The sequence below is a fragment of the Pelodiscus sinensis genome, chromosome 3 (genome assembly GCF_049634645.1).
Source record: "Pelodiscus sinensis isolate JC-2024 chromosome 3, ASM4963464v1, whole genome shotgun sequence".
NCBI lineage: Eukaryota > Metazoa > Chordata > Testudines > Trionychidae > Pelodiscus > Pelodiscus sinensis.
The window spans coordinates 199,821,822-199,887,673 of NC_134713.1; the positions used below are offsets into that span (position 1 = coordinate 199,821,822).

Below are 65,852 nucleotides of genomic sequence, written 5' to 3' on the forward strand. Positions count from 1 at the left end.
ACTGAAAGAAGATTAAAAATGGATTAGATTGCCAAATTTTACTAAGTAAAATGCACCACCCTCTCCTCTCCAGCCCAGAACTCCCCCCACAGACACTCCCTCTCCAGCCCAGAGCTCCCCCCACTGAGACACCCCTTCCTGGCCCAGAGCTCCCCCCACTGAGACACCCCTTCCTGGCCCAGAGCCCCCCCACTGAGACACCCCTTCCTGGCCCAGAGCCCCCCCCACTGAGACACCCCCTCTCCAGCCCAGAGCCCCCCCCACTGAGACACCCCCTCTCCAGCCCAAAGCCCCCCCCACTGACGCTCTCCCCCTCCCCAGCCCAGAGCCCCGCCCACTGACGCTCTCCCCTCCCCAGCCCAGAGCCCCGCCCACTGACGCTGTCCCCCTCCCCAGCCCAGAGCCCCGCCCACTGACGCTGTCCCCTCCCCAGCCCAGAGCCCCGCCCACTGACGCTGTCCCCTCCCCCTCATTTAAATGCCTCGCACCGGCCGGAAGCGGCGCCCCGCGGCCTGAGGGAGCAGAATTCCCGCCTTCTGGACCCAGGCAGCGAAGCGGGCTCCTGATTGGCGGAGCTCGCGGCAGCGCTTCCTGCTGGCCCATTGGCTGGCTCAGCCGGGGCGGTGGCCTCCTCGCCCGCCCATTGGCCCGGCTCTGACACGCTCGGCGCCGTGATTGGGCGCGCTGCCGTGACGCCGGCGGGTTCCCGGAAGTGAACGTGGAAGAGCCGCTCGCCCGCAGCCCGCGTCCCTCGTGGGACCCCCCCCTCCCGCCATGGCCGAGCCGGGCCCCGCCGCCCGCCTGCTCCTGCTGCTCCCCGCGCTGCTGCTCGGCCCCGCCCCGCCCGCGCGCGCCGCCGAGGACGGAGACTGGGTCCGGCTGCCCAGCAAGTGCGAGGGTGAGCGGGGGGGGCTGGCGGGGGGGAGGGGAGCGGGGGGTTGCAGTGGGGGGGCTGGCGGGGGGGAGGGGAGCGGGGGGTTGCAGTGGGGGGGCTGGCGTGGGGGAGGGGAGCGGGGATTGCAGTGGGGGGGAAGCGGGGGGGGCTGGCGTGGGGGAGGGGAGCGGGGATTGCAGTGGGGGGGAAGCGGGGGGGGCTGGCGGGGGGGAGGGGAGCGGGGATTGCAGTGGGGGGGAAGCGGGGGGGGCTGGCGGGGGGGAGGGGAGCGGGGGGGCTGGCGGGGGGGAGGGGAGCGGGGGGGGGCACTGACCCTGGCCACCTGTGGGGGCTGTTGGGGGGCCCCAGCCCTGTGTGCGGGGGAGGGGTCCATGGTTTCCCTGGCGGAAAGGGGGGGGGGCGCAGTTCCCACGCTGACAGCGAGACCCTCCCCCCCCCCCCACAGGACTTGCCCGGGTCCCTTCACTTGCGACGCCTCCAGCCAGCGGCTCATGGAGCCCGTGTCCTACCGTGGGGGGCGGGGGGGAAGGCCGAAGGGAGCTGCTGCTTCTCCGGGCAGTGGTCAGGGCTTACACCCAGAGGGGTGAGGGCGGGGAGTGCGCCACCGCGCAAGGCCTTTAAGCAAGAAGGAGCAAGAGCCAAAGCTTAGTGCTGTCGGGGAAATTCTGTGCTGAAAAAGAGGAATCGTAGATTGGGGAAGTGGTAAGGGCGGGGGGAGAATCAGGCCAAAGTGTGTGTGGGGAGAGTGGCGGATGTGGTGTGAAATATCCGTAGAATCGTAGAGCTGGAAGAGACCTCAAGAGGTCATCAAGCCCCCTGCCCAAGGCAGGATCAACCCAGCCAGGGCTTTGTCAAGCTGAGACTTAAACATCTCTAGGGATGGAGATTCCACCCCCTCCCTAGGGAACCCAGCCCAGTGCTTCCCACCTGCCTAGGGAAATAGCTTTTTCCTAATATCCAACCTAGACCTCCCCCACTGCAACTTGAGACCGTTGCTCCTTGTTCTGTCACTACTGAGAACAGCCTCTCTCCATCCTCTTTGGAACCTCCCTTCAGGAAGTTGAAGGCTGCTATCAAATCCCCCCTCACTCTTCTCTTCTGCAGACTAAACAAACCCAAATCCCCCAGCCGCTCCTCATAGGCCTTGTGCTCCAGCCCCCTAATCATTTTGGTCGCCCTCCGCGGGACCCTCTCCAATGCGTTCACATCTTTTCTATAGTGGGGGGCCCAGAACTGGACACAATACTCCAGATGTGGCCTCCCCAGAGCCGAGTAAAGGGGAATACTCACATCTCTAGATCTGCTGGCAATGCTGCTCCTAATGCACCCTAATATGCCATTAGCCCTCTTGGCTACAAGGGCACACTATTGGCTTCTTTCCAGCTTCTCATCCACTGTAATCCCTAGGTCCTTTTCTGCTGAACTGCTACTTAGCCATTCGATCCCCAGCCTGTAATCGTGCTTGGGATTCTTCCATCCCAGGTACAGGACTCTATACTTGTCGTTGTTGAACCTCATCAGTTTTCAAAGATAATGGCCAAAGGCTCTGCAATGACATTTGCCAATTCCCTCAGTACCCTCAGAGGCATTCAATCCAGACGCATAGATCTGTGTATGTTTAGCTTTTCTAAATAGTTCCTAACCTGTTCTTTACCCACCAAGGGCTGTCCACCTTCATCCCATGTTGCATTGCCTAATGCATTTGTCTGGGAGCTGACCTTGTCCGTGAAGACAGAGGTAAAGAAAGCATTGAGTACTTCAGCTTTCCCCACATCATCTGTCACTAGGTTACCTCCCTCATCCAATAAGGGCCCCACACCCTCTCTCATCACCTCTTATTGCTAACATGCCTGGAGAAACCTTTCTTGTTATCCTTCACATCCCTTGCTAGCTGCACTTCCAATTGCACTTTTGCCTTCCTGATAACTCCCTTGCATTCTCGAGCAATATATTTATACTCCTCCCTAGTCGTCTGTCCACTTCTTGTCAGCTTCCTTTTTGTGTTTAAGCTCCCAAGGATTTCCCTGGAAAGCCAATCTGGTCGCCTACCGTAATTGCTTTTCTTGCTGCGTATTGGGATGGTTTCCTCCTGTGCCTTTAATAAGTCTTCTTTAAAATACTGCCAGCTCTCCTGGACTCCTTTCCCCTTCATGTCAGCATTCCAGGGAATCCTGCCCATCAGTTCTCTGAGGGAGTCAAAATCTGTGCTTCTGAAGCCAGGGTGTGTATTTTGCTGCTCTCTTTTCTTCCTTTGGTCAGGATCCTGAAATCCACCATCTCATGATCACTGTTTCCCAGGTTGTTACCCACCTCTACTTCCCCAACTAGTTCCTCTCTGTTTGTGAGCAGCACGTCAAGCTGCGCACGGCCCCTGGTCGGTTCCTTTTGCACTTGTACCAAGAAGTTAGCCCCAACGTTCTCTAAAAACTTCCTGGATTGTCTGTGTACTACCGTATTGGTCTCCCAACAGATGTCAGGATGATTAGTCGCCCATAAGAACCAGGGCCTGCGATCTGGAAGCTTCTCTCAGTTGTCTGAAGAAAGCCACGTCTACCTCATCCACCCGATCTGGTGGTCTATAGCAGACACCAACCACAACATCACCCCTGTTGCTTCCACCTCTAAACTTAACCCAGAGACTCTCAACAGTCTTTTCTCCGTCTATATACTGGATCTCCGAGACTCATAGTGCTCTCTTACATGCAATGCAACTCTTCCTCCTCCTTTTCTCCCCCGCTTGTTCCTCCTGAACAGTTTATACCCTTCCACAACAGCGCTCCAGTCATGTGAATCATCTTACCAAGTCTCGTTATTCCAATCAAACCATAGTTCTTTGACTGGGCCAGGGCTTCTAATTCTTCCTGTTTGTTTCCCAGGCTTCTTGCATTTGTGTACAAACACCTTAAATAACCAGTTGATCGCCCGACCTTCTCCATCCGAATCAGGGGTCCTCCCTTGTTGCTCATTCCTCCTTGTGTTTCTTCCCAGTATCCGACTTCCTCACTTACCTCAGGGCTTTGGTCACTGTCCCCCGACGAACCTAGTTTAAAGCCCTCCTCACTAGGTTTGCAAGCCTGCCTGCGAAGATGCTCTTTCCAGAGACCAGTGAACTGCTTGCTCTGGGGGGTGGAACCATTAAGCACTGACTGAAGTGTTTCTTGGTTAGCAGTTACACAATAGTTCGCTGATTTGTCAACCAAAAAAATCTCTGGAATAGAAATTCCCTCTCTGACACAGTAGCTGGAGGGTGTCTGGTTTTGTGTGTCAAATAATTATAGAGTGTTCCCTGAAAGCAAGCTACAGTGGGTGCTTTAGTTAGAGGCATGTTTTACTCCAAGCATCTGTTTCTAAAATGCCCCGACTTGCTGGAAATGACCGACTTGTACCTAAAACATGCCAGATCCTTAGGAGAGCAGTACGGTTCAGTGTGCCCACTAACCTGCTTCTGTTTTCTCTTTTCCAGTGTGTAAATATGTGGCACTAGAGCTGAAATCTGCCTTTGAGGAAACTGGGAAGACGAAGGAGGTGATTGACACGAAGTATGGCTTTCTAGATGGAAAGGGATCAGGGATCAAGTACACGCAATCGTAAGTGAATCACTCAGTGGCCGTCTTTGCTGCGCCCCTGGATTAATAAATGCTTTCACAAAGAGCACTTGCGAGCAGCAGGTGGTCTGGCCACCTATCACACTTTGGGGCAAAGGCTGCTTAGGTCTTGTCCGGAGTTGTTTGTGTGGGCAAGGTACGATGCATGTTGAGCCCCTAGCTGGGTTTGAGGGCAGTGGTGCTGCTCTGCATGTTACCAAGAATCGCAGCTCCAAAGCACAGTCACAGAGGTTGGTTTTGAGCTTAGCAGTCTTGGACAGGCCTAACACAGGATCTCCATCATCTGCTGGAAGCTGGACTGAGGTTCAGCTGCTGGCTCTCTGCAGAATTCTGGCAATTCTCTGGCAGCTTCTCTTACTACTTTTTTTTTTTCATAAATGTTAATGGGGTCATCAGCTCTTTGGGCCAGGGTCACTGCTGCTAAATTCCATTTATCTTACGCTCTCCCAACACACTGGATTCCCAATGGGCCTCAGCTGTCTCATTGCAGAAGTTGGCAGACAAAGGTGAGGGTTCTGTAAGCTGAAGCGGAGAAGTTTATGGTGGCTTTAGCCATCTGGGGATTTAGGATAACCGCATGGGCTGGGTCAAGGGGAAGTAGGAGCCTAAGTTGGAATTTAAATAGTCATTATTCAGCTCCAGCGAGATCAGTGGCGCGCTTCCTTAAACCTGCTTCAGATTCTGCCAGTGTGGGCAGATGTCACTGCACTAGGTACGTTCGGCTCACCTCTTCAGGGTTACTAGCCCTCCCAGCTGAGCAGGTAAGAGCTGCAGAACACACGACCCTGACCGGAGCCCTCAGGCAGTCTCCTGGCTAATAGGACTTGGAACATACGCTTGCCAAGGTGCGGCTTTTCTTAGCAAGGGGAAGGGGGCCCAGGCCTTCACTTTCTGCAGAATTTCTGCTTCCATGGACCCTCTTACTGTTAGGCTTGATTTTTGTCAAGGCCGTTAGCGCCTCTTGTGGCTGCATATAGAGACAGTTTGAGTTGAGGCTTAGCCAAGGCACCTGCCTGCTCCTTAGAATGTGTTTTGCACAGGTAACCCACTAGTCTGCTTTTCTGGGATCTGCACTGGCTGGCAGTATGGTTCTGGGTGGGGTTCAAAGTTGTGACTGTAACTTTAGAACCCCCAATGCTGTGGGTCCCCTTTGCCCCCCTCTGGGACACAGCTGTGCCACAATCAGCAGAGGTGCTCAGGCCGGAGCCCTTGAAGTGGAAGTGGGCAGGGGCTCCTGGTAGCAAGCTCTCTGAGAACCTGTTGACTTTGAAAATAGCTTCCCAGCCCTTGGTTTGCCACAGCCAGGCCTTGTGAGCTTCCGGCCGTGCTGCAAAAGCCACCTTTTCTCGCAGGCCTCTGAGAAGGGGCGCACTGATAAACAGACCCAGTGTGTTCCTGGGGAAGAGTTATTGCTTCAGAATCCCTCAGCAGCTTGTCTTCCTGTGGGAGGAGGCAGGCCTGCTGACGTGGGAAGCTGTGAATGTTCTAACCGAATGGCATTATTCCTGAGCGTACGATCCTTTGAAATCCAGTCGCTTGAAGAACTCTAGAGATGTCACCTGGCCCCCAGCCTAGCTCTGCATTGGGGCTGCAGGGTTGATTTCCCGTGCTCACGCTGATCGAGAGGGCCTGCTACAAACAGCAGTGAGTGGGGCAGTACCGGCTAGCTGCCCCAAGTACAAGCCTGTCCACGACTATCAATCTGTACTCTGGTCAGCTAGCCTGCCTCCGCCACTGTGGCTGCGTGTGTGTGTCGCGTGCTAGCCCAGCCGAGGGTCTATCCAGCCAAGTGTGACATTACCCTTCCAGCTGCAGAATAGCCAGGCCATGGGTCCATCTTGGCCCACTCGTCTCCCCAAATGTTTTTCTCCCCTGCCATTTTGAGGAAATGGAGGTACAGAGAGAGGAAACTGGCTCTGGTCATCGAGGGAGGCTGCTGTGTACGCAGGGTACCGCACACACAGTAAACGCACTCTTCGTTCGCTCTGCTTTTGGGTGTCACAGTAACAATGCTGGATGAGCAACTTGAGGCACCAGCGAGATATTGTAATTGAATTTGCGAGAGGTACCTGGAGTCTGAGCTGGGGGCTGTACGTTAAGCTTTTTGAGCCCTCGAGATTGCATAGATGACCTGCCAGATGTGCATTGCCTGAGTCTACAGCACCTAGCTCCAGTCTGTTGCTCAGAGCTTTCACGTGCAGCAGCGTGGACCAGACAGAGGAGGTTTTGCAGCTACCGCTCAGGCCTCTGGGGGGCAGACATGCCCCTTCGAATCTTCCTGCCATTCTGCTGCTGCTGCTTGGCAAAGGGCCGGCTCAGGTGCCAGCCCCGTGGGCTGAGGGCCCAGGAAATGAAGGCTGTAGTGGAGGTTTCAGCAACAGAGAGGCCTCCCTTGCAGGCGCCTGTGGGGAGGCATGGAGTTGTTAGATCTCCCGCAGTTGCTAGGAAGCGGTGGTGGAGGAGACCGTCCTTCCTTTCAATAGCCTGCTGGAGGAAGGGGAGCCCCCACCCCTCCACAGTAGCTGGAGGTCAGCGGGGCCTCTCCCTTTGGTGCTTGCAGAGAGCCGGGCTGTGCTTTCCAGTCGGTCAGACGCCTGCCATGGCGAGGCTGATACCGTCTGAACCGTGGCGCTTTCGAGCCGGGCCCAGGACCGGCAAGCGGGTAGAAACCCCAGTAGCTGCAGAGACGAGCCGTCGCCCAGCTCCCTGCTGTGACGTCTGTCGCTAGAGAGAAGGCTTGGTCCTCCGGCTGGAGTTTCTCTAGCCCCGTTAGCAGGCGGTACCTTGCTCGGGGAGCAGTACTAAACCCTTCCCCTTCTCACCAGTTTCTCCTCCGGGCAGGGACATCCGTCTGATCGAGGTGACCGAGACCATCTGCAAGAGGCTGTTGGACTACAACCTGCACAAAGAGAGAACTGGCAGTAACAGGTTTGCGAAGGTTTGTCCCGTCACTCATTCCCTCTCGCTGGAGCTCGCGTCCGATGCCCCCAGCCCATCTCCTCTAGGCCTGGCCTTGCCGAGAGCATTGAGGTTAGTGTCCTTGCTCTGTGCCTGAGACAGACTCCCAGGCATAGCTCCTGGCGGAAGTTACTTACCCCCCCCCCCTTGCCCCCACATTCTTCAACTTGTTAGTTTCGTCTTCTCCCCATAGCGCCTCTGGGGAGTAGCATGCCACCGGGAAGCCGGGTGAGGGGGTGTCGCAGCCCTGTGCTCATGGCTGGGGCAGGGGGGTGCTCCGGATGGGCTGGGGCAGCCGCCTGGTGTAATGGGTGTGTGCTGAGTGGCATCTGCCTTCGGGGATTGGATGCGGACGAACGGTTCCATTTGCGAGCGTAGGCGGAGATCGCTGGTCCAGAAATGTGAAAGCTCAGGCTGGCCCGTCCTCCTGACTACCCCTTGTGCGTTTGCTCTGTGCCTGCCGGGGATCCCCTAGCCGGGGGGCAGGGACAGCTGTGAAGCCAGGACATTGGCAAGGCCTGTGCACAATGAGGCAGAGCGTCCCAGAGATCCAATCGGAGGTGGTGGAGTTTGCCTTTCCCCAAGGCGTTTCGCGCAGCCTCCGGCTGGATCGTGCCTGTGGTGGAAGAGGCAGGGGCTGCGTGACCTGCGGCTTTAGCCACAGGGGAGCCAGCTGCTGTGCCCTACCTCACGGCGACATCCGCCTCAGGCCATCCCTGTAGCAATCCCCTCTCTGCTCTCGTCCGAGTCCTACCCCTACTTCCTCTGGAAAGCTGCTGGCGTCCCGCCTCTTTCCCTGCTCAGACCACCAGGCCTCATCAGGGCCAGCGCCGGGGCTCTCCCACGGGCCGCCAGCCCTTTGACACCGGGCCACTGGGACCTTCTCTGACCCTCGCTCCGACTCGCTTCCCTCCCCTCCTCCGGGTCCCTCGCCCGGCTCCCTCCTCCCCTGCCCCACTGAGAACCTTTCGGTGAGACCCTCCCCCTCCACTTCACCAGGGATGCAGCTACTCCCTCTCCACCCCTTGTGTGTGGACCCCCCCCCTTCCCAGACTGAACCCGGCAGCCGCCCCCCCCCCTTCAAACTCTCCCTCTAGACCCACTTGCACCAGGACACTGCCAGGGAATCATCCACCGTGTCTGCTCCCTGGAGGAAAGTCCTGTGTTCACTCGGGCATGGAAGCACAACGTCTAACCAGGGTCCTGGCCTCCCCAGCCCTCCTCCTCCAGCTGGCATCTTTGGTGACACGTCTGTAGGCCGGCAAGCACAGTAGGGCCCACTCCCGCAGGGGCTGCAGGATGCTGTGCTGGGGAGGTAGAAGGTAAAGCAAGGCTCTGACACCCTCCTGACAAGTGAGTGGGCTGTTCTGCCCCTAGGCTTCCCCCTTCACGCGGCCTGGCACGGGATGCTGCTCCTCCTGTCAAGCTGGGAGCTGGTGTGAGTTCCCCTCTCTCCCTGAGTTCCCGGCGGCTCATGCGGGAGTTGTGTGCGAGTGGAGCTGGGATTCTGCCCCTACCCAAGGGGGATTCACTCCGGTGGCTGTGTCTCCGTAGGGAATGTCGGAGACCTTTGAAACCCTGCACAACCTGGTGCACAAGGGGGTGAAAGTAGTGATGGACATCCCCTACGAGCTGTGGAACGAGACCTCGGCTGAAGTGGCCGACCTCAAGAAGCAGGTACCGTGCAGGCGGCACTGGCTTGGGGGAGGAGGGCTGCGGTGCAGTGTAGTGTAATGGCGGGGGGCTGGGGTGCAGAGTGCCTTGCTGCTGGGCGCAGGCAGCTCGGGGAGAGCTGACTTGGTGGGGGGTTGTTTGGTGGGCTGCTGGTCCTGGAGCGGCGCTTGCTTGTGGGGTTGGCAGGAAGGCGAGCGGGACTGTGCTTTCTCTCCGCACTAGTGCGACGTGATGGTGGAGGAATTCGAAGACGTGATCGAGGACTGGTACAGGCATCACCAGCAGGAAGATCTGGCTCAGTTTCTCTGTGCGAACCATGTGCTGAAAGGGAAAGACACGAGTGAGTTTGACCCCAGCGGATACAAGGGAGCATTGGCCTCCAAGCAGGGGCAGAACGCCCCGATGCCAGGGTGATGGGTGTGGCGGAGGGGCCTGAAAATCTTTGAAACATTATCTTAGTGTGGGCATGAGGGAGACTATAAGAGCAGCCAGACTGGGTCAGACCAAAGGTCCATCCAACCCAGTGTCCTGTCTGCCGACAGTGGCCAATGCCAGGTGCCCCAGAGGGAATGAACAGAACAGGGAATCATCAAGCAATCCCTCTCCTGTCACCTATTTTCAGCCTCCGACAAAGGCTAAGGACACCAATCCTACCCATCCTGGCTAATAAGTATTAATGGACCTAACCTCTAGGCTATCTAGATCTTTTTTTGAACCCTGCTAATCCTGGTCTTCACAACATCCTCTAGCAGGGAGTTCCACAGGTTGACACTGCGCTGCCTGAAGAAAAACTTGCTTTTGTTTTTAAACCTGCTACCTATTACTATCATTTGCTTGCATGGTGGGGAGAGGAAAGCTGACTGCTTCCCTCTTCCCTTATCTCTGTGGTGTCGTCCCAGCAGGCTGCCTGGCAGAGCAGTGGTCCAGCAAGAAGGGAGATGTAGCATTGTCCGGGGAGAAGAAGACCAAGAAGAAAGGTGGCAAGAACAAGAAGGCTGCAGAGAAGAAAAAGAGGAACAAGGTGGAGGAAGCACAAAGGCCCCCGGACCCAGGTGCTGAAGGGAGCTTGGAGGAGGAGGAGATCCAGCCGAAAGCGTCCCTTGCGCACAGTGCAGCTGACGAGCTGTAGCGTCTGGGACGCCGCTGTCCTTACGGCAGCCTGTGAGTCTGCCTGCGGATGCTCTGGACACCTGGGATACTGGATGCGCTCTGGGGACTGTATCGTCAAGCCCGCCACCCGATTTACTGAAGGGAAACTAATGAGAGCTCTTCCAATGTATTGCCCCAAGGGCGGCAGCCCCTCCCTGCTGGGCGAAGGTCTTGGCCAGTCTTGCCATAGCTAATCAGCATTTCCGTGAGCAGCAGCACTGCCTGGATCGCGGATGTGGGGTGAATGAGGCCGGCAGAGCCCCCTGGACAGGAGATGCCTTCCTGAGTATGTGGAGCGTGTTCAACTCCCGTTAATACTCCCTGGACAATGCGGATCCTGCCTTCTGCTCCTCTCTCCTGCTGCCTCTTGCCCAGCGTGACTGCCGGGGCGGGGCGGGGAGGGGAAGCTGGTTGGCTCACGGAGGAGCCCTTGGATTTGTCTGCAGCTGGAGCAGACAACGTGGCAGTGGCTTGTAGGCCAGGACATGCTATTCCAGGAGGCTGGGCCCAGTCCTGAACCCCCCCCACATGCCAGGCAGCCCCACTGTGCTTCCTGGAGTCCTATTGTGAGTTATCCTCCCTCTCTGCAAGCCCCCCCCTTAGGACCGTTCCATTCAGGAGCAGCTGTTCCAGCTCCCTGGCAGCCCTCAGTTTGGGCTGGTAGCAGAGGGGCCCTCGGCTAATGCCCTGTTGCTTTTGGTCTAGCTTGTGCTGCCTGCACTAGGACGTGCTGTCGCTGCTGCGCTCTTGCTCTGCAGGAGAGACTCGGGGGTGTGCTCTGTGCAGCGCTTTGCTAGGTGGTGGTGTTCTCTGGAAGTGCCAGTAGCTGTTTGCACCCCCGCCCCCAAGGCAGGACCCGCCGTGGCCTGGAGTGCCAGCCAGCTCTCCTTGACTGCTCCTCTTGCGCATGCCTGGGAGCATCCCGCCAGCGCAACCGCTTATCTACGCACATGGGGACCCCTGCTGGGGCGTGGGGTTAGGTCTGGTCCCGTCCGGCCGGGCTGAGCTGTGCTCTCGGCGCTGCAGTGTGCTGAGATGGCGGCTCTGGGGGCAGCAGGCGTGTTCCCGAGCGCGCTCGCGTCTCACCCGCGTGGGGCGCGTGTCCCGGAACGTTCCCGCGGGGTGAGCCTGGTGGGGCGGACCCTGCTTTGCAGGCCAGTGAGCGACTCCTGCTTCCCTCTCCCGGGCACCAGCACCGCCGTGCGACCCGAGAGGCTCCAGTCAAAGAAAACCCCAGGGGTCTCGTGATGGGGGGGATTGTTTTACCAGGGTTGTGATGCAGGGCTCTGGCCCTGCCCCACGAGACGCAGTCGCACACAGCTTGGAAGAATTTTTTTTTTTATGGCCAGGCAGCTTTATCGCACTTCCTGCTGCGATGTAATTCTGCAGGGTGGCCCACCCACTGCAGCGGGGGTGGGGTGGGTACGGCGGGGGGGATGAATGGGACTACCTGCTGTGACCGGAGCGTTTGTCCTCTCCGTTCTGGGCAGCCGCACGCAGGAGTCTGTCACCCGATGCGAGGGCGTGGCCTCTTCTGGCGGTCTGGGCAGGCAAGCCCAGAGCCCGTGGCTGCCCACGCTTGCTCTGCTGGACGGTTCTTCTCGGCTCCCCTTCGCCCTTCTCGTCCCCACGCAGCCGCCTTGCCTCTCGTTTTTCTCTTGACAAATAATGGGGCTTCCCCTTGTCCCACGCCTGGTGTGGGACTGGCCTCTTCGCCTACGCGGGCGCTCAGCTACTGCTAGGCATCGGCATCTGCTTCTCGGCACTAACGCCTCCCGCTCGGCGCTGCAGCGGCATTGCCCCTGGCCAGCCAGCGATGTCCAGGTGAGCGACAGGTGCTGAGTGGGGCCGGGCTCCACCCGCCTCCCACGGCCACAGCGGAGGCCCTGGGCAGAGCCAAACGAAGGGCCGGCCTCAGTGCGTTGCTTTGTAATTGCCAGGCAGGAGCTCTCCGCCCTGCGGGATGGGAAGGCTTCCACGGTGCGTGGGGACACTGAAGGGGGGCACAAGGGAGCTAGTAACGTGCCCGTGGAGAACGGGCGGCTGCTGCGTGGGGAAAAGGGGGCTGCAGCCTTGGCAGAAGCCAGGGAGCGCAGGTCGCTGCTCCTGGCTGGGTGGGGGCCAGTGTTCCCTGCAGGCCGTGGGCTCGTGCGGCTGCTTTGTTTTGTTTGTCGGTGGTGCACATAAAAACGTCTCCCCGTGTGGTTGCGGGGGGGGGGGGCTCCCAGCGGTAGCTGCAGCCCCCTTCCCCGGCCAGTGCGTCCAGCGGATGGGGACGGGCTCTATGCAAGAGCTGTGGAAGGGCAGGGGAGGTTTCCCGCCTGCATTCTGGCTCCTAGGCTCCGTGGGCCACGGCTCCCTTGGGGGGGTTCCCAGCCTTCGCTGCTCCCCGGCCCCCTTCTGATGAGAACAGTTACTATGTGACCCCGACACTGGGACCAAAGGCGCCAGCTTCAAGCAGAAGGCCTGGGAACACCAGCCCTGAGGTGTGGGGCTCTGGCTTCATCCCCAGCAAATCTAATGCCAGCCCTGCGCCCCCCCTAAAAGAGGGTCACGACTGACCCGCTGTGGGCTCCCAACCCGCAGTCTGACAACCAGGGTCCGAAGTGGCAACGGGCTCCCTGCGAGGCCTCTGGTCCCCTGCCCTTGGCTTCCAAAGCAGGCTGGCTTTTCCCTCTGCCGATTCCTGCCACGCAGGAACTGATGGCCCACCCGCAGCCCGGGCTCTCCTATCCAAGGCACTGCGGGGGCCCCTTTCTGGGGGGACACAGGGCTTCTTCCTCTCGCTGGAGAGGCGCTAGAGGTGGCGAGATGGTCTCAGCCCCCATCCCCAGGGCAGGGTTTCTCTGCAATGGGGCTGCCGCTTCTTGATCCTCATATCCGTGAAGAACCTTTTCCTGCTGCACGTGGCAGCCTCTCACCTCCTCCCCTGAGCTTTGTCCCCCGGGACGCCCCATGTATCTACCAAGCACCCCTGCTCTGAAACAGGATTCTTCTGCAAGCACCCTGCCGCCTCCGTTGCATAGTCACTTGCAGGCTCCTAGCTGATGGCCCCGCTTGAAGCCGGCTCCGGGTCTTTGCTTGTGAACCTTCTGGCTCTGGTGCGCTTTAAGGTCTCGCCTTTCGTGTGAGGGGCTTTGGGTTACACGCACACCAAAGCCTGTTGGGCTAGACAATCCGCTGGGGGTGCAGTGGGGCCGGCCTGTGCAGGAACCTCACTTCCCGCAGTTCTCCTGTATTGCACTCTGGACGTGTCTGACGTGCCCATCCCAGCAGGGTCTAAGCCAAGCAGTCACACCCCCTCCCCGCCCCAGAAATGCAGCTACCCTCGTGTACACTGGGCTGCAGATCCGCCCCCCTCCCCCCCCCCCCGTGTCTTAGAGAATTACTGCGGGTGCAGTTTGCCAGGGGGTGCCCGTTCCCAGGAAGGTCGACTGGCCCTTCACAGGTAGCAGCGAGCTGTGCTAGGCCAGCTGCTCCCCCAGGCAAGCCCCCGCTCTTCATAGCCGTGTAAGCTGGCCGAGTGCAGCACTCGCCCCATGAGGAAGCAGGGACCACGGGAGGGCCGTGTGGGCCTTCTCTAGAGACCAGCCTCCGGTAAAGCTCCTGGAGCCTCCTACCTGGAGCCTGCAGCCCTGCCACCGAAACGGGGGTTTGTTTCGGTCCCCCTGGCTCCTAGGCGCCTGCCCGGCCTTGAGCCCTGTTGGCTTCCCGCGGGGCTGGCGAGCTCCGGGGGCGTTTGCACAAGTCCCCTGCTGCTTTGCGGGGGAGGCATGTTTGCTGCTCTGGCCAGCATAGGGCAGATGTGTCATGTTCTTCCCTGGCTTGTGGCTGATACCAGCCTAGTTCTGTGGGCTGGCCGGTGTTACAGAGCCCAGCTCCTGGGAACAGAGCAGGAAGACTTCTGTATGGTGCTTCGATTAGCTCTTCCCTCGCCTCCCCGGCTGGCAATGTTGTGAATCCTAACCAGCGAGGGCCCTATCACTCCATTGCAAACTCTTGTGTACGAGGGCTTGGTGGTCCTATGGGAACCAGGCGAACGGCTGCATAGTTTCCTCCTGACTTGGTTCTTGTATGCGATTTGCAGTTACTTTTAAATAAACTCCGTATGTTGTTAACGGTTGGCTCTGTGTAAGGGTATTTGCCGATCTCGCCTCTTCCCTGCTGGGATTGAACCTGACTCCTAGGCCCCTATGGGGTTTATGAATTGACACCGCTCTAAGAATGAGGTTGTCCGACAGTGTGACTACTTCCCCTCCTGCAACGGAAGAAGGGGAGTTAGACGCCTGGGCGACACAGTGCAAACAGAAGTCCCAAGACCGGGACTTGCTGAAATGTATCTGAGATGGCTGAAAGCAGTAGACAGTCTGGCCAATGAAAAGGCAAAGGCAGAGCTTAACAGCCCTCCTGCTCATCTGTATCTCGGGAATAGCCTGTGCACGCTTCATGCTCTGCTACAGTCGGCCGAGAAATGGAAATTCCTTCCCCTGGAAAACTTTTGGGAGAAAAGTCCCGAAGTGGAACAAGCCAAAGCCGGATGTCAGGGAAAGGGAGATCTGGAAAAAATCCCTTTCAGAAGAACCAAACCGGACTTGTTTAAAAGCTTGTGGGACTGCCTGCCTGGAAGGCGTTAGGTGAAGGCCACCCAGTCGGCTAAACACTGTTTTGTGGCCCCCTTTCTAGATAAGGGAATGTCAACATCTTGCGTAAGGGGACATGTCAAAAGCAGCCATTTGCCTGCGAGGCCTGTGTCTCCGCGCTAGAGCTGCTGGCATGGCTAGAAGCACACCAAGTAGGTAAATACCTGCCATCAGGGCCACCCAGCTGGGTACGTGAGAAAATAGTTTGAAACCAGTAAAAGCAGAGCAAGGGGCAGTGAAGGCTTTGGAGGAAAGTCCAAGGGGAGGGACTGACCATGTCATTAGTGCATAAGATGATACGTACAGTGTGTAGCATAGATTGCTCGCTTCTGTCTATAAATATTGGGGTACCACGACTTAACCCTTTGGCCGGCCTAGGGGATGATAGTATGGATTTCACCCGTCCATTGTCCTGGGTATAAATACACAGGGGCCCGAAGGCTATCTGGCTACTGACAACCATTAAAGTACTTCGTTCAACAATAAAGCTGGCGCAGGTGCCTTTGTATCTTACCTAAGGCTGGGGGCTTGTCTCCCTGCGCAGAGCTGGCGCGATGCACTGAGGGAGCCTATGAAAACGCAGGCAGCTGAGCGCTTATCATCCCGGGCAGAGCAGGAGGGCTGCCAGGACCCCACACCAGTGAATGCTACATTTACTGAAGCGCTGTCCTGCCCTACTACATCCCCCTTCCACGAGTGCCCCATGCCTGGGTCTTCTAGCTCTTGTTTGCTAAGGAGACACACAGAGCCGGAATGGGGAGCCAGTGCTCATGCTGGTAGAGCCCTGAGCAGGCAGCTGGCCTAGTATTCCCACCCAGCCACCCCTAGGCTATGTCTACACTGGTGCGATCTTGTGCCAGAAATATGCAAATGAGGCTAAGCTGAGCCTCATTAGATATGCAAATGAGCCACCATTTTTGCAGAAGAGGCTCTTGCTCCAGAAGGAGCTGTCTACACTGCCCCTTCTCGCGCAAGAAAAGCCCTCTTGCACCATGCCCTTATTCCTGGAAATAATCAGCGTGGTGGCATTGTGCAAGAGGGTTTTTCTTGCGCAAGAAGGGGCAGTGTAGACAGCTCCTTCTGGCGCAAGAGCCTCTTCTGCAAAAATGGCAGCTCATTAGAGATGCAAATGAGGCTTGGTGATAGTCCACGCTTAGCCTCATTTGCATACTTCTGGCACAAGATGGTGCCAGTGTAGACAGCCCTAATGCGTCTCCAAAGCATAAGCCATGGGGCTCCCTGGAAAGGAAGAGACAGCTGAGGCTGCAGGGAGCGGAAAGGGATAGTTCAGGAGGGTGGAATGAGGAGGAGCGGGAACCTCTGGGCCTCCGTAGCTCCCAGGCAACCAAGTGCCTCTTTGGACAAGACTCTGGAGGAGGAGGAGGCCGTAGAGGAGGCAAATGCTTTGTCTCTAATACAGAAACAGCAAAGAGCCAGTGTGGAACTGAAAGGCAACGGATCTAGACACCGGTGATTACAGAACCCGTGGCCGTGATTTCCACACGCCGCCTACCTGGATCCAAGAGCTCAGGCCAGGTGTGTCTAGTCTTTGTGGCCTGAGGGCTGAATGTGCTGTCCCCAAAAGCTCTGGTGCAATCCGCACTTTGAGGCTGGCTCTGTCCCTTCCCTTTCCGCTCCTGGACTATGTCTACACTGTGCATTGTTGTGCAATGATATATGCAAATTAGGTGCAGGGATGAATATTGCTGTGCCTCATTTGCATACCTAATGAGCTGCCATTTTGGGGGCACGGGCTTTTGCGCAAGGAGGAGCTGTCTACACTGCTCCTTCTTGCACAAAAAAACCCTCTGGCGCAGAGCCGTTCGGCCGCTTATTTTCAGGAAGAACAGCTCTGTGCAAGGGGTTTTTTTGCTCAAGGAGGAGCAATGTAGACAGCTCTTTCTTGCGCAAAAGCCCGTGCCCCCAAATGGCAGCTCATTAGGTATGCAAATGTGGCACAGCAATATTCATCTCTGCACCTCATTTGCATATCTTATTGTGCACCAATGCACGGTGTAGCCATAGCCCAGGAGTGTCACGAAGCCAACCACCAATGGGCAGTTGTGCTGGGGATTTGCAGCGTGTGGGGCTGCTGTGTGTTGCCTGATGTGTGCACTGGGCCGTAACATTAGAGGACTCCGTCGTTATAAAACTAGACTGGCTTTTTTTATCAAGAGAACGATTTTTGTTAGATCTCTCTGCAGCCAGCATTGCAGCCCTGTGGGCACAGCCTGACTTCCCTTTGCCTACAGTCTGTGCTCCTCCCTTCGGTTTCCATGCAGGTTGCTGCAGGAGGGAAGCCTCCAGTGGCCCAGCCAGCTCCTACACCTCCCCCTGCAGCCCTTGGGGTATCTGACACGGGCAGCCGCAGAGTCCCGGCGGGGGACCACAGCAGAGTAGCCCAAGTTAGAGCCTGGTGGGTGACTAAGAACAAGGCGTATTGCTGGTAGTTGGTGCCACCGTGATGGCAATTTCTTGCCAGATCCTTGAGCGACCTTATTTATTGGGTACCTAGGTTTGGGGTCATCGTCTGCCATGAATGGTTTTTGTGTTCTGGTGGGTTGGGACTGGATGTAACCTCTCAGGGGAGGAGGGACGTGAGCCCTGGGAAATGGGTAATGTGCCAGACAAGAATGGTTACACATGCAGCTGGGGGGGGGGGAGTCGCTGCAAAGTTCTTCCCAAAGCCATACAGGCCCCAGCCCGCTGAAGCCATGTCTCCAGGAGGGGGCCAGTGCCTGCAGATCACCTCGTCCCGGCCTCTCACCAAAGGCCTACGCTGGAGCAAGGAAAGAGGGAACTAGTCAGCGGGCTAGTTGTGCTGTGAATCGGAACGCCAGGAAAAGCCCCAGTAGGGGGCTGGAAGGCTGGCTTGTCCCTAGCTGAGTCAGGGTGCCAGGGCGACGCGTCTCTGCTGGGTTTTCAGGGGTGCTGGGGGCCCGGCCAGGGCGACGGGTCTCTGCTGGGTTTTCAGGGGTGCTGGGGGGTCCGGCCAGGGCGACGCGTCTCTGCTGGGTTTTCAGGGGTGCTGGGGGCCCGGCCAGGGCGACGCGTCTCTGCTGGGTTTTCAGGGGTGCTGGGGGGTCCGGCCAGGGCGACGGGTCTCTGCTGGGTTTTCAGGGGTGCTGGGGGCCCGGCCAGGGGGACGCGTCTCTGCTGGGTTTTCAGGGGTGCTGGGGGCCCGGCCAGGGGGACGCGTCTCTGCTGGGTTTTCAGGGGTGCTGGGGGCCCGGCCAGGGCGACGCGTCTCTGCTGGGTTTTCAGGGGTGCTGGGGGCCCGGCCAGGGGGACGCGTCTCTGCTGGGTTTTCAGGGGTGCTGGGGGTCCGGCCAGGGCGACGGGTCTCTGCTGGGTTTTCAGGGGTGCTGGGGGTCCGGCCAGGGCGACGCGTCTCTGCTGGGTTTTCAGGGGTGCTGGGGGCCCGGCCAGGGGGACGCGTCTCTGCTGGGTTTTCAGGGGTGCTGGGGGTCCGGCCAGGGCGACGGGTCTCTGCTGGGTTTTCAGGGGTGCTGGGGGCCCGGCCAGGGCGACGCGTCTCTGCTGGGTTTTCAGGGGTGCTGGGGGGTCCGGCCAGGGCGACGCGTCTCTGCTGGGTTTTCAGGGGTGCTGGGGGCCCGGCCAGGGCGACGCGTCTCTGCTGGGTTTTCAGGGGTGCTGGGGGCCCGGCCAGGGCGACGCGTCTCTGCTGGGTTTTCAGGGGTGCTGGGGGCCCGGCCAGGGCGACGCGTCTCTGCTGGGTTTTCAGGGGTGCTGGGGGCCCGGCCAGGGCGATGCTTTGCTGGGTTTTCAGGGGTGCTGGGGGGTCCGGCCAGGGCGACGCGTCTCTGCTGGGTTTTCAGGGGTGCTGGGGGGTCCGGCCAGGGCGACGGGTCTCTGCTGGGTTTTCAGGGGTGCTGGGGGGTCCGGCCAGGGCGACGGGTCTCTGCTGGGTTTTCAGGGGTGCTGGGGGGTCCGGCCAGGGCGACGGGTCTCTGCTGGGTTTTCAGGGGTGCTGGGGGCCCGGCCAGGGCGATGCTTTGCTGGGTTTTCAGGGGTGTTGGGGGCCCGGCCAGGGCGACACGTCTCTGCTGGGTTTTCAGGGGTGCTGGGGGCCCGGCCAGGGCGACGCGTCTCTGCTGGGTTTTCAGGGGTGCTGGGGGCCCGGCCAGGGCGACGCGTCTCTGCTGGGTTTTCAGGGGTGCTGGGGGCCCGGCCAGGGCGATGCTTTGCTGGGTTTTCAGGGGTGCTGGGGGGTCCGGCCAGGGCGACGGGTCTCTGCTGGGTTTTCAGGGGTGCTGGGGGGTCCGGCCAGGGCGACGGGTCTCTGCTGGGTTTTCAGGGGTGCTGGGGGCCCGGCCAGGGCGATGCTTTGCTGGGTTTTCAGGGGTGTTGGGGGCCCGGCCAGGGCGACGGGTCTCTGCTGGGTTTTCAGGGGTGCTGGGGGCCCGGCCAGGGCGACGCGTCTCTGCTGGGTTTTCAGGGGTGCTGGGGGGTCCGGCCAGGGCGACGGGTCTCTGCTGGGTTTTCAGGGGTGCTGGGGGGTCCGGCCAGGGCGACGGGTCTCTGCTGGGTTTTCAGGGGTGCTGGGGGCCCGGCCAGGGCGATGCTTTGCTGGGTTTTCAGGGGTGCTGGGGGCCCGGCCAGGGCGACGCTTTGCTGGGTTTTCAGGGGTGCTGGGGGCCCGGCCAGGGCGATGCTTTGCTGGGTTTTCAGGGGTGCTGGGGGCCCGGCCAGGGCGATGCTTTGCTGGGTTTTCAGGGGTGCTGGGGGCCCGGCCAGGGCGATGCTTTGCTGGGTTTTCAGGGGTGCTGGGGGCCCGGCCAGGGCGATGCTTTGCTGGGTTTTCAGGGGTGCTGGGGGCCCGGCCAGGGCGACGGGTCTCTGCTGGGTTTTCAGGGGTGCTGGGGGCCCGGCCAGGGCGATGCTTTGCTGGGTTTTCAGGGGGGTGCTGGGGGCCCGGCCAGGGCGATGCTTTGCTGGGTTTTCAGGGGGGTGCTGTGCAAGGCTGCCCCCGCAGCGCGCGATACCCGGTCAGGGCGGGCGCTTACTCCGGCCCGACGTCCCCTCTCTCACGGGGGGTTCCTCCCCCCCCCGTCCGTGTGCAGAATAAATGCGGGGGTGCGCGTGTGCACCAGCAGCAGGCGGCCCAGGCCGGCGCGGGGCGGAGCCGGGGGAGGCGGAGCGGGCGCCCGGGGGCCGGGCCGGGGCGCAGCGGGGCGGCGGCGGCATGGTGGACAGCATCTACCGGACGCGCTCGCTGGGGGTGGCGGCCGAGGGGCTGCCGGACCAGTACGCGGACGGGCGGGCGGCGCGGGTCTGGCAGCTCTACATCGGGGACACGCGGGGCCGCACGGCCGAGTACCGCAGCTGGCTCCTGGCGCTGCTCCGCCGCCACCGCTGCCGGGCCGTGCTCGACGTGGCCTGCGGCACCGGGTGAGCGGCCCCCCGCGGGCGTGGGACCCCCCAGTGTGTGTGTCAGAGCCCCCCTACAGCCCCCCGTGCGTGGGCCCCCCAGTGTGTGTGTCAGAGCCCCCCTACAGCCCCCCGTGCGTGGGACCCCCCCAGTGTGTGTGTCAGAGCCCCCCTACAGCCCCCCGTGCGTGGGACCCCCCCAGTGTGTGTGTCAGAGCCCCCCTACAGCCCCCCGTGCGTGGGCCCCCCAGTGTGTGTGTCAGAGCCCCCCTACAGCCCTCCGTGCGTGGGACCCCCCCAGTGTGTGTGTCAGAGCCCCCCTACAGCCCCCCGTGCGTGGGCCCCCCAGTGTGTGTGTCAGAGCCCCCTACAGCCCCCCGTGCGTGGGACCCCCCCAGTGTGTGTGTCAGAGCCCCCCTACAGCCCCCCGTGCGTGGGCCCCCCAGTGTGTGTGTCAGAGCCCCCTACAGCCCCCCGTGCGTGGGACCCCCCCAGTGTGTGTGTCAGAGCCCCCCTACAGCCCCCCGTGCGTGGGACCCCCCCAGTGTGTGTGTCAGAGCCCCCCTACAGCCCCCCCGTGCGTGGGACCCCCCCAGTGTGTGTGTCAGAGCCCCCCTACAGCCCCCCGTGCGTGGGCCCCCCCAGTGTGTGTGTCAGAGCCCCCTACAGCCCCCCGTGCGTGGGACCCCCCCAGTATGTGTGTCAGAGCCCCCCTACAGCCCCCCGTGCGTGGGACCCCCCCAGTGTGTGTGTCAGAGCCCCCCTACAGCCCCCCGTGCGTGGGACCCCCCCAGTGTGTGTGTCAGAGCCCCCCTACAGCCCCCCGTGCGTGGGACCCCCCCAGTGTGTGTGTCAGAGCCCCCTACAGCCCCCCGTGCGTGGGACCCCCCCAGTATGTGTGTCAGAGCCCCCCTACAGCCCCCCGTGCGTGGGACCCCCCCAGTGTGTGTGTCAGAGCCCCCCTACAGCCCCCCGTGCGTGGGACCCCCCCAGTGTGTGTGTCAGAGCCCCCCTACAGCCCCCGTGCGTGGGCCCCCCCCAGTGTGTGTGTCAGAGCCCCCCTACAGCCCCCGTGCGTGGGACCCCCCACCCGTGTGTGTGTCAGAACCCCCCCCACAGCTCCCCCCTGTGCGTGGGACCCCCCCCACCCGTGTGTGTGTCAGAGCCCCCTACAGCCCTCCCGTGCGTGGGACCCCCCCACCGGTGTGTGTGTCAGAGCCCCCCCTACAGCCGCCGTGCGTGGGACCCCCCCACCTGTGTGTGTCAGAACCCCCCCCCACAGTCCCTGTGCGTGGGACCCCTGGGTGTGTGTGTCAGAGCCCCCCCTTCAGCCCTCCGTGCGTGGGACCCCCGGCTGTGTGTGTCAGAACCCCCCCTACAGCCCCCCGTGCGTGGGACCCCCCCCGGGTGTGTGTCAGAACCCCCCCTACAGCCCCCGTGCGTGGGACCCCCCCCACCTGACAGCCCATACCTGTGTGACCCCCCTCAGCCCTCCCCCACTGTGTTTGCAGGAGCTCCTCCAGTGCGTACGCTCCCTGTCCAGCCCCATCCCTGGCTGCGCCATTTCTGTCCATCCCTGCGGCGGGTGCGGGAATTCCCTACGTCATAGGCAGGAACGCCTGGGTCCCTTCCTGCCCCATGTAAGGGTGGGCGCCCCAAACACCCCGCCTGTGTATGTACTGCAGTGCCTGGCTGTGAGACCCCGTTTGAACCCCCGGGGCCAGAGGGGGATGCTCTCAGCCCCTCTGGTGCCCCCAAGAACTTCAGGGGCCCGTTGCATGTGATCTGTGCGATGCCCCTGGCGTGGGCCCGCAGGCCCCCTGCACCGTGTGGCGCCCCGTGCGCCCTGCGCGTGGGTGCGTCACGCTCTCTGCCTCGGCAGGGTGGACTCCATCATGCTGGTGGAGGAAGGGTTCAGCGTGACCAGCGTCGACGCCAGCGACAAGATGCTCAAGTACGCCCTGAAGGAGCGCTGGAACCGGCGGAAGGAAGAGGCCTTTGACAAGTGGGGTAGGCGCAGCGCCTGGGGGGGCGTGCGTGGCCACGTGGCTCCGGCTGGGGCGTCCGCCCCTGGATTGCTTTGGGGTGGGGAACGGGCCAGGAGAGGCCTGCGTCGTGTCTTATCCCGACGCCACAGATACGCCTTTAATTTCCCTGCCGTGGGATCGGCAGCAGGTGTTCCCTGCGGTGCACGGCTCGTCCCGCGGGGCGGGGCGGTCACACAGGCTGCAGCGCTGGTTTTCCTGTGCTGCTGGCTTCCCAATGGGAATAGCCCCCCATCCCCCTCAGCCCCCCGCGGTAGCGAGTGGCCCGGCTTTGGCCTTGGAGGTGCCGCTCCCAGATGACTAGTGCCTGGGGGCGCCCTTGGAAGCGTGTGTGGGTCTGCGTGTGCGTGCGTGTGGGTCTGCGTGTGCGTGCGTGTGGGTCTGCGTGTGCGTGTGGGTCTGCGTGTGCGTGCGTGTGGGTCTGCGTGTGCGTGCGTGTGGGTCTGTAACCAGCTCTTGTGTGGCGCAGTCATCGAGGAGGCCAACTGGCTCACCCTGGACAAGGACCTGGCAAAGCCGGCCGACGGGTTCGACGCCGTCATCTGCCTGGGAAACTCCTTTGCGCACCTGCCGGATTTCAAGGGTGAGCCCGGCCAGCTTGCGGGGCCGCCAGAGCCCTGAGGGCCGGACACAGGGAGCCCCCCATCCCATGGACTGCTTGGGGCCATGCGGGGGGGTCAGCGGGGGGGCAGGTGAACCCCAGGCTGAGGCAGCCCCTCCCAGCTAAGCCCAGAGCCCCCCCACCACACGGCTGCCAGCCCCCCCATCTCAGTTCCCCTCCCTCAGCCCCAGAATGCCTGGTGGGTCGCGTCTCTGCCCCCAGAGCGGGGCGCTGCCCCGGGGAACAGGAAGAGGCCTGGGGGCAGAGCTTGGGTAGGCCACAAGGCAGCTCCGCTTTCCCCTGTGCCCACCGCCCCTGGATGGCAGGAAGCCAGTTCCCAGCCCCGGTGCAGGCTGGCCGGAGCCCGCCAAGTTCCCCGCTCCCGAGGGAGAGAAGAGCTGGTTCCTCCTGGGTTCTAGGGCTGCTCTAACTTGCCCTGTGCTGGCAGCCCAGTATGGCCAGTCTGTGCCGTGCACACCAGCCACCCCGCACTCCCGGCTGTGCCTGCTCCCCTTTTCCTGGATGGCTGGTTGGGGCTGTGCCGGGGCCCACCTGTCTCCAAAGGGGGCCCCAGAGACCCCCCCCATGCTCCCCGCCCTCTGTCAGCCCCGCTTCAGGACAGAGCGGGATGCCAGGGCAGTGGGGGTGGGGGACGGGCTCCGGGGCCTCGCTGCCGGGGGTGGCTGAACCCTGCCCCTTCGCCTAGGCGACCAGAGCGACCACAAGCTGGCCCTGAAGAACATCGCCAGCATGGTGCGACCGGGCGGCCTCATGGTCATCGACCATCGCAACTACGACTACATCCTGGCCACGGGCTGCGCCCCGCCGGGCAAGAACATCTACTACAAGGTCGCTGCCCCGGCCTCCCCGGGGGGCTGCTCTGGGGGGCCCTGGTGCGGGGAGAGGGTCTGACCGGCCCTCAGGGATGGGGGCGAGGGGGGCAGCTCTGGCTACCCAGGACAGGGTGTAGGGAGGAAGTGGGGGGCCTGGGCCGACGTGTCACGGGTGTGGATGGAGCGGAGGAGGCTGCAGCAGGGCGAGGGGGAGGCTGTGGAGGGGGAGCGTGGCCGCTCGGGTGCAGCCCCGGGTGGAGGCGCCGCTGGGCGCTGCGCAGACCAGCGCAGGAGAGCAGGTTGCAGGGGCGGCTGGGGAGCGGGACGAGGCACCAGCGCGGCTCTGGGCCAGCAGGTGCCCCCCACAACCCCCAGGGACGTACGTGAGGCAGAACCAGCCGGGCCGTTGGGCCTTGCCTGTGTAGAAGAGGAACGGGGGGGGGGGGGGGGCGGCTAACGCCTCCCAGCAAGCCTGGGGCAGTGGGCGCGGCGGCGGTAACGTCTCTGCGCCTCCCCCAGAGCGACCTGACGAAGGACATCACCACCTCCGTGCTACTGGTGAACAACAAACCCCACATGGTGACCCTGGACTACACCCTGCAGGTCCCGGCCCAGGAGCCAGAGGAGGCCTCAGAACTGAGGTCAGTGCTGGCTGGGGGGGGCTGAGCCACGTGGGCACAAGGCGTCTGGGCACAGGGTGCACCCAGCAGGCCGTGTCCCGCGTTGCCCGGCGGGCGGCCTGGCTGCGGCCCTGCCAGCCTCCTGCTGCTCGCAGCAAGCGCCAGGTGGGGTCACAGGGGCGCCCCTCCTCAGCGCCTGCCCCAGCCCCTCAGTGCGTCCCTGCTCCTGTCTTCCAGCAAGTTCCGTCTCTCCTACTACCCGCACCGCCTGGAGGCCTTCACGGAGCTGCTGAAGAGCGCCTTCCAGGGGCAGTGCCAGCACAGCGTGCTGGGTGACTTCCAGCCCTTCCAGCCCGGCCAGGCCCACACCCCCTGCTACTTCATCCACGTGGTGAAGAAGACGGGCTGAGGCGCCGCCCAGGGCTCCCTGCGCCGCGGGCCGTGCTGCGCCTCTGGCCGCGTGGATGCTTCTCCAGCTCCCCGGCGGCACGGCTGAGGGGCCTCGGCCCCGGGAACTGCGTGAGGCCGGAGGAAGGCGCTGTGGCTGGCTAGACGGGCCGGTGCCGCTGGTCCCGCTCTGCTTCTCTCGCTTGTCACTCGGGCTGCATGGGGGCGGGCGGGTTCGACTATCTCAGGGCTGTCGTGGGCTCTCCGGGCCCATTGTGGGGAGAGGGAAACACGGCTCGTGGCGAGATCCCAGTGCGTGTGCCTGCGTGTCTGTTCTGCGGCGGGGCGGGGGCGGGCAGGACTCTGCGGGTACCGCTCACGGGGATCTCTCGCATCGCTGGACCAGCTTAGTACCTGTCCTCTGCTCCAGCTGTGAGGCAGGGCCCCTGTAGCCCGGCAGGGCCCCTGTAGCCCGGCACAGCTGAGCGAGGGGGCCAGCTCGAGCTGGGAGGCCGGAGCACCGCACCCACTGGGCCATTGCATGCCCATCGCTGCAGATTGGGGGGGGGGCGAGGTCCCACAGAGCTGCCACTCTGCGCCCCACCCCCACGGGGCAGCAGGGTCCTAAGCAGGGTGTCGTGGAAGTGCAGTTGTGGAGCCAGGGCAGCAGGGCCTCTGTGAACCACCCAGCTCTATGGGCCCAGGGCCTGCCCCCTTCCGGGCACAGCATGACACTCCCTCCCCTGCAGCCCAGGCGGCTGGGAGAGCGGGGTTGCTCTGGGAAGGAGGAAGGGTGAGGCCCTGGCCCAGGGGCTAGCAGCTGCTGGAACGTTTCACCCCCTGGGCAAGCGGCCTGCTCTAGTGTCAGGCTCCCTGGCCGGGAGGGGGGTCTGTGGGCAGGTCCCCCAACACCCTGTGAAGGGGGCGGCGCAGCACGGCTGGAGCAGGAGCAGCCGCGTGGGCCGAGCAATGGGAGAGCGAGACGCGGATGGCGTAAGGCTCACGGTGGGGAAACCACGGCCAGCCGGTTTCTGTTCCTCCCTGGCTGCGTGTCCGGGCAGAGCTCCTCTGGGCGCGGGCTCCAGTGACAGCCTTGCGGGGCAGTGGGCACTGGCCGGGGGTCTCTGCTCCGTGGCCAGGTCCCTTGTGACCCGCAGCCCATGACCGTGGGGCTCATTGTGTCCCCCGGAATTAGTTGCTCCCCAGGGCTAGTCGTCCCTCTGCAAGGCTGGGGGAGGGGCCTTTAGAAGTGGGCCGGCTGCCACCCACCCACCCCTGGGTGTCAAATAGAGCAGGGCGGCCGCTCCAGGCCTTGCCTGCCAACAGCTCGGACCTGGCCTGGGAAGGCAGCTGCTGGCCCAGGCCCTGGCCCTGAGATCCTGCCCCCGGGCAGGGTGCTGAGCTACCCACAGTGGTGCTGTGGGAACGACGGGGATGGTGGCGCGCACTTGGCCAGGGTCAGCCCCAGGCAGGGCTGGGGAGAATGGCAGGCGCTGCTCATGGGGGCAGGGGGAGGGCAGCCTACTCCTCACAGGGAGGGGTGGGTGCAGCACAGCCCAGCCCCTGCCCAGGGCAGCATCTGGGCCACTCTCAAGGGCTGTGCCCAGCACACTACCCCTGGGGCTCCTCTCCCTGGCAGCCCAGCACCAGGGAGTCAGGCACCCCAAGGGGAGGCTGCTGGGCGCCAGCTCCGAGAAAGGCAGCTAAGAGCTGGCAAGCTGGGGCCTGCTGTGCTCTGAGGGGAGCTGCTGGGCACAGACCCAAGCTCCCCGCCAGGCCCGGGAGACGCTGCCACTGCAACCCACTCGCCCTTGGCCAGGGCCCCGTGGGGGCAGCGCCATGGAGCAGGGCTTGGCAGGAGGGCACAGGCTGACTCCGCACGCTCCCTGGGACGCCTGACCCCTGCTGAAGCCAGACGCGGCCGCCGGGTCAATAAGTGCCCAGACGTGGCCAAGACGAGCAGGCTCTCCCCTTTATTTAGAAAGCCCCTGTACAGTATTTACAGCCAGGGCCGGTCAGCCCCTCACACTGCGCCGCTTCCCTGTGTAGTGCCTGTGCTCAAACCTTCCAACAGCCTCTTGGGTGACCCATGCGTCTCAGGCCCCCACAGCCTCCCTGCCCTGTTCCTGGCTGCCCGAGGGACGGGGAGCAGGCAGCAGGCCCCCCCCCCTGCCCATCTGGCTACAGTGCCACGTGCAGGCCTCGCAGGCGGCAGGAGCGCCCCTTCCACCCTCCAATGGGCCAGGGATCATGCTGGGCTTGTACCCAGCGAGAGGGGAGTGAATCTCCCCCCAAACCCGTACAGCCCCGCTCCTCGGGACAGGCCCTGGGACCACGCGGGGGCGTCAGGCGTAGCTGCTCGACAGGGCCCAGTTCTGATACTTACAAAGCCCCCATGGCCCCCCTCCCCCTCCTCGCCTCTTCCCAGAACTGTCCCGCTCCCCTGGGCTCCCTGCCACACGCCCTCTTCGAGGTGACAGCGCCCCGCTGCTGCTCCCAGCTTCCCTGCACCCGCGCCCAGGGAGCCACCCGCCCTGCTGCACCATGGCTCACAGCCCAGGGACAAGCAGTTGCTGGGGGGGATCCCACCCATGGAGAGAGGGGAAAGAGCCCTGGGGAGCACAGTCCATACAGAGCACAGGGTCCAGCCCAGCTTCTGCTGGGAGGCCATTTCCTGCACCGAGTCACCCCCAAGCCTGAGACTAAGGCAGCTGCTACTTCACCTGCCCCAGGGCAGCTCTGGGGAGGGGGAGGGGACAAAGCACGCCTGGGCCCAGAGCCATCCCGCGGGAGGGGTCACAGGACAATCCGGGACCCGTGCAGGGTCTTCCAGGGCTCGGGCGTTTCCTCTGCCCCGTGTTCCTCTCCCCACTGCAACGCGCCTGCCTCATCCACCAGCTCCACAGGGGGGATGTAGGCGTGGCAGGGAGGGGCCAGGCTGTGGCGCAGGTAGGAGGAAGAGGAGCGCGAACCCCAGCGTGGCTGCCGCCAGCCTCAGCTCCATGGCTAACTGCTGTGCCACGTCCACGAAGGGGGGCCAGGCGGCGCCGACCCTTCTGCCGCTCGGACCGCGCCGCAGCAGCTGCAGCTCCCCCATCCCACTAGCGGGCAGCACACTTCTGCTGGACGGCGCTGTAGCGGAGCAGCTCCTGTTCCGACACGGACGGCTGCAGCCTCCGGGCCGCTTGTCCAAAGTCCTCCATGGTCACGACGAGATCCGAACTCTCCGTGTCCAGCCCTGGGGAGCAGAGGCACATGGGGAGCTGCCCCGGGCCAGGCAAGACCTGACTCGGCACCAGTTGGTAAAGGTTCCCCTATTGCCTGCACTCTGCCTCCAGACATTCTCTCCCATTCAGAATCGTGGCTTAACAGAAGCCACCCAGCCTAGGAATCTGCCTTGCGGGGGGATGGGACACTTCCCCAGAGGGCAAAGGGCGTCCTGCCGTGACTGGCAGGGGGAGGTCCCGGAGCCCCGTATTCCGGAACTCGGTGGCTATGTCTACACTGCAGGCTTCTTGTGCAAGAACTGTTTCGCACAAGAGTTCTTGTGCAAAAGCTCTTACGGAACAGCGTGTCCATGTGCTTTTGTGCAAGAGTGTCCATGGCAGCGTGGACACTCTCTTGTGCAAGAAAGCCCCGATGGCCATTTTAGCCACAGGGCTTTGTTGCGCACGAAACCCCTGTTGCACGTCCACACGGTCTTCTTGCACAAGAGGGCTTGTTCCTCATGGGGAGGGGAATAACTCTTGTGCAAGAAGCCCTCTGTTCTGATGCTTTTGTACATTTACTTGCACAAGAACATGTGTGCAGTGTAGGCCGCTTCACAAGTTTTTGCACAAGAATGGCCGTGCTTGCGCAGAAAGCCTGCAGTGTGGACGTAGCCCGTGCGTACGGGCGACTCCGCTCTGATTTCTAGCCATCGTGGCTGTGGAGAACAGCCTGAAACCCTGGCACCAGTGCTGCCTGCAGGCTCCGAAATCAGAAACAAACGAGAATCCTCCAGCTCGTTTTCTTACAGCCCAGGCCTTGGGGGGAGGAGCTGAGTGACTGTGGAATGCTGAGAGCCAGCAAACCTCTGAACCCCCCGGCCCCATCCACACGGGTGCTGCCTGCCTGCCAGAGCGCGCAGGGGACAGCTCGTGCCTCTCGCCAGCCGCCCTTTCCACGTTAGCCTTCCCCAGGGAGAAGGTGCAGAGTGGCGGGTGACAAGCACAAAGGGGGGCAACAGCAGAGCGCAGAGACCACCTCCTAGGCTCCCTGTAAGCCGGGCACTCGTGCGGCCACTAGAGCTGCACAGCTGATCAGCAGGGTGCCCGCAGCGAGGGCTGTGTTTCTACGGGGGGTGCACATTTGCACCTGCTTTGGTGCCCAGAACATGTTATTCCCCACGTGCACTACACCTATGCTGCCTCTTTTCTGCGGAAGAGGCGATGCAAACGAAGCGCTCGTTAGCAACTTCGCGCACTTCATTTGCATATTCTCTTCCGATGCTTTTTGCAGAAGAGTTTTTTGTGAGGGGAAAAGAAAAGGCAGCGCAGACAGGTCCATTTTGGGCAAAAAAACCTTTTGCGGAAACTGAGAACGGGACTGTTCTCAGAGCCCGGTGCCAACCCATGAGTGCGCGGCGGCCTTGTGCCGGAGAGCGGGAACAAACAAGCCAGCGAGCGCCAGGAGGGCAGGGCAGAGTCCATCTCCAGCCTCGTTACATAAGGCCTGTTGACGGGTGGTACAAGAGCAATTGGCCGGAGGGAGAAAACGCCCATCGCCGGGTGACCAAGCACAGCCAAGGCCAGGTGCCCTCCCACTGGCTGTTTGCTGCCTGCGCTTCGGCCAGTCAGGAAGGCTGGTCCCGGGCTCGCCCCACAGGCTGGCGCCTGGCCCCCCTGTCCCTGGCTAGAGCATTTTCAGCCTCAGGCTCGTGGTTTATTGTCTCCCGCGGCCCCTCTTCCCTACAGCCTGTTGATAACACTGGGAAACGCAGCAGCCCCCGAGGAGTCGGATCCTGGAGGCGGAGGCTGGGGCAGACGGGGCAGACAGGCCGCGCCGATGCTCCCGTCCCACAGACGGACGCTGCGGTGCCTTGAGCTGCGTGATGGAGCTGGGATTTGGACACGGGGGTTCCTAGCTCCCAGGCCACGGCTCTAACTAATGGACAATGGTGCCTCTCCACGGCTTCCGCTGGCCTTGGCGTGTGCAATTCCCCCAGCTCGGTATCCCTCGTGAATGTCCCCAAAACGCCCACGGGTGAAGAGACCCGACCCCTCTGGTGCCCCCTCCCGAACACCCTTCCCCACCATCCCACACAGCTCGCTGCCCTTCCAGCCTCTCGGGGAAGCCCCCGGGTCTGGTTCCGCATCACTCCCCTCTCACGGGCTGGGGGTTCAGCTCCTCTCCCGCGACTTTGACCTCCACGCAGCGCCGGGTTCCTACCTTCCTCGATCCAGTCCACCTTCCGTTTGACGGCGCCCATCATGGCGTCTGCGCAGAGCGCGTACAGATCTGCGCCCGTCAGCTGTGCGGGGCACTGCTCGAGGACCCCAGCGAGACTCACCGAAGGGTCCAGTTTGAACCTGCCAGGAGGGGAAACGCCCGGCAGTTAGACCCACTGAATGCAGCCAGTGGGCTCTGCCATAACCACGGCACAATCAGCCTCTGCCACACGCCTGGCCTGCTCGCTCACCACTACAGGGGAGTCTGGCTCCCGCCGGGCAATTCCCACCTGTCGATCGGGCTGCAGGCTGGCTCCCGGCTGCATGCGCCTCCCAGACAGCAGCTTCCGTAACTACCCCCTTCAAAGTGCCCTCCACCGCAACAGGCCCACGCTCCCTCCGGCCACACGGCCAGGCTGCCGCTCGTAGGCAACGCAGCTTAGCTTCTCCAGCCAGCGTGTGCCTGGCCTGAGCGGGAAGGCGCAGCAGAGATCGTCCCCAAGCCGGAGGGGGAACTAAGCCCCCTGCACACGGGTCAACGCTCAGCTGTACGCCCTGGAAAATCCCCCGAGCGCGATGGAAGGCCCGCAGCCCGGACTCCCTGGCGCCTGCGCACAGCGGGACGAAGCACTGCCACGTCACAACCCACAGCCTCCATAGGGCAGGGCGTGGGGCCTGGGTCACAGGGCTAGCACCGCAGTCCTGCCAAGGCTCGGGCCCTGAGTGCAGCTGCCTTACACCCCCACACGCCTCTTTGGCCTCAGCCAGGAGGGGGCGGGCATGAAGGGGAGCCTGGAGCTGAAGAGGCGGCGGGAGCTCATCTAGGCCCAGATGGAGTCAGGGCCCAGCTTTGCTCCAGCCCTCAGCTGCAGGGCTTTCCTGCCCCGGCCCCCCCGCCTCTGCTGGGCTGCAGGGGTGTCTGCCTGGCCTGCTGCCAGCCAGCCAGGCCAACACAACCCCCAGCGGGTAGAGAGCCTAGGGAGCAGTGCTGCCCAGTGAGCCCTGGGCTCCGATTCCACCTCTGCCCGGGCGCCTCTGTGCGCCAGCTCCAAAGCCAGGAGACCGGGACTAGTGCGAGCTGCCTTCCGCTCTGCCCGCTGGCGAGGCTGCCAGCCCGCCCGCCCATGCCCGCACGGCCAGGCACACACTCACTTCCGGGTGATGGCGCTCAGCACCCGCAGCTGAGACTCCCGGTCCTCGTTCATGCCGACGTAGACCAGCTTGTCAAACCTGGCAGGGCAGGGCAAGAGCCAGTCAAGGAAAACCTACATCAGCAGCCAAGCAGACAGCCCCTCCTCTGCCCCCAGGGCCCTCTGGGGGGGTCCCTGTAACCAGTGTGGCCAGCTGGCACTCTCACGCTGAGCTGCGGGGACACTACTGGCCTTACAGCACCCGATCTCAGCCTGCCCCGCTGCAACAGCGCCATGGGCCAAGCGCCAGCCGAGGTGGCCAGCTGCCCCCCCCCCCCTCCAGCTCATGCCTAGGAGAGGAGCTGCGCAGGACCCTGCAGCAGCTCCACGGAGGCTGGGGAGCCCCGCACACCAGGGCGAACGCCCCAGCCTGTGTCTGCTCCCCGTATGCTGCCAGGCAAGACCGAAGAGGCAGGAGGGCAGCAGGAAATCAACTGCCCCCATGGTCCCCACACGGCAGCCTTCAAGGGCTACAGTCAGCACTGGGACGGTGTTGTGCCGGGCCCCGCCACACACAGACACGGGCCCTGCCCAGAGAAGTCTGCAGCGTAAAAGCGACAAGCGAACGTAACGTACCACAGGAGGGAAAGGGGCTGGGTGATACGGGAACAGTGACACAGGCTGCGCTTGATCCCTCAGAAGCCCCACAGCCGCTCGCCCCGTGGGCCCAGAGCCTGGGGCACCGCCCTGGGAACAGCCCCCCAACAGCCGCTCGCCCCGTGGGCCCAGAGCCCGAGGCGTTGCCCTGGGAACAGCCCCCCAACAGCCGCTCGCCCCCTGGGGCGAGAGCCCGAGGCGTTGCCCTGGGAACAGCCCCCCAACAGCCGCTCGCCCCCTGGGGCGAGAGCCCGAGGCGTTGCCCTGGGAACGGCCCCCCCAATAGCCACTCGCCCTGTGGGCCGAGAGCCTGTGCTGTGGCCTGGGGAGCCCCCTGCCACACGTGGGCAAGATCCGATTGAGCGTGTGCCAGCGAGCTGCGAGCCGCACACCTGCCAGGCCGGAGCAGCGCTGGGTCCAGGAGGTCAGGTCTGTTGGTGGCGCCGATCACAAATACGTCTCTGGTGGAATGAAGCCCATCGAGCTCTGCTAGCAGCTGGGAGACGACCCTGCCAAGGGCAAGAGAGGAAGGGGAAAGGGACGGACACTCAGGAGTTACTGGGAATCCCACCGGGTCGGCGCTGCAGGCCTCAGCTCAGACCAAGGCCCCACTGCCCCGGGCACGGCGCAGACTCGCTGCAGGAGACAATCACTGCCCCACGTTTATAAAAGCTAAACAGACGAGAGAGAACGTGTAGTGTTGTGGCTCACCCAGCAGCATGCCTGCCCAGCCTGCACCCAGCACCTACAGCGTGCCTGCCCAGCTGCCCCAGAGAGGCACTACCTGCCCCTCTTGAGACCCACAAGCGTATCTAACAGTGCACAGCCCAAGACCAGCAAGAACACAAGTGGCCTTGTGGTTAACGCACATTCCTGGCTCTGCCAGACTCACTGTGTAATCTCAGGAAAGCCCCTTAATCTCTCTCAGCCTCCATTCCCAATGCTGCCCTGCCCCCCAGCATGTGGGGAAGATACACACTGGTGTCTGTGAAGTGCTCTGGTGACGGGCCATAGACAGACAGACACACATGTCTGTGGATCATGTTCCCTGCAGAGATGTTTACGAATCACAGCTGAGAGCAGGAAGAAAGCCAATGTGCCAATAGTTAAAAAGGGTAAACAGGAGGCCGGGGTAATTATAGCCCTGCCCGCCTGACATCGATCCTGCGCTAGACAGCAGACTGGCTGAGACGGGACTTGAGTAATAAAGAATTAAAGCAGGGTAAGATCATTCATGCCAATCCACATGGCTTTATGCAAATTGGATCCTGCCAAACGAGCCTGGTATGTGTTTTTGGTGCGATTATACATTGGGTTGATAAAGGTAATACTCGTCACGGCGTAGTCAGGGACCGGCACTGCGGCACGTTTAGATTAACAAGCTAGAATGACAGACGATTACCAAGGCACACATTAAACAGATGAAATGCTGAGAGGTCTCAAACAGTATTTGTAAACATGGAGGCTACGTCTAGACTGGCAGGATTTTCCGGAAAGGCTTTTAATGGAAAAGTTTTCCGTTAAAAGCATTTTTGGAAAAGAGCATCTGGATTGGCAGGACGCTTCTTCACAAAAGCACTTTTTGCGGAAAAGCGTCCGTGCCAATCTAGACGCGCTTTTCCACAAAAAAGCCCCAATCGCCATTTTCGCCATCGGGGCTTTTTTGCAGAAAACAAATCTCAGCTGTCTACACTGGCCCTTTTGCGCAAAAGGACTTTTGCCTGAACGGGAGCAGCATAGTATTTTCTCAAGAAGCCCTGATTTCTTACATGAGATCGTCAGTGTTCTTGTGGAAATTCAAGCGGCCAGTGTAGACAGCTGGCAAGTTTTTCTGGAACTTTTTCGCGGACGGAAAAGCGGCTGATTTTCCGGAAAAACTGGCCTGTCTAGACACAGCCGGAATCATTATCGAACGGGTGCATTTCCTGTGGGACTGGCTCGTGGCCCCTGGGTTATTTCACATTTCAACCATCTGGAAGAAAACAGCATTATCGCTGACAACGTTTGCAGATGACACAAAAGCTGGGGAAGTGGTAAAAAACGCAGTGGACAGGTCACTGATTCAGAGTGATCTGGGTCGCTTGGTAACCTGGGCAGAAGCAAACAATACACCTTTTGATGGGCTAAATGTAAGGGTACGTCTAGACTACAGAGCCTCTAGACTACAGCCAGTTCTGTCGACAAAGCAAGCCGCTTTGTTGACATGACAGTGCAGACACAAAGGACAGTGTAGATGCAATAACGCCTTCTGTGGACAGAACCCTGTTGACAGAAGGTGTTATTCCTCCTAGAATGAGGTTTTCAGCCGTCGACGAAACTGCCGAGTTCTGTTGACGTCATGTCGACAGAACTCGACAGCAGTGTAGACACAGGTGTAGTTTTGTCGACAAAACCCTGTAGTCTAGACACACCCTAAGCGTCTACACCTTGAAGCTGGGACCCTGGAAAAGCTTTGGGGGTCACGGTGGATAATCAGCGCTCAGTGCCACTGTGGCCACAAGGGCTAATGGGTCCTGGGAAGCATCCAGAGGGGAATTTCACGCCGGAGCAGAGAGGTTATTTTACCTCTGCCCTTGGCACTGGCGCCAGTGCTGCTGGAATAGCGTAGCCAGGGCTGCTGTCCAAAGCACAAGAGGGATGTTGATAAATGGCAGAGGGGCGAGAGAAGAGACACGGGAATGATCGCAAAGTTAGAAAACCTGCCTGACCGCGATGCAGCCCCGGCTCCCGATCTCTGTGCGTGTAACAAAGGGCAAGGGGTGAGTGGATCGCGGGGGGGAAGCATGTCACAATGGGCTCTGCAGCCTAGGAGACACAGGCGGAGCGTGATGCAGGGACTGGCAATGGAAGCCAGACAAAGGCGGTGTACGTGTACCAGGGAGAGGAAATCACGGGTGGCGTCTCCTCCCTGGCAGGTTTTACCCCAAGGCTGGGTGTGTTTCTAACACTCTGCTCGCGGGATTATTTGGGGGCAGGCCTCTGGCCTGTGCTACCCAGCAGGTCAGACTCAACCACCCCCAGGGGCCCGCCTCACCTTGGCATTGATGAACCTGCCCCGCGGGGCGCTTGTGTGCCGTGAGCTCGCCGGCATGGCACCACTGTCAATCAGACCACGTGCACCTCGCGCCACAGGTGGGCTGTGCAGGCAGATGCAGCCGCAGCAGCCCTGTGGATACCCTGCTGCGTCTGTTCCAGCCAACAACCTCTGCTCCTAGGCTCACAAGCAGAAGCCAGACACGGGAAGCTACCCTCACCCTGGGGCTGCCTCGTCAGGCCCAGCCCAACCCAGCCACACCTCCTGCAGAGCACTTCCAGTTACCCCTCCCTCTGCCCCCTACACTGTCAGAGCCACCCGCTCCCCCCAGGCCTCCTGCCGCACCCCGTGGCAGTCAGGCCTGCGCTTGCCCTGCTGACACGTGAAGGGTGCACAGTGCTGCTCACAGCGATCCATGCCCTGACGCGCTTCCCAAAGGGAAAGAGACAGGACAGGGGCAGGGGGTCTGAGCTCAGCAGAGGGGGCTGTGGGGGCCAGGACTGTGTCTTCCTACATCTCTGCACAGCAGCCTGAAAGCTGCCCCCTACTGTGGCCTGCCTGGGTGCGAGCCCCAAGCACACAAATAACGCCCAGCAGCGAGGAGGAAATGGCAGAACAGTCGGGGGGGGACAGACACGCCCATGGCAGGCAGGAAACGGGTGAAGCTGGCTCTGCTGTTTCAGTGCGCTCATTAGTGGCACTGTCGTTCCTCAATGACCCAGGCGAGGGATGGACTGTGCCCTCGGCAAGTTCGCGGACGGCAGGAAGCTGGGAGAAGAGGCAGAGACGCTGCCTGCAGCCCATTGGGGTCTACGTGTGGCCCTTAAGACACGTTATTTACCCTTGCCCACGTGCAGGGCTGCCTGGTTCCAGTGGTTTCTGTCCACTTCGCTTTTCTCCTCCCAGCACTGCTCAGTGACACACACAGCGAGGGCACGTGACGCGAGGGGTGTGCTGACTGCACACAACACAGGCTGCGAGAGCCGGGCGCTCCCCCTGCATCCAATCACAGCGCTGCCACGGGCCAGTGGGCACCCCTGCAAATCCCAGGTACACGAGCGCCGTAGCAAAACTGCCCTGTCCCGGGAGACCGGCTTGGTTATGACCCTGCGGCCCATTGAGACGAAGGAGGGTCACTCACGCAGCCTGCTGACCAGCCTAGATTGCCCATCGCTGCTCCAGAGCGACCTGGACAGATTGGAGGATCGGGCCAAAAGAAATCGGATGAAGTTCCACAAGGACAAGTGCAGAGTCCTGCCCTTGGGACGGAAGAATCCCAAGTATTGGTACAGGCTGGGGGCCGACTGGCTACGCAGCAGTTTGGCAGAAAAGAACCTGGGGATTCCAGTGGCTGAGAAGCTGGAGAGGAGTCACCAGGGCACCCTTGTAGCCAAGAGGGCGAATGGCGTATTAGGGGGCATTAGGAGCAGCATTGCCAGCAGATCCAGAGAAGTGATTATTCCCCTTTACTCGGCTCTGGGGAGGCCACATCTGGAGTATTGTGTCCAGTTCTGGGCCCCCCACTACAGGAAGGACGAGGACAAACCGAAGAGAGTTCGGCAGAGGGCAATGACAATTATTAGGGGGCCGGAGCACATGACTTATGAGCAGGGCTCGCGAGTCCCGCTCGCCAGCCGCGCTGTCCGGTGTTCTGCACATGTGCAGATCGCCCGAACCCGGCTCTCGCGGGATGTAATCCATTCGCCACGGGCGACTGGATGACATAGACTGTCGAGCCCTGCTTATGAGGACAGGCTGAGGGACTGGGTTTACTTAGTCTGCAGAAGAGCGAGGGGGGATTTGAGAGCAGCCTTCAACTCCCTGAAGGGGGTCCAAAGAGGCTGGCGAGAGGCTGTTCTCCGTTGGGACGGGTGACAGAACGAGGAGCAATGGGCTCAAGTTACAGTGGGGGAGGTCTAGGTTGGAGATTAGGAAAAACCATTTCATGGGGAGGGTGGGGAAGCGCTGGGATTGGTCCCTAGGGAACGGCTGGAGTCTCCATCCCTAGAGGTGTCTAAGTCCCGGCTTGACAAAGCCCTGGCTGGCCTGGTCCTGCTTTGGGCGGGGGGCTGGACTCCATGACTCTGAGGTCTCTGCCCGCCCAGGGGGTCTGTGAGTACTTGCCCCAGGCCCAGCACCAGGAGCGCCCAACCTCAGCCGGAGGCCCTTAGGACTCGTGACGATCAGCAGCAGACGAGGATGCTCCACGTGGTCTGAAGCCCGTGGCGGAGAACAAGAGGACTGGGGGGAGCAGAAGAGCTTGGCGGAGATTCTGCCACCAAGCTGGGTGCTGGGCTCTCTCACACGCCCCACTTGTATCAAATCGCCCTGGATCCCAAGGTAGCTGCAATGCAGAAGGGCGCAGCGAGCACTCACCGGTCCATGACGCCGCCCGAGTCTCCGCTGCGCCCACGGTTGGGTGCCAAGGAATCCAGTTCATCAAAGAAGATAATGCAGGGGGCAGCTGCCCTGGCTCTGGCGAACACTGGGGGGGAGACATGAGCAGCACATGGGCACCGGGATGGGGCTATGCAGAGAGACCTGCCCCCTGGGGGCCCCCCAGCGAACGAGCAGCTCAGAGCAGGAGGCACCGTTACACCCCGCTCTGCAGAGACACTCAACTCCGGGCTCTGCCAGCCCACCTGGGACGTGACAGGCCAGACCCACAGCTGTGGGGGAGGAGGCGGCTTGGGAGAGCTACTCCGGGCACATGATGCCAGGCACAGAGAGAGACGAGGGCAGCTCTGCCAGCAGCACCCCAGGAGGGCCGCCCATCATTCTGGTTACTTAGTAGGTGCCTTACAGCTCACCATGGAGCAGGGTCCCCTGCGCTAGGCGCTGCACAAACCCAGCCAGCCCCTGCCCCAAGGAGCTTACAGGCAAACGAGACGGGCGTGCCAGGAAACAAAGAGGCAGGCCTGCGGAAACAGACCAGGCAGGCCCTGGGGCGGGGTGAGCCGTGGCACCCGCAGGCGACCGAGGGCCCGTTAGCGCCACTCACCTTCGCGCACATTCCCTTCACTCTGCCCCACGTACATGTTAATGAGCTCCGGCCCCTTCACGCTGCGGGGGAGAGAGCAGGGACCCGGTTAGCTCCCCGGGGAAGGAGCCGCGCCCACCCAGCGCCCCGCCACCGAAAGCCGAGCCCCTCTGCACCTGAGGAAAGTCATGGTGCACTCAGTGGCCACAGCTTTGGCGAGCAAGGTCTTCCCTGTCCCAGGAGGCCCGTAGAGCAGGAGGCCGGAGCGGCGCAGCCCCCAAGACAGCAGCTCGGGGTGCTCCAGGGGCAGCTGGACGGTGTCCAGGATCTCCTTCTTCGCCTCCTGGAGCCCGCCCACGTCCTGCCACGTGACCGCAGGGATCTGCAGCGACAGCGACAGCCCATCACCCCTTGGCCCCCAGCCCAGGGCAGGCTTTCAGTCGCCACCCTCCCCGCGCACTGTGCACGCCCCTGGTCTGAGCACATCCCCACACCCCAGCCCATCAGCTCGGACTCCTGCCCTGCGCGCCACACACAGCGCCTCTGTCTGCTCTTCTGCCCTGGCCTGGCTCAGCCCCCATGTCCTGTCCCCTGCCCTGGCCTCCCCCACCTGCCAGTCCCCTTGCCCAGGCCCCTCCCCCCACCAATCCCCCGGCCCCAGCCTGTGCTCACCCTGCTGTGTGGGCCTGGTCACCCATTCTGCAGACCCTTTTCACTGGCTACTCCTGCCTTCCACATCAGACTGATGCCCTGGTCCAGCCTCGCCACAGGACTCCCTCCTTCCATCTGCTCCCCATGTACCCCCTCCCCGCCCCCCAGGGGCCACTCCCACCTGGAACTCAGGGCTGGCCCACAACATTTTGGCACCTGAGGGGGGGAGCTCAAATGATGCCCCCATGGCCCCTCGCTTGGGCCAAACCTTTGAAAGGTTCAACTCTCTGGGTCCTCATGGCACCCCCCCAGTCTGGCACCTGAGGCGGCCCTGCTGGAACCCCTGCCCTCTCCCTCCCAAAGCGCAGCGGAAAAGGACCGTCCCGAGGAGGAAACGACGGGCCCTGCTGCGCCGTGCCACGCCCACTGCCGCTTTCCATGCCGAACCCCCGCGGCAGGGAGACGCCGGCCCTCGGGGGCATGGGAACGGCAAACACGTCTTAGAGGGGCCCAGCCGCAGGGCCCAGGGACTGCTCCCATCCCTGTGGGCAGTGTCGTAGCCAGGTCCCCCCCACAGCAGGGGAGAGACCGGGTGGGGGAGGGGATATCTTCTGTGGGACCAGCTTTCCCGCGGCACAGAGCTCCACTCGGGGCTGGGGACCAACGCGAGGGTCACAGCTCGGCGCCGGGAGGAACAGTCGGTTTCACGTGAGGGGCTCCCGCAAACGGCAAGGGACCGCTCCTGGTGAAGGGCCGGCTGTCGCCCTCCCGTCGCCGAGGTGACGTAGTGGGCTGCGGGTTGTCGTAAGGACCCATAAACACAGCATTTCGGCCCAGGCCACGGCGTTCCGGGTCGCACAGAGCTGTGAATTTAAGAGCCCCGTCTTTGGAAGGGGCAGGGCAGGTTCCCTTTGAAGCTCAGGTCCAGGGCGATTGCTCTGTGAGACGTGCTCCCCACGGGGGACGGAAGGGTTTGTCGTTTTCCTGCACCTGTTGATCCGAGAGCGAACGTGCCGCACAGGCATGGAGTGGAAGTCGCAGCCGGGCATGCAGGATGCTGGCCTCCGACTGTGGCGTGCCACCGGGGAGCTCCCCATGAGCGGCTGCTGCCGACGCCCCAGCTCTGGGAATGCCGATCTGCTAAGTGCGGCTGTATGGCCCGAGGGAAGGGTCGGGAATCCAGACTGAGAGCAGGCTGCACAAACCCCTCAGCCTTGTACCTTTCCCCCTCTGCTCACGGGTTCATACCTTCGGGGCTCCCGCGGCCTGCAAATGAGCCTCGTGCAGCTGATCCAACGCAACGTTAAAATCCTCCGCGAGGACCGGGAACCCAGCAGCGCAAAAATCTCTCTCCTCGTCCTCACTCAGCCCCCCCGGGAAACTGGCCAGAGAGAAGGAGAAAAGTCCAAGTCTGCTCTCTTCACACGCACAATACACCACAAACGGCTCCGGTCTCCCTGCGCTGTCCCCACCCTGCTAGTCCTTGCATGGTCCTCACTGCCCCCGCTCTAGCACTGTCCCAACCGTGTTCCAGCTACTCACGGCGTCTCCCTCACTGAGCCGTCTCAACCACAGCTGCAATCACTGCACCAGCACCGTTACTGCACGGTCACCGCATCTCCCTCACTGCACCAGCACCGTTACTGCACGGTCACCGCATCTCCCTCACTGCACCAGCACCGTTACTGCACGGTCACCGCATCTCCCTCACTGCACCAGCACCGTTACTGCACGGTCACCGCATCTCCCTCACTGCACCAGCACCGTTACTGCACGGTCACCGCATCTCCCTCACTGCACCAGCACCGTTACTGCACGGTCACCGCATCTCCCTCACTGCACCAGCACCGTTACTGCACGGTCACCGCATCTCCCTCACTGCACCAGCACCGTTACTGCACGGTCACCGCATCTCCCTCACTGCACCAGCACCGTTACTGCACGGTCACCGCATCTCCCTCACTGCACCAGCACCGTTACTGCACGGTCACCGCATCTCCCTCACTGCACCAGCACCGTTACTGCACGGTCACCGCATCTCCCTCACTGCACCAGCACCGTTACTGCACGGTCACCGCATCTCCCTCACTGCACCAGCACCGTTACTGCACGGTCACCGCATCTCCCTCACTGCACCAGCACCGTTACTGCACGGTCACCGCATCTCCCTCACTGCACCAGCACCGTTACTGCACGGTCACCGCATCTCCCTCACTGCACCAGCACCGTTACTGCACGGTCACCGCATCTCCCTCACTGCACCAGCACCGTTACTGCATGGTCACCGCATCTCCCTCACTGCACCAGCACCGTTACTGCACGGTCACCGCATCTCCCTCACTGCACCAGCACCATTACTGCACGGTCACCGTATCTCCCTCACTGCACCAGCACCGTTACTGCACGGTCACCGCATCTCCCTCACTGCACCAGCACCGTTACTGCACGGTCACCGCATCTCCCTCACTGCACCAGCACCGTTACTGCACGGTCACTGCATCTCCCTCACTGCACCAGCACCGTTACTGCACGGTCACCGCATCTCCCTCACTGCACCAGCACCGTTACTGCACGGTCACCGCATCTCCCTCACTGCACCAGCACCGTTACTGCACGGTCACCGCATCTCCCTCACTGCACCAGCACCGTTACTGCATGGTCACCGCATCTCCCTCACTGCACCAGCACCGTTACTGCACGGTCACCGCATCTCCCTCACTGCACCAGCACCGTTACTGCACGGTCACCGCATCTCCCTCACTGCACCAGCACCGTTACTGCACGGTCACCGCATCTCCCTCACTGCACCAGCACCGTTACTGCACGGTCACCGCATCTCCCTCACTGCACCAGCACCGTTACTGCACGGTCACCGCATCTCCCTCACTGCACCAGCACCGTTACTGCACGGTCACCGCATCTCCCTCACTGCACCAGCACCGTTACTGCACGGTCACCGCATCTCCCTCACTGCACCAGCACCATTACTGCACGGTCACCGTATCTCCCTCACTGCACCAGCACCGTTACTGCACGGTCACCGCATCTCCCTCACTGCACCAGCACCGTTACTGCACGGTCACCGTATCTCCCTCACTGCACCAGCACCGTTACTGCACGGTCACCGTATCTCCCTCACTGCACCAGCACCGTTACTGCACAGTCACCGCATCTCCCTCACTGCACCAGCACCATTACTGCACGGTCACCGTATCTCCCTCACTGCACCAGCACCGTTACTGCACGGTCACCGCATCTCCCTCACTGCACCAGCACCATTACTGCATGGTCACCGCATCTCCCTCACTGCACCAGCACCGTTACTGCATGGTCACCGCATCTCCCTCACTGCACCAGCACCGTTACTGCATGGTCACCGCATCTCCCTCACTGCACCAGCACCGTTACTGCATGGTCACCGCATCTCCCTCACTGCACCAGCACCGTTACTGCATGGTCACCGCATCTCCCTCACTGCACCAGCACCGTTACTGCACGGTCACCGCATCTCCCTCACTGCACCAGCACCATTACTGCACGGTCACCGTATCTCCCTCACTGCACCAGCACCGTTACTGCACGGTCACCGCATCTCCCTCACTGCACCAGCACCGTTACTGCATGGTCACCGCATCTCCCTCACTGCACCAGCACCGTTACTGCATGGTCACCGCATCTCCCTCACTGCACCAGCACCGTTACTGCATGGTCACCGCATCTCCCTCACTGCACCAGCACCGTTACTGCATGGTCACCGCATCTCCCTCACTGCACCAGCACCGTTACTGCACGGTCACCGCATCTCCCTCACTGCACCAGCACCGTTACTGCACGGTCACCGCATCTCCCTCACTGCACCAGCACCGTTACTGCACGGTCACCGCATCTCCCTCACTGCACCAGCACCGTTACTGCACGGTCACCGTATCTCCCTCACTGCACCAGCACCGTTACTGCACGGTCACCGTATCTCCCTCACTGCACCAGCACCGTTACTGCACGGTCACCGCATCTCCCTCACTGCACCAGCACCGTTACTGCACGGTCACCGCATCTCCCTCACTGCACCAGCACCATTACTGCATGGTCACTGCATCTCCCTCACTGCACCAGCACCATTACTGCACGGTCACCGCATCTCCCTCACTGCACCAGCACCGTTACTGCATGGTCACCGCATCTCCCTCACTGCACCAGCACCGTTACTGCATGGTCACTGCATCTCCCTCACTGCACCAGCACCGTTACTGCATGGTCACCGCATCTCCCTCACTGCACCAGCACCGTTACTGCACGGTCACCGCATCTCCCTCACTGCACCAGCACCATTACTGCACGGTCACCGTATCTCCCTCACTGCACCAGCACCGTTACTGCACGGTCACCGCATCTCCCTCACTGCACCAGCACCGTTACTGCATGGTCACCGCATCTCCCTCACTGCACCAGCACCGTTACTGCATGGTCACCGCATCTCCCTCACTGCACCAGCACCGTTACTGCATGGTCACTGCATCTCCCTCACTGCACCAGCACCATTACTGCATGGTCACTGCATCTCCCTCAGTGGGCCGTCTCAACCACAGCCACAATCACTGCACAAGCACCGTTACTGCATGGTCACCGCATCTCCCTCACTGCACCAGCATCTCCCTCACTGCACCAGCACCGTTACTGCACGGTCACTGCGTCTCCCTCACTGCACAAGCACCGTTACTGCACGGTCACTGCGTCTCCCTCACTGGGCCGTGTCTACCAGCTATAATCGCTGCACCTGCACAGTCACTGCATCTCCCTCACTGCACCAGCACCGTTACTGCATGGTCACTGCATATCCCTCACTGCACCAGCACCATTACTGCACGGTCACTGCATCTCCCTCACTGGGCTGTGTCAACCACAGCCATAATCACTGCACCAGCACCGTTACTGCACGGTCCCTGCATCTCCCTCACTCAGGGACGGATGAGTGTGCCACGGGGCCCAGGGCAGCACAATTTTGTGCCCCCCCCTTGACACAGCGCATGCGCAGGGCCTCTGGAAGCACGGGGCCTGGAGCAGCCACCCTGCTCGCCCTGCCGTAAATCCGCTGCTGCTCTCACTGCACCAGCACCGTTACTGCATCTCCCTCACTGGGCCGTCTCAACCACAGCCACAATCACTGCACCAGCACCGTTACTGCATCTCCCTCACTGGGCCGTCTCAACCACAGCCACAATCACTGCACCAGCACCGTTACTGCATCTCCCTACTGGGCCGTGTCAACCACAGCCACAATCACTGCACCAGCACCGTTACTGCATCTCCCTACTGGGCCGTCTCAACCACAGCCACAATCACTGCACCAGCACCGTTACTGCATCTCCCTACTGGGCCGTGTCAACCACAGCCACAATCACTGCACCAGCATTGTTACTGCATCTCCCTCACTGGGCCGTCTCAACCACAGCCACAATCACTGCACCAGCACCGTTACTGCATCTCCCTACTGGGCCGTCTCAACCACAGCCACAATCACTGCACCAGCACCGTTACTGCATCTCCCTACTGGGCCGTCTCAACCACAGCCACAATCACTGCACCAGCACCGTTACTGCATCTCCCTACTGGGCCGTCTCAACCACAGCCACAATCACTGCACCAGCACCGTTACTGCATCTCCCTACTGGGCCGTCTCAACCACAGCCACAATCACTGCACCAGCACCGTTACTGCATCTCCCTCACTGCACTTTGTCCCCACTGCCACGTAGTCTTTGCCATGTCTCCGCCACAGATATGCATCGATCACAGCCACAATCATTGCACAGCACCCACCTCCCACAGAAAAGAGGATAAAAACCGTATCTTCTCCCCATGGAACTGGAGCTTTTCATTCCCAATAATCATAGAATCATAGAATAATAGGACTGGAAGGGACCTCGAGAGGTCATCGAGTCCAGCCCCCCGCCCTCAAGGCAGGATCAAGCTCCGTCTACACCATCCCTGACAGATGTCTATCTAACCTGTTCTTAAATATCTCCAGAGAGGGAGATTCCACCACCTCCCTTGGCAATTTATTCCAATATTTGACCACCCTGACAGTTAGGAATTTTTTCCTAATGTCCAATCTAAACCTCCCCTGCTGCACTTTAAGCCCATTACTCCTTGTCCTGTCCTCAGAAACCAAGAGGAACAAATTTTCGCCTTCCTCCTTGTGAACGTTCTGGGTACAAGCAGGCACACTGCACATTCATGGATGATCACTCACAGGCCCTTCTCCTCACCTTGAGGTCAGTATCCTGCTGCATGCCGCCCGGCTGGCTTGGGCCAGCAAAGCACAGAAATCTCCCAGCACGAAGCCCTGCGAACACAGAAAGAAAACCCAAGTCCAACGGCGAAGAGCATCCCCCTGTGCGCACTGGAAACAAGGGCAGACGCCGTCCCAGCCAGGTGGAGGCACCTGCACAGACGTGTGTGTACGCAACCGGGTGCTGAGCCTGGCATAGGGAATCACCCCATTTCCATGCCTGGCAAACCAGGTGAGCACACAGCTGCAGTAACCCCAAAGGCAAGTGTGGGTGCACAATTCTATTAACAGGAAGGGGGCTGCACAGCAGTCTATGAATACCCCCCTGAAGGCTCGCCCCCTTGAGATTCAATGCAAACCCCCTACATTCCTGCAACACTGAAGCGCACAGTTAAAACCAGGGACATTAATGACACGGCTTCAGCAGCAACACAAACCCAGCCATGCCACGTAGCCTGCATGTCACAGACTGCTCCCGCGATGCAGCATCCCAACACGCCTGCCCCCTTCCCAACCGGCCTGCCCCTGCGTGGGCGATCTGCCTGCCCGTCATCGCCGCAGCGGCTGTGCCTGCAGCTGTGCGGTTCGCATGGCGCCGTGTCTCCCCCCGGAATGCCGAAAGACCTGCCGGGAGCATGCTCAACCCTGCGAAAAAAGCAGCAGTGGCCAAGCAGAGCTCCGGGCCAGGCTGGGCGTGGGAAAGCAGAGGGTCTGCCCGGAAGAGGCTTTGCAGCCTGAACTCAAGCAAGTCCGCAAGCAGCGAGGCCTAGACAAGCGGCAGCCAGGCGTGCCAGTTGCTACAGCTGCTGGTTAGGGACCAGGCTGGTGGAACAGACAAAGCAGGACACGGAAACTGGCACCTTGCTCTCTGAAAAAGGAGGGGAAGCACCGGACTGCACAGGCTGAGGGGTGAGGGTAATGGGCTGTCAGTGGAGCTCAGCACAGCCGCCTTTGCCCAGCCCACGCAGCCCCTCCCCCCGCACTCACCGCACTTCTCCGCGCCAGTCTGGCCAGGCTCACATCCTTGCCCAGCGGAAGGCCGGCAGTGAGCGCGCTCAGGATGGCCCGCCGCTGCTCTTCTGAAGGGGCTGGGACCGTCAGCTCGTGCAGGAACGCTGTCTGCACGTCGGCCAGGACGTCCCGAGGCCTGCACGTGGTGGCAACCACCAGGACAGGGTATCCGCTGAGGCACAAGCACAAGAGAAACGAGAGCTGCTAGGCACATGGCAGGGAATCCGCCAACAGCACCCCCGCCACCCAGCCGACGCTCTACTGCGTGCACGGGCCTGTCGGAGCTGCAGTTCTGCATGCAGACTGGGTCACTCCCCGCCCTTGCCCTGCCCCGCGCAACCCGCCCCACTCTGCCCCGCGGCACCAGCAGGCTCCTGCCACAGCGACCCCCTGCCCGTGACATCACATCTTCCCGCCTCACAGCTCCCGTTACCCGCCCTCGCTCTCACCAGTGTCCCCCAGTGCCAGCCTGGCTCCGCCACACCCCAGAGATGCTGCATCTGGGCGAATGTCCCAGAAGAGCCAACCCTGGGAACTAAATCAGGGACCCCAGAGGCCAAAGCTCATTCCCCACAGGGCAGGGCTACTCCGACGGGGGATTCTGGAGGCTTTTAGAAATAAACTCAGCCAGGCTGGAAAATGACTCCACAGACCGATGGGCTGGCCCGGGAGCCAGGGCCTCGGCACGACGGTGCTTGCTGCCCCGCGGGTTCCCCAGTCAGAGACCGAAGAATCCCACAGGGGCAAGCTGCGGGGGAGGGGCCATACCTCGATCCAGCATCCCTGTCCAAGAGGAGGTGCCGTAGCGTGGCGACGACTCTGGAGTCCTCTCCCAGGCCATCTCGGTCTCGCCCCAGGACCTCTATGTCCTTCAGCAGGAGCACGCACGGCCAGAAGAGCTCGGCCTGGGCGAAGGCAGACCGGAGCTTCGTCTCGGTAGCGCCACTGGTATCTCCACAAACGCTAACGCAGTCCACCTGCCGGGGCCAAGCGAGAGCAGATTGAAGGAGGCTGAGGCCCAGGGGCAGGCCCTGCAGAGGGACAAAGCAGCAAGCCGGGTAAGAAATCCCCAGCTGGACACTCTCAGTGTTGTCAAGGCCCCGCACTAGAGAGAAGAGGCAGCAGCTGGCCACTCAGGCCAAGGCAGAAGGCGTGCGAAGGGGGCACAGCCAGGCTCTGGGCGGGAGAGCGGAAGAGGAGACCCAGGAAGGTGGAGGAACGTGGGAGCTGAGCTGGGCAAAAAGAAGCAGAGAGAGAAAGGCACCTGGGGCCATCTGGCCAACTCCCCCACAAGAGGTCATCCCAATGCGCAGCAAGAAAAACAAATCCGGTAGGCGACCAGATTGGCTTACCGGGGGAATCCTTGGTGAGCTTACACACAAAAAGGAAGCTGACAAGAAGCAGAACTTTGGACAGATGACTAGGGAGGAGTATAAATACAGCCGCTCCCCGAGTTGTGAACGGTCGAGTTACGACCGTGCGCACTTACGACCAAAGCTCCCATGGAGCGGTCGTAAAGGTGGTCCCCGAGTTACGAACGTGACCCACGCTTATGAACAGCGCGGTCGCGTGTAACTCAACGGGGTCCGAGTTACGACAGATCGAGTTACGGCCAAGTGTTTGGTCCGTAACGCGTTCGTAACTCGGGGAGAGGCTGTATGTTGCTCGAGAATGCAAGGGAGTTATCAGGAAGGCAAAAGCGCAATTGGAATTGCAGCTAGCAGGGGATGTGAAGGATAACAAGAAAGGTTTCTACAGGCATGTTAGCAGTAAGAGGATGATCAGAGAGGGTGTGGGGCCCTTACTGAATGACGGAGGTAACCTAGTGACAGATGGTGTGGGGAAAGCTGAAGTACTCAATGCTTTCTTTGCCCCTGTCTTCACAGACAAGGTCAGCTCCCAGACAAATGCACCAGGCAACGCAGTATGGGAAGGAGGGAGGCAGCCTTTGGTGGGGAAAGAACAGGCTAGGAACTATTTAGAAAAGCTAAACGTACACAAATCCATGGGTCTGGATTTAATGCATCCGAGGGTACTGAGGGAGTTGGCAAATGTCATTGCAGAGCCTTTGGCCATTATCTTTGAAAACTCCTGGAGACTGGGAGAGATCCCGGATGATTGGAAAAAGGCAAATGCAGTGCCCATCTTTAAGAAAGGGAAGAAGGACGATCCAGGGAACTACAGACCCGTCAGTCTTACCTCAGTCCCCAGAAAAATCTTGGAGGGGATCCTCAAGGAATCCATTTTGAAGCACTTGGAAGAGGGGAAGGTGATCAGGAATAGTCAGCATGGATTCACCAAGGGCAAGTCGTGCCTGACCAATCTGATTAGCTTCTATGATGAGGTAACTGGCTCAGTGGATATGGGGAAGTCGGTGGATGTGATATATCTTGACTTTAGCAAAGCTTTTGATACGGTCTCCCATAATATTATTGCCAGCAAGTTAAGGGAATATGATTGGCTAAATAGACTGTAGGGTGGATAGAAAGCTGGCTAGACTGCCGGGCCCAGCGGGTAGTGATCAACGCTCGATGTCAGGTTAGCGGTCGGTTTCTAGCGGAGTGCCTCAAGGATCGGTTCTAGGGCCGGTTTTGTTCAATATCTGTATTAATGACATGAACGAGGGGATGGGTTGCACCCTCAGCAAGTTCGCAGATGACACTAATCTCAGGGGAGAGGTAGATACGCTGGAGGGCAAGGATAGGGTCCAGAGTGACCTGGACAGATTAGAGGATTGGGCCAAAAGAAATCTGATGAGGTTCAACAAGGACAAGTGCAGAGTCCTGCACTTGGGATGGAAGAATCCCAAGCATAGTTACAGGCTGGGGACCAACTGGCTAAGTAGCAGTTCAGCAGAAAAGGACCCAGGGTTACAGTGGACGAGAAGCTGGATATGAGTCAACAGGGCGCCCTTGTAGCCAAGAAGGCTAATGGCATATTAGGGTACATTAGGAGGAGCATTGCCAGCAGATCTAGAGAAGTGATTAAACTGCTTTATTTGGCTCTGGTGAGGCCACATCTGGAGTAGTGTGTCCAGTTCTGGGCCCCCCACTATAGAAAGGATGTGGACGCATTGGAGAGGGTCCAGCGGAGGGCAACCAAAATGCTGAGGGGGCTGGAGCACATGACCTATGAGGAGAGGCTGAGGGATTTGGGTTTGTTTAGTCTGCGGAAGAGAAGAGTGAGGGGGGATTTGAGAGCAGCCTGCAACTTCCTGAAGGGAGGTTCCAAAGAGGATGGAGAGAGGCTGTTCTCAGTGGTGACCGATGGCAGAACAAGGAGCAATGGGCTCAAGTTGCAGTGCAGGGTGGTCTGGGTTGGAGATTAGGAAAAACGATTTCCCTAGGCGGGTGGGAAAGCGCTGGGCTGGGTTCCCCAGGGAGGGGGTGGAATCCCCATCCCTAGAGGTGTTTAAGTCTCGGCTTGACACAGCCCTGGCTGGGTTGGTTTAGATGGGGTTGGTCCTGCCTTGGGCAGGGGGCTGGACTGGATGACTCCTGAAGTTTCTGTCTGCGCTGGGATTCTATGACAGCAGGAGCAGGCAGAGAAGACGAGAGGTGCTCACAGGCCCAGGCTCTGACCAAACAGCAAACACTGAAAGCAGCCGCCAGGGAGGGAAGGGAAACCAGTGACCTTGGTGGGCAACGCCACAGCGGGAAATGCAGCCAGAAGCGAGGGGGTGCAGAAGGGACCCAGCCTGCCCTGCAGAATGCTGGGCTCTTCTACCAGCGCTGCCCGCATGGGGACCCCGGCGTAAGGGAAGGACACCGCTCCCATGCCGAGTGTGCTTGGAGCCCCATCAGGCCGCAGCAGACTAAGCTCAATAGACCAGGCTGTCTCCAGATACCCGGCAGGGGTCAGAGCTAGCAGGCTGCAGTGCAGAGTGCGGGCAGGCGATGGGGAAGGAGGGAGGGAGCATGTCACACAAGCAGCCTGTGTTACTTTCCTATTTCCCATTGCACACAGAGCTGCTCTGCCAGAGGAGGCAGGGGCGGGAGGGAGAGAACAGAAAGGCACCACAGGCTGCGCAGCAGAAGTTACGACTGTTATTAAAGGAGGGGGCTCAGGCCTCGTGGGCGGGACTGAATCCCGGCGGGGTGACTCACAACTGGAGTGTCAGTGCGAAGGGGTGTGTTGTCTCTAGGAGGGAGGGGCAGGAGTGACTAAGCCGGCTTCGCGGGGAAGGAGATGCTGGTGGGGGAAAACCTGGGTGATGGGGAGAGAGAGAGAGAGAGAGAGAGAGAGAGAGAGAGAGAGAGAGCAAACCCCTACCCCCCCAGCTCTGCACCAGCTGCCGAGTGCTCCCACTGCCGCGCTAAGGGCCAGGAGAGCACGGACCCAGGCCCAATCCGCCTGTGCAGTTCCATGAGGCGCCTCTCAAGGCTACATCCTGCAGGGCCTGGAGCGAGAGCTCTGATGCCCGGAGGCTCCGGTGCTAGCAGCTTTGTCTGCTTTGCCAGAGACACGTCTGACTCCTGCCCAGCTGTGTGTGCCGCGGGGGCACTTCCCAGCTGGGCAGATGTCCCCGCTCAGGGCCAGCAGCACCTGGGATCTCCAAGGACAGGCCTCTGCCTGCAGTTCTCCCAGAGGGAACTACACCGACCAGCCTACAACACCCTGCTTCACCATCGCTTCGACCATGGCCACGGCGCGGGCTGTACCTTGGGCCCATCACAGCATCCTTCTGCCAGAGTGACATTCCAAAGCCACCTTCGGTCGGCATTCAGCCGTTAACGCTTGAAAGCGCCACCAGAACCTTTTGTTCTGAACATTGCAGAGTCACAAACAGGCCCCGTTCCCGAGGCGCCTGTCGCTCAGAGGTTGTGCTGTAGGCCAGAGGAGCGCTGAGCGAGGCCCCCCACGAACGCCTGCCACATTGCGACGGCAACGGTCATGCCGAGACACAGATACAGACGGGGGTTATGAATGGCTGCATCTGCGTGTACTAGGGCTGGGCAAAACACAGCCTGCAGGCCGAATGCAGCCAGCCAAGCCACCGCATCCGGCCGGCAGATGCAGCGGGGAGCCTCAGGCAGGCTCCCTGCTTTCCCCCCACCCCGCACACACTGCTGAGAAAAGTGGCTGCGGGCCGTTTCCCTTTCACAGCTATGAGCCTGGGGGACGGGGGAGAGACTTCCAGCTGCACAGCACAACCGCCCTCACTAACCCGAACCAAGCCATTCTCACCTTCCAGCGCCCCTGCTCCCGCTCCACACCGAGCATCTGAACAGCGAGGCCACGTTCCTAGCATTAGCACAGATGAACCCCACACCACAGCTGGACAAACCCGCTCTGCGGTTTCCCCTGCACCGGAGGAAACCCACATGGGCTAGGCTGCTTTGCTGCCGGCCGTCTCCGGCTCCTGTGCCTGGCCTGAACGCTTTCGAGGAACTGGACGGGCAAAGACAACCAGGAAACACCATGGGCGTCCGTCCCCAGCTCGCCCGGAGAACAGCTCCAGAATTAGCCATCCCATCAGACCTCTCCCAGAGTCCTAGAGCTGCTCCACAGCTCCGAAATGGCACAAACCAAAGTTCCGAGGGCGAGCCAGTTTGGAGAGAAGGGGGGAAATCGTTCGCTTTTTAAGCTGACCAGATTTCGTTGTTTTGAACACCCTGCCCCCTGCATCTCAGGAACGGCTCAGTGCGGGCCAATAACTCTCCTCTGGCGGCAGCCCGGGGGCCTGCTTTGGAGAGCACAGACCCTTTGGGGAGAAGCACTTCCTGATGCCCACAGTGCCTCGGCAGCCGAGCGCTGGGGACATACACACGCTGGGAGCTGTGTCCATCCAGGTATGTGTGTGGCCCCATCACCACAGCAGCTGAGTCATGAGAACCGTGTGTGCGTACACAAGGGAGGGGAGAGAGAGGTTAATAAAACGTTCAAGCACCTAGAGTCTGGAATGGGAGCTTTTACCAACACAAATTCTGGGGGCCACCCAAACTCTGCCACATGACGCTTCTCTGTCGTCTCAGTTCCTTATTCACAACGGTGCGCCTGTGTTGGAGGAAACTCCTGGGATTCTCTACCCGTGGTAAGTCCCCCAACCACCCGATCCCTCGTTGCGACCCACCTACAGGAATTACCTTGAACAAATGGAGATGGAGGCAGCTGCATGCAGCACGCACAGCCGTCATTTTCCCCCCGCCGCTGGGCCCTGCCAGTAGAACGCTGCCTGCTGCACAGAGTGCGGTCCCCCTGCAACGCAAAGGTAGCGATCCCTGTCACCCGCAGCGCCCGAGCCCTGCTCGCTCTCTGGCATGCCACTGCCGTCGCAGGGAGACTCTGCTCCCAACCTCCGCACCTCTCTGAGCAGACACCCCAGAAAGCCTGGGAGCCAAAGACAGCCAGCGCCCAGCCCACAGCACAAACCAGCCCCGAGATAAGGGAGCCGGGCCACACCGAGACCTCACCTGCTGCTCAGGTGAGGCCGGAGAGCATCACAGAGCTGTTTCACCACATCAGAGAGCCCGGAGGGAGACAGGCTGCTCCAAAGCTCGTGGCCATGGCGGCTCGGGGAAGAGGGCACAGCACTGTTAGTTGAGCCCGCCTGCAAGGCAAGAAAGACTCGCATGGGACATCGTCTCAAACCACCCAGCACCGCCTACAGCACCCATCCCGGGAGCAGAGCCAGGAACCCCTTTCTTCGCCATGCATGGTCCTTCCGCCACCCCGGCAATGCGATCGGACCCTCGGAAATCCCCCGTGCACCCTCCTGTCAACTGCTGCTACCTTACCAGGTACAGAGACGTGTTCTGGATGTCAGCCAGGTACCCTAGAGACTGCTCTCCTTCCACCGCTCCTACGATCCCCTTCACCTTGAAGTACAGCTCTGGCCAGCTGACAAAGAGAAGCAGCCTGAATCCCCACAGCCGAGGCCTCCGAAGCAGGGTGAGCTTTTCATCACCTGCAGGCAACAGAGGCCTCTAGGCCCCTGGTTACACACACAATAAACCAGGACACGAGGGGACACAAGGGAGATGTCTAGACTGTGTCCCTCTGTCAGCAGAGGGATGCAGGTTAGGCAGGTCGACATAGCAAATGAGGCAGGGATTTAAATATCCCATGCCTAATTTGAATAAAAACGGCCACTGCGTTTTGCTGACTCAGCACTTCGTCGACAAAAGTGGCAGTCTCGAGGGGGATCTGTCGAGAAAGAAGCCTTTTTTGGCAGATCCTGTAATCCTCCTTGCAGGAGGCATAAGGGATCTGTTGAAAAAGGCTTTCTTTCTCGACAGATCCCCCTCTAGAATGCCGCTTTCTGCCAACAAAGTGCTGAGTCGGCAAAACGCGGCAGCCATTTTTATACAAATTAGGCACAGGCTATTTAAATCTCTGCCTCATTTGCTATGTCAACCTGCCTAACCTGCATCCCTCTGCCAACAGAGGGACACAGTCTAGACATACCCAAGGAGACTATCCCCTCTCCCCTCCCAACTGGCAGACAGTGGGGAAGTATCTGTCCTGAAGTATTCTGAGCCCTTTGCACATTCTGTTGCTTAATAAACCCACTGCCTACGTGGGTGTTAGGTCAGTATAACTCCATCTCTAGGGCGCGGCTGTTGCACACCCGAGTGACACGCTTACACCAATACAGGTCGGTAGCTAGATCGGGCCCAAGAAACAAGTCTGCTCCCAGAAAGAGCTTCTTTGACATAAAAAAACCCCACCAAAATTGTTTGTTTTATCCACATTTATTTTAAGAGTATCTTGGCTAGTCTAAAAAGCGCTCCACTGTGCACACACAACCGTGTCTGCAGACAGAACCACCTACTCGGCGCAGAGGTGTGTGCGTGCTAAGGCAGAGAAAAGCGTGGTAACCCCGGCTCTCTTGACAGAGATCACCAGGAACAAGAAGACGAATGACACTATTACATGTCAATGATCTCTGTTTACCATTACCAGATTTTGGTTTTGTTTTACCTGTTGGATAGCGGTTTTGACACTTTGAGTCAAACAGAAACCCACTTTTATGTCTTGAAATAACAGACAGGCACCAATTAACAGAAACAATTGCAAATATTTCAAAGGGGTCATTAGAGGTTTTGATGAGGGCAGTGTTTACCCGTTTCTATAGTAACAAAACCACTTTCAATGCTTCCTATCAGGCTTCAGTTTAAAGCAGACAGACAAAAGCTTTTAAATGCGATGGTTTGCGTACATATAGTGAAGATACATTTAGTCCAGCAACTGCTGGCATCTGCCACTTAACAAAGATGCACTAAATCAAAAAAGCCCCTCAGAGCAGAACAGGAATGTCCACATGGGGAAACAGACCAGCATAACTACCGAGGTTTAAATTCACACCTTAGGATATACTGTTATAACATCCCCACTTAGGCCCGAATGTCTACTTCAATCGGCTTTTCTGTCGTGGAAAAGCTCCCTCCCCTTCGCTCCTCCCCTATCCTCTTTTCCCCACCAGTTTCTCTCTAAGGGCTGCTTTGCTGAGCAAAGAGGTAAGTGCATGCCCACTAAAAATCCAACCAAAACTTTTAATCCAAACCACCCCTGCAAGTCCCACAACAGATCAACTCTGAGCTGCAGGGACAGATCAGAACAGAGTCTATCGCGTGGCTTCAACTGGGAGAGAAGGGAAAAGTGGATCTTATAAGCGCCACCTGAAAAAGCAAAGGGAGATCTCTGCATACCTAAGAAATTTCTCTGAATTTCCTTCCAAAAACTCCGGATGTCCAGCAGTTGGAACACACAGGATATCACCCCCCTGGACTATCCTGCAACAAAGCAACAGGCACAGTGAACGATCAACTCTGTCAAGTTGTGCAGTGGTTCACACCCCCAGAATATTACACCAGTGAGAAACAGTCACTCAATCAGCAGCGCTACCTTTAGCTGAGCAAGAGGAGAGGCGGGGGGGGGAAGGGAAAGGAAACTCAGCAGGGATGTAAACTCCCATTTAATTGGTTAAATGGTATGGGACTGAGTCCTGAGGAATGATCTGAAGGAAGAGCTTGAGGAAGCTTGGAGGTAGGCAGGGCGGATCAATAGTGGAGAACAGCTCTCGGTACTACCCCTAAACTATTTTGCTGAGTTAAGTAGGCAGCACGGTGAGACTTTCCAAATATTCCCAGGTTCGTTAGTGATCACTCTCAGTGAGCATTAGAGGGCTTAGTCAACTGTGCAGTGGTACTTTGGAGGTGCCCTGCTCGCTGTGAGGCAGCGAAGCATGGCTCTGAGATGCTCCCTTCTTCCTAGAGCAACTAAAGAGACAGGAATAATGTGTCAGCTTTACCGCAAGGCTAACCTGGGTGTTTGGAAGTGCTGGTGAAGAATATTGTCATAGACTCCTCTGGTGCTGTAGGCTGGGGAGGAGACTATTTCTATGTGCAGCTCCTTTGCAAAGGGTGGTATGGATAGCAAGGACCGACTTCCCTTTGTCTCTTCCATACCGGGAGCATCCCCATACCTCTGCAATGCAAACAATGGCCCCATTGAGTCTTAACGCAGCTGAACCATCCCGAGGAAGTTATGCCTCACTTACCCTCAACTTCCAGATGGTAACACCCTACAGCGCACTCATGCCAAGCCCGCTTTCCGCCCCACGGTGCTGAAAACCTGCTCTACTTTCTCCAGCCAAGGGGAGGAAGAGACAGCAGCTCCCTCCCCAGGCAGCTGGAGATGGTGCCAGTGCAGCGCTCCCACCAAGCATCTGGGACGTTAGCGGCCCCCCACTGGCGCTGCCCCACCTGGGGGGCCGGCTGCCCAGCTCCTTCCTTTCCCGTGCAGGTACCTCACCTTCCTCCGGCCCCAGGGCTTCTCCAGCAAGGCCATCCCCGGGAGGCCGCCTGCCCCCCTCCCCCCCGCATCCCCGCCCCGCGGGTACCTGGACGAGCAGGGCGGTCCCGCCCAGCGGGTCGCAGGCCAGGTTGAAGGCCAGCCCGGCCGGGATGACGGCCGCGCCCTCCGGCGGCTCCCGGGGCTCCTGCGGGAAGTCCCAGCGGGGCTGCAGGGCCCGCACGGCGGCCAGGTGCGCCCCGCCCGGCCCGGGCGGCTCCCGGCTCAGCCGCACCCACTCGCCCTGGAAGAGGCCGAGGCCGCGCAGGCCGCGCCGGGTCACCCACAGCGCCGCGCCCGCCCCGGCCCCCGCCTCGGCCGCCAGCCCCCAGGGCGCCGGGTCCCCGCGCAGCGCCCGCAGCCGGGCCGGGCCCGGAGCCGCGGGGCGCGCGAACAGCGACACCACGGGCGGCCCCGCGCCGGGCCCCTCCCCCCGCCGCGCCGGCCCCGCCCGCAGCGCCCAGCCCAGCGCCGCCGGCCGCACCGGCCACAGCGCCACGCGCCGCCCCGCCGCCAGCCCCAGCCGCCGCCGCCAGCCGCCGCGCAGCCACAGCTCGGCCCCGCCCGGCCCGCCCGCCCGCAGCGCCGCGCCCAGCAGCGCCGGCTGCGCCCCGGCCCGGCCCGCGGGCCGCACCGCCAGCACCAGCGCCGGGCCGCCCAGCCGCGCCGCCAGCGGGCCCGGGGCCAGCAGCACCGCCCCCCCCGCCGGCAGCTCGGCCGCCCGGGCCTCCAGGGGCCGCACCACCGCCAGCGCCATAGAGCGGCGCCCGGCCAGGGCAGGGAGCAGCGAGAGCGCGCGCAGAGCGGCGCCCGGAGACCATAGAGAGCGCGCAGAGCGGCGCCTGGAGACCATAGAGAGCGCGCGCAGAGCGGCGCCTGGAGACCATAGAGAGCGAGCGCAGAGCGGCGCCCGAATACCATAGAGAGCGAGCACAGAGCGGCGCCTGGAGACCATAGAGCGCGCGCAGAGCGGCGCCCGCATACCATAGAGAGCGAGCACAGAGCGGCGCCCGGAGACCATAGAGCGCGCGCAGAGCGGCGCCCGGAGACCATAGAGAGCGAGCGCAGAGCGGCGCCCGGAGACCATAGAGAGCGAGCGCAGAGCGGCGCCTGGCAACCATAGAGAGCGAGCGCAGAGCGGCGCCCGGAGACCATAGAGAGCGCGCAGAGCGGCGCCCGAATACCATAGAGAGCGCGCACAGAGCGTCCCACCAGGGCAGGGAGCAGCGAGAGCGCGCGCAGAGCGGCGCCTGGAGACCATAGAGAGCGCGCAGAGCGGCGCCCGAATACCATAGAGAGCGCACGCAGAGCGGTGCCCGGAGACCATAGAGAGCAGAGCGCGCGCAGAGCGGCGCCCGAATACCATAGAGAGTGCGCGCAGAGCGTCCCACCAGGGCAGGGAGCAGCGAGAGCGCGCGCAGAGCGGCACCCGAATACCATAGAGAGCGAGCGCAGAGCATCCCGCCAGGGCAAGGAGCAGTGAGAGCGCGCACAGAGCGGCACCTGGAGACCATAGAGAGCGAGCGCAGAGCATCCCGCCAGGGCAAGGAGCAGTGAGAGCGCTCGCAGAGCGGCGCCTGGAGACCATAGAGAGCAGAGCGCGCGCAGAGTGTCCCGCCAGAGCAGGGAGCAGCGAGAGCGCACGCAGAGCGGCGCCCGAATACCATAGAGAGCGTGCGCAGAGTGGCACCCGGCAACCATAGAGAGCGCGCGCAGAGCGGCGCCCGGCGGCCATAGAGCGCGCGCAGAGCAGCACCCGGCGACCATAGAGAGCGCGCGCAGAGCGTCCCTCCAGGGTAGGGAGCAGCGAGAGCGTGCGCAGAGCGGCGCCCGGCGACCATAGAGAGTGAGCACAGAGGGCACCCGAATACCATAGAGAGCGCACGCAGAGCGCCCCGCCACAGCCAGGACCATAGAGAACGAGCGCAGAGCGGCGCCCAGCTACCATAGAGAGCGAGCGCAGAGCGGCTCCCTGCCACAGCCAGGGCCATAGAGAAGGAGCGCAGACTGGTGTCTCTCTACTGTAAAGAACAAACACAGAGCCCCCTGCTGGAGCCAGGACCACTGACAGTGTCGAGCCCCCTGCAGTGTCCATTGCCACCATAGAGAGCGGGCGCAGAGGCCTACCAGAGCCAGGATCATAGAGAGCCAGTACAGAGCAGCCCCTTCGTACCATAGAGAGCCAGTGCAGAGCCCCTGCTAGAGCCAGAACTGCGGGCGGGGGCGGGGGCGGGCGCTTGCTCTCCATGGTCCTAGCTCGGGCAGGGCGCTCTGCTCTGGCTCTCCATGTGCCACAGGCAAGCGCTGCCTTCACACTCTACAGCCCTGGCTCCGGGGGGTGCGCTGCGCTCCCTGTCTATGGAACAGAGCTGGGACTCTGGAGGGAGAGCGCAGAGCTCCCCACCGGCGCCGATCCCATAGAGAGAGAGCGCAGAGCTCCCCACCGGCGCCGATCTTATAGAGAGAGAGCGCAGAGCTCCCCACCGGCGCCGATCCCATAGAGAGAGAGCGCAGAGCTCCCCACCGGCGCCGTTCCCATAGAGAGAGAGCGCAGAGCTCCCCACCGGCGCCGATCCCATAGAGAGAGAGCGCAGAGCTCCCCACCGGCGCCGATCCCATAGAGAGAGAGCGCAGAGCTCCCCACCGGCGCCGATCCCGTAGAGAGAGAACGCAGAGCTCCCCACCGGCGCCGATCCCATAGAGAGAGAGCGCAGAGCTCCCCGCCGGCGCCGATCCCATAGAGAGAGAGCGCAGAGCTCCCCACCGGCGCCGATCCCGTAGAGAGAGAACGCAGAGCTCCCCACCGGCGCCGATCCCATAGAGAGAGAGCGCAGAGCTCCCCACCGGCGCCGATCCCGTAGAGAGAGAACGCAGAGCTCCCCACCGGCGCCGATCCCATAGAGAGAGAACGCAAAGCTCCCCACCGGCGCCGATCCCATAGAGAGAGAGCGCAGAGCTCCCCACCGGCGCCGATCCCATAGAGAGAGAGCGCAGAGCTCCCCACCGGCGCCGATCTTATAGAGAGAGAGCGCAGAGCTCCCCACCGGCGCCGATCTTATAGAGAGAGAGCGCAGAGCTCCCCACCGGCGCCGATCCCATAGAGAGAGAGCGCAGAGCTCCCCACCGGCGCCGATCCCATAGAGAGAGAGCGCAGAGCTCCCCACCGGCGCCGATCCCATAGAGAGAGAGCGCAGAGCTCCCCACCGGCGCCGATCTTATAGAGAGAGAGCGCAGAGCTCCCCACCGGCGCCGATCTTATAGAGAGAGAGCGCAGAGCTCCCCACCGGCGCCGATCTTATAGAGAGAGAGCGCAGAGCTCCCCACCGGCGCCGATCTTATAGAGAGAGAGCGCAGAGCTCCCCACCGGCGCCGATCTTATAGAGGGAGAGCGCAGAGCTCCCCGCCGGCGCCGATCCCATAGAGAGAGAGCGCAGAGCTCCCCGCCGGCGCCGATCTTATAGAGAGAGAGCGCAGAGCTCCCCACCGGCGCCGATGCCATAGAGAGAGAGCGCAGAGCTCCCCGCCGGCGCCGATCTTATAGAGAGAGAGCGCAGAGCTCCCCGCCGGCGCCGATCTTATAGAGAGAGAGCGCAGTGCTCCCCACCGGCGCCGATCCCATAGAGAGAGAGCGCAGAGCTCCCCACCGGCGCCGATCCCATAGAGAGAGAGCGCAGAGCTCCCCGCCGGCGCCGATCTTATAGAGAGAGAGCGCAGTGCTCCCCACTGGCGCCGATCCCATAGAGAGAGAGCGCAGTGCTCCCCACCGGCGCCGATCCCATAGAGAGAGAGCGCAGAGCTCCCCACCGGCGCCGATCCCATAGAGAGAGAGCGCAGTGCTCCCCACTGGCGCCGATCCCATAGAGAGAGAGCGTAGAGCTCCCCACCGGCGCCGATCCCGTAGAGAGAGAGCGCAGAGCTGCCCGCCGGCGCCGATCCCGTAGAGAGAGAACGCAGAGCTCCCCGCCGGCGCCGATCCCGTAGAGAGAGAACGCAGAGCTCCCCGCCGGCGCTGATCCCGTAGAGAGAGAGCGCAGAGCTCCCCACCGGCGCCGATCCCGTAGAGAGAGAACGCAGAGCTCCCCGCCGGCGCCGATCCCGTAGAGAGAGAGCGCAGAGCTCCCCGCCGGCGCCGATCCCGTAGAGAGAGAACGCAGAGCTCCCCGCCGGCGCCGATCCCGTAGAGAGAGAGCGCAGAGCTGCCCGCCGGCGCCGATCCCGTAGAGAGAGAACGCAGAGCTCCCCGCCGGCGCCGATCCCGTAGAGAGAGAACGCAGAGCTCCCCGCCGGTGCCGATCCCATAGAGAGAGAGCACAGAGCTCCCCGCCGGCGCCGATCCCATAGAGAGAGAGCGCAGAGCTCCCCGCCGGCGCCGATCCCGTAGAGAGAGAGCGCAGAGCTCCCCGCCGGCGCCGATCCCGTAGAGAGAGAGAGAGCGCAGAGCTCCCCACCGGCGCCGATCCCATAGAGAGAGAGAGAGCGCAGAGCAGTTTCTCAGGGCTGGAACCATAGGCTATGTCTACACTACATGGTTCCGTCGACGGAGCCATGTAGATTTGTTTATTGGGCAAAGGGAAATGAAGTGGCAATTTAAATAATCGCCGCTTCGTTTAAATTTACATGGCTGCCGCGCTGAGCCGACAAACAGCTGATCAGATGTTTGTCGGCTCAGCGCACTAGTCTGGACACTCCCCTGCCGACATCAAAGCCCTTTGTCGGCAGCCCCGGTAAAGCTCATCCCACGAGGAATAACGGGGATGCCGACAAAGGGCTTTGATGTCGCCTGGGGAGTGTCCAGACTAGTGCGCTGAGCCGACAAACAGCTGATTAGCTGTTTGTCGGCTCAGCGCAGCAGCCTGGCAGCCATGTAAATTTAAATGAAGCGGCGATTATTTAAATCGCCGCTTCATTTCCCTTTGCCTATAACCCTCATCTATATGGCTCCGTCGATGGAGCCATGTAGTCTAGACACAGCCATAGACAACACACACAGAGCATCCTACCAGAGCCAGGTCCACTGAAAGCGATTTGCAGAGGGACCCAGCACAACAGTGCCTTTCTCTATCATAGAGAGTGACTGCAGTGAGCCCCACCACACCAAGCCCCTTGGAGACAGAGCACAGCCATGTCTTGGCACCACGGAGAGGGAAGGCAGAGCACCCCCTTGACATCAAAGATAGGTTGTGCAGTGCAGTCCACTAGAGCTAGGACCATGGAGAGCAAGTGAAGAGCTGTGCTTCTGCAATATAGCAAGTAAGCACAGAGCATCCCACCATGGCCATGGAGACTGTGCGCCATGGAGTGCAAATGTAACCACCACCAGGCGGATTTGAACCTGGGATCTCTGAAGCAGAGTATAGGAGCCTCTACCCTCTGAGCTAAAAGCCAACTGACTCCCAGCCCATGCTGTAGAGGTCTCTTGATCTGAACTGTTGCTGTGGTCTAGGTACCACTTGCATTGCTCAGTAACTACACTAGGTGTGTGAGTTACACAATCACAGATCTGCCCCACGGCACCATGGAGAGCAAGTGCAGAGCATCCGAGCAGAGCCAAGACCATGGAGAGAGCACCTAGCAGCCAATCTCTTCCATAAAGCACGAGTGCAGAGCCAGGGGCAGATGACCATTTTGCGGGGCCCAGGGCAGCACAATTTCGCGGGGCCCCCCTTTGCCATGGCGCATGCGCGGGGCTTCTTGAAGCACGGGGTCCGGGGCGGCCGCCCTACTCGCCCTGCCCTATATCCGCCCCTGTGCAGGGCACCCTGGCAGAGCCAAGGCCATAGAGAGTGAGCACAAAGTGCCCTGCCCCTTTACCATGGAAAGCGAGTGCAGAGAGCCCCCCCCAGAACCAGAACTAAGGAGAGCGAGTGCACAGCCTGGAGAGAACACGCACAACTAACCTCTGTTACACTCACGGCTTTGCATTGTAGTCTGCAAAGAACCTACAGGGTTGTATCCTATAGGCCATTGGCTTTAGCAGTTAACATGAGGCTAACTTGGGCATTGATAAATGTAGGTAATCCACAAGTTGTGGAGAGCTGGAAGTAGGATGTGAGGGGTAGCTTTGTCCATAATGACCTCAGCCAACCACAGAACATGAACTGACACCAGCTTCTGGAAAGTTTGGGATGGAACATCCAACTGTAAAGCTTCCATGGCAACGAATTGATACTAAGCTATGGAAAAGGGCACCTTAACGTTGGTAAAGGGAAGAAATACAAACAAGGAAGAGGGGGAAACCCCACTGCCTATGCATCAGGCCTGGTACCGTCAGCATAACATATAAAAGTGGCATCCCAGGTCGACAGGGGATATATAGAGCCCTGGGGGGGGACAAGAGAGATGGCCACTGGGGAAGATGAGAAAGGTGACAGTGCTGAGGAAGACAATGGCTAACGTTTCAGGTTGTTCTGCAAGGAACAGTGTAAGCATGGGTGTTCCAATGTACTTTCTGTAGGTGTATTTCTATCTGACTTGCTGACTTTGCTATTAATAAATTATTTATTTTTAAATATAAAGGAGTTCCTACGGTGTGTGCGCACCTCGGGGTTCCCAACCACAGAAGAAGTGCAATAATTATCTGATGAGGACAAGAACCTGTCAACCCTCAAAATGATAGCTGGGGATCTTGGCTACAGGGCAGTCTCTGTCACTGAGGGTGAGTGCAAAGTGCCCTGCCAGAGCCAAGGCCCTAGAGAACGAGTGCAGAGCATCACAGAGCGTCCCACCAAAGCCAGGACCAGGGAGGACAAAGAGCAGAAGAGATCCTTGGCAAGGCCTGACCGGAACAGCCCCTGCTCCCTGCACAGCCAGCAGTCGCAGGAATAGAGCAGCTCATTACAACCCCGACAACAGCCGCCTCTCAGCCTAGTGCCAAGCTTCCCTCCCTTGCAAGCTGTTTGCCTGTCGCCTCAGCCCACATCAGCAGTTCTGGCCTTGGACCATGGCTCTGTTGCACTAGGTGCTGCCCAAGCACTGGAAGATGACATGGGCCCCATTGCTGCACAAATGCAGGACAAAGAAATGGTCCTAACCCTGCAGCCAGTCTAGCATGAATAGGGATGAGAGAGGGGGTGTAATAGACACATGGAGGGAGTCAGGGGAAGGGAGCTGTGAGCTGTAAGAAGCAGCTGTCCCAACTCACCATCTGCCAAGCCAGCAACCCCTTTGTCCGAACGACAGACGAGAGTTTGAAGGAAAACAATGATGAGGCCTTGAACAAATGATAGGCAGGCTAAGCCAAGCTTTATAATGGAAGCTAGTTGCTGTCTAATCTATGCTAAATGCATACAGAAAACCAGTCTCCTCTGCCAGCCATCCTTGTGCGAGGGAGGAGAACCCGTTCTCTGACTCCAGTAGAGTGGGGGCCCATTTTCACAGGGCTCTTTCTCGACTGTAGATCCTCCAATATCCCCAAATCTCATCACTGTCTGCACTTTCAGATTCAGTTTGGCATCCCAAGCTGACCTCACGCAGATGTGATGCAGGACAGACCAGTAGCTGCTTGTGTCCAGGGGGAGACGTGTCTGTGGATCCCAAGGCATCTCTTTTTTGTGTCAGAGAAAATAATCAGACTGATTGTGACAGGCTGGAGCCCCTGGGATGCCAGCTGAGGTGCTGAGATAGCACTGAGTCAGTATGCTCTGCCAGGCTGCGCCCCTCTGTCTTGCTGAGCCAGGCACTAACGCCTTCTCCAGCAAAGCTCACAAGAAGGGCCAGCACCAGCTGCAGAAATACAGACACTGAGATCAGCTTTGGGACAACTCAGCATAAGGGACTCGCCCTGGCATGAGATGTTGGGGTACAAACCCAAAGTGATATGAAGCTCGTCTCCTTCCTCAATGTGGCGGAAGGTAGGCAAAGCTTCTGCCCCAGGTGGAAATTAAATAACCTGGATTATAGTATAATAAGAAATAAGTATTAATGATGAAAAGTGGTTAAAGAGATAGCAAACAGAACAAAGCAGATTGCTAAGAAAACATTACAAAGCATGCCGTCTACGCTAGATTCGCTACAAAAAACTGGTTACAGCTAATAATTTCTCATCGTAGACATTATTTGAGGGCCTGTCTACACTGGCAAGATACTGTGCTGTAAACATCTCACTTGGGAGTATGAAAACACACACACGTGCACACACCCAAGCATGGCAAGATACCGCGCCATAAAGCACTAGTGTAAACAGGCATCTAGCGCTGGGAGCAACTTCATGGATGTGGTTTGCCTACAGCATGCCATGAGCACACTGCCGCCTTCAAGTGCTGCCTGGACTGCACTTTAATCTTAGAAGTGTAGACAAAGCCAAAGGTGGAGTCCTTCACAGGCCAGAGGTCCATAGACCTGGGTCCAGCAGTTCTTCCCCCAACCTTTCTGTTACAGTCCTTTTGTTTCCAGGTGTTTTCAAGTACCTCATTGGGGTGGGGAGACAGAAGTGAAGCAAGCTGAAAACAATCATTGTTTTCCTTCCCTATCTTACACAGAATTTCCATATAGTGAGAAACCTCTCTTTGATTCCTCCTTCCCCCCCACTTGAGTGTCCCCCCTGCCTGGTGGAACAGTTCATCAGACCAAGGAGTAGGTTAGTACCAAGTGATCAGGGGAGCTGACAGCCGGGCCAGGCCCCTGGACAAGGTGTGGGAGAGAAGGCTGTCTCGGTGCTCCTGAAGGGCCTCAGATGAAAGGGGCAGAGCCAGGGCAGCCAGCCCAGAGCTTGCCATGCTAGCCCCCCATATCCCTTAGAGCCAGTCAGCTGGGGCTATGCAGCACTCCTGCAGCGACTTAAAGGACCTGGGAGCGCTGGGCTCCAGGGCAGTTCCCCCTCCCTCCCCCTTCCCCGCAGGCCTGCAGGTCACCAGGAGTCAATAGCAATATGGAACATCCCCGGGAAGGCCAAACCTAGTCATGGTCCATTGTAGTAGCTGATGGGCCATTAAGACCTGTCAGGCTTTTCCATTGTAGCCCCTAAGGTATCAGCCCTGGGAGTGACCCAAGACAGCAAATATGAACTACAAGATGCAGAAGTCAACGCTCTTAACTTCAAACACAAACATGCAACACGTCTACAAACGGGATAATCCCCAGCAGAAATTCATTCCCTTTCCAATGAGACCTCACACCAGCTATCTTGCATGAACCTTATCTCATAAGGTCAGTAGGCTTGCCTCTGGAAATTTCCACTACATGCATCTGACGAAGTGGGTCTTTGCCCACAAAAGTTTATGCTCCAACACTTCGGTTAGTCTATAAGGTGCCACAGGACTTCTCGCCGTTTTTGCAGATTCAGACTAACACGGCTACCCCTCTGATACTGCACACTGTGTGGACGTCTGCAGAGAACTATCCATGATGACTCGAAGATCTCGTTCCTGATTAGTTGTAGCTAAATTAGCCCCCATCATATTGTATGTATAGTTGGGGTTATTTTTTTCCAATGTGCATTACTTTACATTTATCCACATTCAATTTCATTTGCCATTTTGTTGCCCAATCACTTAGTTTTATGAGATCTTTTTGAAGCTCTTCACAGTCTGCTTTGGTCTTAACTACCTTGAGCAATTTAGTATCATCTGCAAACTTTGCTGCCTCACTGTTTACCCCTTTCTCCAGATCATTTATGAATACATTGAATAGGATTGGTCCTAGGACTGACCCTTGGGAGACACCACTAGTTACCCCTCTCCATTCTGAAAATTTACCATTTATTCCTACCTTTTATTTCCTGTCTTTTAACCAGTCCTCAGTCCATGAAAGGATCTTCCCTCTTATCCCATGACAACTTAATTTACATAAGAGCCTTTGGTGAGGGACCTTGTCAAAGGTTTTCTCAAAATCTAAGTACACCAGGCATGTCCAAAGTCCGGCCCGGGGGCCAATTGCGGCCCGTGTTCCGGTTTAATACGGCCCCACAGGTAATTTGGCAATATCTATCTTTTATGGCCCCCAACGAATCCATATGTATTGAGATGAATACATTGTAAAATCTCAGTTAATATCAGTTGGTCTAAATCAGTTACAAATATATTTGGACACAACATGTATACTTGGTGTTATGTTCCTGTTCATATTTTTTTAACTTAAAAGTT

The 65,852-nt window shown here is 60.3% G+C and overlaps 3 protein-coding genes across 5 annotated transcripts; 2 read left to right on the forward strand and 1 right to left on the reverse strand.

Annotated features, from left to right (window-relative positions):
• The first annotated feature begins 627 nt into the window (after positions 1-627).
• On the forward strand, positions 628-14,399 carry CNPY3 (canopy FGF signaling regulator 3). Of its 2 annotated transcripts, none has more exons than XM_075925903.1 (6): positions 628-898; positions 4,359-4,482; positions 7,342-7,438; positions 9,013-9,135; positions 9,355-9,472; positions 10,032-14,399. In XM_075925903.1, exons 1-6 carry the CDS (start codon positions 775-777, stop codon positions 10,259-10,261), a joined length of 816 nt encoding a protein of 271 aa, XP_075782018.1. In that variant the 5' UTR covers positions 628-774; the 3' UTR covers positions 10,262-14,399. The 2 variants fall into 2 exon arrangements, with proteins under 2 accessions (XP_075782018.1, XP_075782019.1); XM_075925904.1 differs by having other exon boundaries at positions 10,035-14,399.
• Positions 14,400-20,090: 5,691 nt separating this feature from the next.
• Positions 20,091-25,110, forward strand: GNMT (glycine N-methyltransferase). The gene is made up of 6 exons (XM_075925902.1): positions 20,091-20,333; positions 22,195-22,322; positions 22,827-22,940; positions 23,665-23,807; positions 24,311-24,432; positions 24,649-25,110. The coding sequence occupies exons 1-6, from the start codon at positions 20,128-20,130 to the stop codon at positions 24,818-24,820; spliced, it is 885 nt and encodes a 294-aa protein (XP_075782017.1). The 5' UTR covers positions 20,091-20,127; the 3' UTR covers positions 24,821-25,110.
• Positions 25,111-26,749: 1,639 nt separating this feature from the next.
• On the reverse strand, positions 26,750-56,545 carry PEX6 (peroxisomal biogenesis factor 6). Of its 2 annotated transcripts, XM_075925900.1 has the most exons (17): positions 55,823-56,545; positions 55,244-55,407; positions 54,630-54,713; positions 52,716-52,818; positions 52,392-52,528; positions 52,065-52,176; positions 46,747-46,955; positions 45,955-46,150; positions 44,945-45,021; positions 39,928-40,060; positions 38,205-38,410; positions 38,050-38,111; positions 37,425-37,533; positions 32,407-32,523; positions 31,380-31,457; positions 30,229-30,368; positions 26,750-28,036 (listed from the first exon to the last, which is right to left on the reverse strand). In XM_075925900.1, the coding sequence occupies exons 1-17, from the start codon at positions 56,528-56,530 to the stop codon at positions 27,900-27,902; spliced, it is 2,772 nt and encodes a 923-aa protein (XP_075782015.1). In that variant the 5' UTR covers positions 56,531-56,545; the 3' UTR covers positions 26,750-27,899. The 2 variants fall into 2 exon arrangements, with proteins under 2 accessions (XP_075782015.1, XP_075782016.1); XM_075925901.1 differs by lacking the exons at positions 26,750-28,036; positions 30,229-30,368; positions 31,380-31,457; positions 32,407-32,523 and adding an exon at positions 33,788-33,986.
• Between the last annotated feature and the right edge of the window lie 9,307 nt (positions 56,546-65,852).

Coding starts and splice junctions, on each gene's coding strand:
- CNPY3 (XM_075925903.1), top strand. CDS start 775: ATGGCCGAGCCGGGCCCCGCCGCCCGCCTGCTCCTGCTGCTCCCCGCG. Junction 4,483..7,341: donor GGGATCAAGTACACGCAATC/GTAAGTGAATCA, acceptor TCCTCCGGGCAG/GGACATCCGTCTGATCGAGG. Junction 9,473..10,031: donor GCTGAAAGGGAAAGACACGA/GTGAGTTTGACC, acceptor GTGTCGTCCCAG/CAGGCTGCCTGGCAGAGCAG.
- GNMT (XM_075925902.1), top strand. CDS start 20,128: ATGGTGGACAGCATCTACCGGACGCGCTCGCTGGGGGTGGCGGCCGAG. Junction 22,323..22,826: donor AGAGGCCTTTGACAAGTGGG/GTAGGCGCAGCG, acceptor TGTGTGGCGCAG/TCATCGAGGAGGCCAACTGG. Junction 22,941..23,664: donor GCACCTGCCGGATTTCAAGG/GTGAGCCCGGCC, acceptor CCCTTCGCCTAG/GCGACCAGAGCGACCACAAG.
- PEX6 (XM_075925900.1), bottom strand. CDS start 56,530: ATGGCGCTGGCGGTGGTGCGGCCCCTGGAGGCCCGGGCGGCCGAGCTG. Junction 52,529..52,715: donor AGAACACGTCTCTGTACCTG/GTAAGGTAGCAG, acceptor CTTGCCTTGCAG/GCGGGCTCAACTAACAGTGC. Junction 40,061..44,944: donor AGCAGGATACTGACCTCAAG/GTGAGGAGAAGG, acceptor CTCTCTGGCCAG/TTTCCCGGGGGGGCTGAGTG.